Source organism: Delphinus delphis, chromosome 7, assembly GCF_949987515.2.
Source record: "Delphinus delphis chromosome 7, mDelDel1.2, whole genome shotgun sequence".
NCBI classification, from domain to species: Eukaryota; Metazoa; Chordata; class Mammalia; order Artiodactyla; family Delphinidae; genus Delphinus; species Delphinus delphis.
The window spans coordinates 36,894,975-36,967,063 of record NC_082689.1 but is presented as its reverse complement, the minus strand read 5'-3'; positions in this window follow the sequence as shown (position 1 = coordinate 36,967,063).

Here is a 72,089-nt window from a genome sequence, read left to right as displayed (position 1 = left end):
AGGTTGATTCCAAACTACACAACTGATGCTCTTGATTCTGAGATTCCAAACTACACAACTCTACAGGGATACAGTTTCCACTCAAATCTCCTAATTCTCATTGTTGTGAATACCAAGCCTCTACAAGATAATTCATATTTTTCAGCCAGACACATATATGCAGCATCCCAAACATGATCACAAACTCCTGCCTCCTAAATCTTTGCATATGACACCTGATCCATTTCCATGGTCCTCCTCACTCTTCTCTTTGACTTTTTCTAACTTTTCATTGAAAACTCATTCCTAATCTCCACTCTTTTATGGGGTCTTTTCAGACTAATTCTACCTAATTCAGTTACTGTTGTCATTTTGACAACTACCTAGAAATTTGTACATCGTTGTGTGCAACTCTAAACAGCAATGCATGTCTAACATGTTTTTGGCCATTTGAAATGTTTTCATATTACATTTTATGTGGTGATGTAAAATATTTTTTTCTTTGGACTCCCAAGTCCTAATAGCTACTCTCAAATCAATGGGTATTTCAAAAGGATGATTGGTCATCCATTGATCTTCCTCCACCCTGATCTTTATTTTCATCGTGAGATATTTCTTCATACTCTTAATTTAGAGTAGTTTCAGTGCTTTCACCTTACTGTCCAAACATCCACCTCTATTCATCAACATATTTTGCCTCAGTGCTATCTCCAGTCTTTACCTGAAGCCCATGGCTTGAATTTAGCTTCCAACACAGAATCCTCAGCAGTTCTTGGTCTTGTCGATCATTGTGGTACAATAAATGGCCTACCATCAGTTAATTTTTTTTACATGTGAAATATTTAATGATAAATTTTAATTCAAAATGATGGCATAGAGTGATCTACTTATTAAAAATAATGTCAGTTCTTAAGCCTCTAGCTTCACATTCCAAGTATATATATGATGAGATATAACTTGTGATGGCCAACTTAACGGTTTGGAATAAAAGTCACAATTTAAGAAGACAAAAACTGTATAACTATGCCTTGTGACATATTAGAATTTACTACTTATAAGTAGTAAACATGCCTTTCCATTATCTAGGTCAAAGTACATAGGATAGTTTATTAAATCAGAAAAAAATTCCTCATATAAAGCCCACTGTTGTATTCATTGATATAGAGAATCTGTTTATAAGCCATCATTTCTGACATGATCTCCAAAAGAATTAAAGGAGGATCCAGTGAACACTGAAATTGTTTTGTGTTTGAAACATGTGATGTGATGGAAACTAATAAAAATCTGATGGGCTTCAACAGAAGAAATGTGGGATTCCTAATACTTAAAAGCTCCTAAAAGAGAGATGAGGGAGTGTAAAGCAATTATACTCCAATAAAGATGTTAAAAAAAAAAAAAAAGAGATGAAGGAGGAAAAATAAGAAGAGTTTATGTAAATCCATGGAGTTGGTCAACAGAAGCACGGTCACAGTGGCTGGAATATATGATGAAGCAAACACAGGGCCAGTCTCTCCCAGGAAACACATGCACAGCCATCAAAAGGCAGAATTTGCCTTTTAAGCAAATGTGACAACAGGCAGAACAAACAAGGAACTGACAGCTAATTAAGAAACCTCTTGGGTAAAGCTTTTTGGAATGTTCAGATACCTGAATTATTCTCTAAGCAAACCCATAAGAAATTAGGAGGCAAAAAATTAGGAAGGAAAAGGAAAGTCAACTTATTTTTAGCAATAAAAGTATAGTTAAAATGTTTCCTAAATTCCGCTTTTCATATTTACTTTATACACATCTAGGTGATTCATCTGAGGAAAACAGATTTAATCTAATATTATTGCAATGGAACATTCTATTATCTGGCAATGTCATTTTAAAAACATATATAGTGAATTACATTAGGCTACATTCAATATCATCTGAAACTCAGTTCCATGAAATTAATTTGACTTTTTCAAACTGGTCAGAATACATAGCAACAGCAATATGTGTTTCCTTTTATTATCATGAACTTTTTACATAGCAGGCCTCCCATTTGCTTGGCTTTGAAAGGATGCATAAGCAAGATACAAAGCAGCCAGGGCCTCATTTTTGTCCCCTTAAATTTCTTTATGCCTTGGAAGTTGTTGGTTGATTTAAGACCTGAAGTTGGTCTGTGAGAGCCAATTCTGGCTCATTCATAGTCTGGGACATGATTTACCTCCTGACCCTTTGTCTCCCCCAGAGCCTAACATGCCTTGGCTTCCTACACTTTTGTGATTCAAACCAGACAACTTGGGTATGAACATCTGACTCAGAAAATTGCTTAATTAACACAAAAGTGCTGGTAAAATTGACCAATGCTGCTTTTCTGAGTATTTTCAACATATTGAATTCATCTTGTACATGTTTTTAGCAGCTTGAGCTTGGGGCATATACAGTTCTCCATTCTTCCCTTCCATACTACTGCTTAGGCAAAACCCCTTTGGCACTATCTTTCATTCTTCCCAAGGAAGGGTGACGTCATGTGTAAGGTCTCGTTGGTTAGGGCTACTTATAGGATGTTAACTTTTATACTTTCCTCCTGATATTTTCTTTTTACTAAGGGCTGAACATTATCTACACAGCTCCCCTATTACTCCTTTTCTCTTTCTGATTTCTTGTTCTGTGACTTCATTCCTTCTCATTCTCCCATTGCTACTTGATTGGTAAGTTCACTCCTTTTGACTTATTCATATGTCTTCCTAGACTTGTATGTCTTCCTAGACTTATTCATATGTCTTCCTATACACCAAGATTAGGTGGTACAATGGTGAACAAGACATACACCTGTTACTCTCAAGGAGTTTACAGTCTTATAAGGGAGAGATAAAGGTAGACAGGAAATTACAGATGTGGTAAGTACCACAGTTGTAAATACAGGGTAGGAACACATATGCCTGGCTGCAAGAATTAGCAAAAACCAATGCCATTGCTTTGTGTGAGAAAATAAAGTGAGTCAATAAGATTACTTCTCTCAAGAATTTGAACCAGGAATACTGAATTAGCCAATTAGCAGTAGGAATTTAATCAGAAAGGTCGTGAAAGAAGAATAATTCAGGCTTATCGTGAGGTAGCAGAAAATGTAAGAAACAAAGGACACTAGTGAGTGAGGAAAATTAGAACGGGCACCACAAAAAGAGAATCAGAGCACAAGAGACCATGCATCTCCTGCTAAGAGTTGTAATTGCTGGAAGGACTGTGGTGATGGTGGATGCATGGGAAGGGAAGAGCCTTAGCAGTCGTGCATCTTGAAATTGTAATCTTTGAAGATATATTGATTCCGTGTTTCAGAGGATGAAGTCGGAGATAAAAGAACATAGCAGTTATCAGCATTGCATCTACAATGATATGGCTATATCATGTGACCCTTGGCAAACTGACTGACTGTTCTAATACTTATGCTCTCCTATATAACCTGGAGGAAATAATAATGCGAACTGTTAATGTTATTTTAAGGATTAGATGAGATACTACATGTAAAGTGCTTAGCATAGTTCCTTGTGCATCATACATTCTAAAAAAATTACCTGTTATTATTTTATTCTGCCTCAACATACTAAAAAGTATTTAAATCGGTGTTTTTCAAATTGTGGATTGCAGTCATGAGGGCATAAAATAATAAATTTAGCAATTAAAAGAAAGAAGTAAAATACAGTATATGAGAAGCATTTTCTATAGTAAAGGTATTATTTGCAAAAAAATTTTTCAGCCACATGCCACACATGCGTGTGTGTATTGTATTGTGTGTGTGTGTGTGTGTTTGTACAGGATCATGCTCATAAATAAATAGAGACCACTGCACTCTATGAATGCCAGATGGATAATAGATTGGATTATGATTTATACAATTAATTGGTTTGCCAAGTCTAGCTCTGAGAATGGGATGCCAGTCTATCCATTAGTGAAACCAAGGCCATGTGCAGAGTTGCTACAGACTTCAGTGTTTGCATGTGTATGCCTGAGTGCAAATAACAGTGGTCAATAACTTTGCACCTCCTGGTATAAGGGTTTTGGGATCTCAAAGCTTGCAATTCCTTCAGTCTTAGAGAATTTTAATATCTTTGCTGGGATCCCTACTATGCGGACACTCTTCCCTATCCTTAGGATAAAGAATGATAGATTTATTAAAAAGTGTCTATTCCTGCTCTTCTATAATCACATGTAACAACACAGAGGGCATCAGTAGTGAAACCCTAAAGTTCTAAATCAAGCACATCATTGATTTATCAGAGTGAAATACAGACATATGCAGATATGAATTACTCAAATAAAAGATTATCCAAGTACTCAACTCAGAAAGATAGTTGGGAAAGCACCCTAGTCACATAGCCTGTAAGTAAAAACAGAGATCCTGAGATAAAGATAGGAAATGTGTGAATTGTGAAGAACATATACTTTAAAGGGTGCCTAAGAATGTATACCTTAAAGGATAGATAAAATTTCATGGAATAAAAGTGATAATACTGCAAGAAGAAGCTTAATTATAGTCTGGAATCATCAGTACTAAAAAACATTAGGAAAACCTAGGAGTAGAGGCGCTTGGAAAGGCGGGTAAATAAAAGTATTATAAACGTCTCATCATGTTGGGTTGGAGATATGGGAAAGCATTTCGACCACTGGAAGAAAGATACCTTTGCTGGAGATGTAAGGTTGGCTGTAGTTAGCATATGGATGGTAATTGAGCCAATATACACGGCTTTCCTCTCATAGGTAGGATACCCTTACTCTTCCATTTTTCCTTCTACTTTACCAGCAGTCCTTTGGATCTCTTTTGTTCTCTAACTATTGATACATTCACAGTCTTCTTGATTTCACCTAATCTCATTACATTAAAAAACATACACTGAAAACTCTGACACTTGTATATCCTCCTCTGCCTACTGCCCTGAACTCCAAATTCTCAGCCCTTCCCCCGCCCCTCATCTGCTCCACCCACAGACTTCCCTAACGCAATTACCAGGAACTCTATCATTCTGGTTGCTCAGGCCAAAAATCTTAGTCATCTGGACTGTCTTCTATTACAACCCACCTCCAATCTAACAGTAAACCTAGATTGGTCCATCTTCAAAATACGTACAAAATACAACCAGTTGTTACATATACATTCCTTCACTCTCATCTGCATTCCTTCAGTAGCCTCCTAACTGGTCTCGCGTTTTGTTCGCGTGTCCCTTATTCTCAACATGGCAGTCAGAATAATCCTTTTAAAACTTAGGTCAGATCATATAACTTCACATAAAACCCTCCAGTGGTTATTCACATCAACAAGAGTAAAAGCCAGATTTTTTAGTGGCTATACTACCCTACGTATTATGCTCTTTTTAAACTATTAGAATGTATCATCTATAACTCTGTCCTTTGCTCTCCAACACCCACTTCCTGGAAGTTTCCACCTATAGATGTTTTGATGGCTCAAATATTCCCTCATCCCTTTCAGATCTTTTCACAAATGCTACCCTCCCAGTGGCTGACTTTGACCACACTACTTAAAATTGCATTTCTGTGATCCCAATCCTCCTTTCTTGCTTCATTTTTCTTCACTAGAGTTATTACCACTTCTTCACTAGGTTACAGGGAGTCCTGTAACCTCAACTAGAATGAAAGCACCAGGGATTTTTTTGTTGGTTTTGCTCCCCACTGTATCCTTAGTTCTTAGCATAGAGCAGTGCCTGGCACATAGAAGGAACTCACAAAATAATTCTTGAATGAGTGATAGCAAGTTAAAGATTAATATCTGTGTAGAAAAGGAGTTCTTGCAAATTCATGATAAGAAGACAACTCAATAGAAAAAGGAACAAAGAATATTATTCCAATACTACTAAAGCTCTGATCCCATTCAGGACGTGCTGGATCCAGCTGAAGAGCTGCACCTTCCCCTGAAGCTGGAGTGTCCTTGTGATGTGGTCTTGGCCAAGGAGGCATAAGCATAGATTGCTATGTGGGCTTCTTAAAAAGTGCTTTTGCCTACTGCACTTCACTTTCTTCTCTGATTAACTGGAGCTCTGCAGCCACCTGTGAGCCTGGGGATGAGTTCATTTCCCAAGGAGGGATGAGGAGAGAACTCAAAGCAGCTCAGGTCCCTTATGGTCTTAGAGATTCACTGCACCAGGGCTGGACTGCTCACCTCTGCACTTATTTTTATATGAAGGAAAAATAAATCCTTGCTACATTACTGTTATTTGGGCTTTCTGTTAAAGGCAGCCCAATTTAATCCCTAACTGATACAAACATGAATAAATAATTCATTAAAGAACATACCTAAATGAGAAATAAATATTTGACAAGAAGTTCTATCACTTTAATATTCACTAAAAAGTGAAATTAAAGGAACAGAACATATCACTTTATACCCATCACAGACGCAAAAAATTAAAGCAAAAATAGCACAAGATTAAGGGCTATGAAACCAGATACCCTGGGTTTAAATCCCTGTTTTTCCATTGACAAACTGTGTATCCTTGGGGAAATTCCTTAACCCCACAGAGTCTCTATTTAATGAACTAATAAATTTAGAAAGCTTAGAATTATGCCTGGAATATACTTTTTTTTTTTTTTTTTTTTTTGCGGTATGCGGGCCTCTCACTGTTGTGTCCTCTCCCATTGTGGAACGCAGGCTCCGGACACGCAGGCTCAGCGGCCATGGCTCACGGGCCCAGCCGCTCCGCGGCATGTGGGATCTTCCCAGACCAGGGCACGAACCCGTATCGGCAGGCGGACTCTCAACCACTGCGCCACCAGGGAAGCCCTGGACTATACTATTTTAAGTATTTCTATCTAAATCTCTACTCAGGAGGGGCTTCAAAATAAAGGGCATTGTAACACATTTCTGATAAATCAGAACAATTTGAAATATCAATCTGGTGATGACATCTTTAAAAATAAAAATATGCATATAGAACCTCCAAACCAGCATTACCATTCCTAGAAATCTATTCCATAGGAATAAAAGACCCAATGTGTAAGGGTATATGTACAAGGGTAATTACTTTGTAGCGGTATTTGAGGCAGCAAGAAACAAATGGGCTGGCCCTGCCCCAAACACCCAAACTGGAAATAAAGTGAATGCCTATCACTAGAGAGGTGCTGGATAACTTGTGCTACATTTTTATGATGAGATACTATGCCGCCATTAGAAAGTAAATTTGATGTATGTATATCAGTTAACTTGAAGAAATTTTTGCTATGTACTATTGTGTGGGGGTGAGAAGGTTTCAAAACACCTGTATAATATACACATGTATCTTTGTAAGCAATTACATGAACATGAAGACTTGTAAGAAGGGTTCAGACCAGGTAACATCACCTACCACAGTGGGGTGTGTTGTCATTTTAGAGGAGTGGGAGAGGAAAGAAGAAAACTAAACTGCATTTAAACAAGATGATCATAATGGAATATGATATCATGTATGTGAAATTATAGATCTGAGCATACTCAGCCATGTAAACTGAAGCATGAAAAGGTGTTTCCAAAATGTTAGTGGTGGCCAACTCAGGGGGTAGGGTTTCAGGTTATTTTTACCTTTTTCTTTATTCTTTATTTGTTGTCTGCTTAAAAAAATACTGTGTATTTTATATAATCAAAAACAGTTTTATCAATGAAAAATTAAAAAACAAAAAATACCTAGGAATAAACCTACCCAAGGAGGTAAATGACCTGTACTCAGAAAACTATAAGACACTGATGAAAGATATCAAAGCTGACACAAACAGATGGAGAGATATACCATGTTCTTGGATTGGAAGAATCAATATTGTGAAAATGACTATACTACCCAAAGCAATCTACAGATTCAATGCAATTCCTGTCAAATTACCAATGGGATTTTTTACAGAACTAGAACAAAAAATCTTAAAATTTGTATGGAGACACAGAAGACCTTGACTAGCCAAAGCAATCTTGAGGGAAAAAAGCAGAGCTGGAGGAATCAGACTCCCTGACTTCAAACTATACTACAAAGCTACAGTCATCAAGACAATATGGTAGTGACACAAAAACAGAAATATAGATCAATGGAACAGGATAGAAAGCCCAGAGATAAACCCATGCACCTATGGTCAACTAATCTATGACAAAGGAGGCAAGGATATACAATGGAGTAAAAACAGTCTCTTCAATAAGTGATGCTGGGAAAACTGGACAGCTACATGAAAAAGAATGAAATTAGAACATTCCCTAACACCATACAGAGAAGTAAACTCAATGGATTAAAGACCTAAACAGAAGACTGGACACTATAAAACTCCTAGAGGAAAACATAGGAAGAACACTCTTTGACATAAATCACAGCATAATCTTTTTTTGATTCACTTCCTAGAGTAATGGAAATAAAAACAAAAATAAACAAATGGGACCTAATGAAACTTAAAAGCTTTTGAACAGCAAAGGAGACCATAAACAAGACAAAAAGACAACTCATAATGGGAGAAAATATTTGCAAATGAATCAATGAACAAAGAACTAATCTCCAAAATATATAAACGGCTCATGCAGCTCAATATTAAAAAAACAAAAAACCCAATCAAAAAATGGGCAGAAGACCTAAATAGACATATCTCCAAAGAACACATACAAATGGCCAAGAGGACATGAAAAGCTGCTCAACATCACTAATTATTAGAGAAATGCAAATCAAAACTACAATGAGGTATCACCTCACGCCAGTTAGAATGGGCATCATCAGAAAATCTACAAACAACAAATGCTGGAGAGGGTGTGGAGAAAAGGGAACCCTCTTGCGCTGTTGGTGGGAATGTAAATTGATACAGCCACTATGCAGAACAGTATGGAGGTTCCTTAAAAAACTAAAAATAGACCCAACAATCCCACTACTGGGCATATACCCAGAGAAAACATGCACATAACTTTGAACATAATTCAAAACGACACATGCACCCCAATATTCATTGCAGCACTATTTACAATAGCCAGGTCATGGAAGCAACCTAAATGCCCATTGACAGACAAATGGATAAAGAAGATGTGATATATATATATATACAACGGGATATTACTCAGCCATAAAAAGGAATGAAATTGGGTCATTTGCAGAGATGTGGATGGACCTAGAGACTGCCATACAGAGTGAAGTAAGTCAGAAAGAGAAAAACAAATATCATATATTAACATATATATGTGGAATCTAGAAAAATGGTACAGATGAACCAGTTTGCAAGGCAGAAATAGAGACACAGATGTGGAGAACAAACGTATGGACAACAAGGGGGGAAAGCAGGGGGTGATGGTCATGGTGCTGGTGGGATGAATTGTGAGATTGGGATTGACATGTATACACTAATATGTATAAAATAGATAACTAATAAGAACCTGCTGTATAAAAACAAATTCAAAAAAATACAAACACAAAAACAAAAAAAAAATTAGAAAAATGTAGCTGAATGTGTCTATAAGGCAGAGCAAATTCACATTTGAACTAATATTAAAAGAAAAAAATAAATATCCTTGGCCCTCAAAAAAAAAAATGGGAAGTAAGGCAGTCAAGAGGTAGCTTGTACAGACTTTTTTTTTTTGATTCTTGGCTACAAAAGAAACAGAAGTGATGTGGAAGCTAGAGTTGAAGGTGTCATTGGGAGTTTGGTTAAAATGCAATCACCAGCATGAATTTGATGCTCAGGGTAATGACTTTGCAGAGGTGGAGAATTTGAAGATTCAGATGATAGAGGAAATAACTGAAAGAGGAAAATTCTGGAAAAGGTAAGAAGGTATGAGAGGGTGGGATCCAGAACAAATGTGGAGGCCCTGGACTTTGGCAAGAGGAAGGACACATCCTCAATCATGAGGGTCTGGAAGCAGTGGAGAGAGGGGAGGAGGAGGGTAAGGTGCAGGGAGAAAGAAGAGACAGGAAGATTTGTAGTTGGAAAGATGGGGGAGTTCCCAGCTGATGGCTTCTATCTTCTCATGCATGATGTTTGAGAGGTCTGGAACTTGTTGGAAGTGGCCCAGAAGGAAATGTGATGACAGCATCAGTGGTCATAGGGGAGAGAGTGAGCTCACTAGAGAAACGAAGAACTGCCTGGCAGAGAGCAACCCCCTGTATACTGTGTGTCCCCTGTTTCCTGGACTCTGCCTTTATGTTCTGGCTATGCTGGACCAACAAAAGGTATCAGGATCTGCTCCAAGTGGTGGGAAGTGTGAATCCATTTTGGATGTGAGCGAAAACAAGGATTCCTCCATAGTGCAGAAACATGGATACCACAGCACTTCCTATGTAATGGTTTAGCACCAACATACTATGGTATGTGCTACAGTAGAAGCCCTCAGGAAGTAGAAGCAAACATGGTTACTGTTACAGGGAAAAAAAACCCCACAACTGAGAAATATTTATTGAACACCTTTATTTTTTATATGTAGAACTGTGGGAAATAAAAACTTTTAAGATACACAACTCTGCTCATCAAAAATCACATGAGAACACACTACTATATATAAAATAGATAAACAACAAGGATCTACTGTATAGCACAGGGAACTATATCCCAAATCTTGTAATAACCTATAATGGAAAAGAATCTGAAAAAGAATAGACATATATATTATAACTGAATCACCTTGTTGTACACCTGAATCATTGTAAATCAACTATACTTCAACAAAAGAATAAAATAATAATAAAAATTTTTTAAAATTATATGAGACAATTAGAAAATAATCAGGTGGAGAAATAACTTGACTCATTTGAGATTACTTTTTTCATTATACCTCTGATTCCAAGGGGGAAGCAGTAATGGTACAAGTCTAGGGTAGGAGTGGTTAAAAGAAATCTGTCATGCAGCCTTATCCTAGAATATAAGACAATTGTTGAGTCTGCATCTATGTTCTATGTGCTTTGCTGATTCTCATCCACATAAAGTTATAAAGACTTAGATCTGAGTTCAAGAAGGGACGTAACTGGTTTCTTCGAACCTACTGGAAAGGGCTATTCACCTGGCTTATCCTATACCTCTAATGTGTTACATCTCCAAAGAAGGCCAGATATTTTTCTTCCTAGTAATTGTCTACCTTGTTCTGCTAATACAAGTTTTTCTTTTGTCTCTTCACACTATACCATACCCAAAGTGTTTTTTATTGTATTACACAAATTTTATTTTCTCTCAGTGTTAAATATGTGTGCTTCTGCTATAGTTGCCCAAACCAGGAGTGTGCTAGTATCATCTCTCTCTTTCTAGTAGATAGTTCTTTAACCGTAGAAAACTCTTCATTTTCAGCTTCCCAGAGACTCTAACAAGGGTCTATTCTGCTTTCTGAACCTTTCTGGGTTGTAACAATGTGCGCCATATGGCCTCAACAAACACTTCTTTGCAAAGCCTAATTTTTTTTGCAGCCGGCTTTCCCTTTTGAATGTATGTACTTGATGTGATTTTGCATATGCTTCTTTTATATAATGATCCAGATTCTTTGCTCTTCTGTTACATTCTTTCACCATCGCTTCAAGGTCTGTAGCGTAAGCAAAATATGACAGTGTCACCTACATATTTGAGGTGTCTCTGGTCCTTGAGTCCTTTTTCTTTATCTGTAGAAACCTTGAAAGTTTTCTCAAGGAAGGAGGTGAAGAGTCTTAGTGAGATACCACCTATTAATTCTACACTACAAGCTGACCTTTACCACCCAATTTTCGAGTTAAATGTGACTGTATCATTTGAGAAAATATGTTTGGGGCACTTACCATGTGAGTCTTCTATTGCTTCTCTTGCAAGCCTTCCAACAAAGCATCAGTTCCCATTAAGTCAAAAATTTTTTCCGAGTCCCACAAAAGCCATACAAAGTGACTTGTTTATTGTCTTTTGTTCAGCCTGCTCTGCAGTTTGAAAGGAAATAAAAAATAATGCCCAATTTAACTACCCATACATGCTGGGTTACATCAATTGTTACATGTTGTTTATTGTCTATAAAAGAGGTGTATCTCTAATTGAACTTTTGGGCCACAGATAATATTAATCAAATGATTATTTAAGAAGCAACAATCTTAAATGAAGAAATGTCGACTAAGGGAATGGCCATACTTTCAAATTGATTCGACCAACGCTGTCACCCAACTCAAAGTGCAAGCATGGCAAAACAGAAAATAATAAGTAGAAGCTAGGTAAGTATCAGGAACACTATACAGACCCACAAAATGTAGGTACAGCTCATATCCAGGCAGACTCTGCATACACAGTCTCATACATTTAAGTTCAGAGTTTCCCTCTGGGTGAGAGGATATGCTCAGAGCTGCCTTTACCATATCTTTTGTTCCCTCCCTCCCTCTGTCTTTCCTTCCTCCCTTCCTTCCTGCCTACGCTTCTCCCACTTTTCCTTCTTTCCTTCCTTACTGCCTTCCTTCCATCTTGGTAAGGATTGTGTATGAAATAGGATTCTATAACAAAAATCTGTGTATGGGTGGTTCAAAATGCAATATTACAGGCAGAGGCTGTGGAAAGATGCTTTGTTATTTATGGCTGAGTAAAAAATTACTCCAAAACAGCAGGTTAAAACAAAAAATATTTATTATCTCACAGTTTCTGTGGATTAAGAACCTGAGTGCAGCTTAACTGGGAGCTTTTGACTCAATTCTCTCAGGAGGTTGTGGTCAAACTGTCAGCTGGGTTTGGGGTCTCATCTGAGACTTGGTCAGCCAGCGACAAGGGGGCAGAATCCACTATCAGTTACACTTACCTGGTCGTTGGCAGATTTTAGTCCTTTACTACATGAACCACTCCACAAGCTGTCTCATGATGTGGCAGCTGTTTTCCCCACTGTAAGTGGTCCAGGAGGGAGGGAGAAAACCCCAAATGGAAGACACAGTCTTTTTATAACCTAATATCCGGAGTGACAACCTTTCAGTTCCACCATATTCTACTCATTACAAGTGAGTCAAACAGTCCCGACCACACTCAAGGACAGGGTTGCATAATATCAGGAGGTGGGTATTATTTAAGGCTATTAAGAGGCTGCCAACCATGAGGTCCAAAGATTTCTTTTGCTTCCCACTCCTCCTTTCGCTTAAAATGGAATTTAAATTTAATTCACATATTTCCTGAAGTTAAACGCAGGAGCAGCCACTTGTTCCCATTTTAGTGCATTTGCAAATTTAGTGCCTTTCACAGAGGGATGACTTTTTCTTCCTAATCCCAACCCTGCTTCATCTCTTTTTATTAACATACTACCTATCATCAAGTTGACCCATCCAATGTATTTCTGTTATTTATTTGCCAGTGTATCCCTGGGGTCTAGCATAATGTCTTGTGCCCAACTGATACTCAATAGATACTTGCTAAATGAATGAACTATGCCAGCTCCTTCAAGAACCATTACCAATGACCTCTTTCGATCGTGATCTTTCCTTCCATCAATCTCCTTGTGTTTTGAGATGGAGTATGGTTAGATACACCATCCCTGGAGACAGAATTCCTACATACGTATCCTAATTCTGTCCTTTTCTGTCCTAGGGGAAGCTACTGAACCTCTCTGTGCCTCAGTTTCTTTACCTGTCAATTGTAGTTGCTCTGAGAGTTAAACTGAGATAAAACATGTAAAACTTAGAGTACTTGTGCATAGCTGACACATTATTTCCTGTTGTATTTTTCATTACTTGATTATTTTCTTTATATTTCTCCTATGAAGTCTTGCGTTATTGTTGTTTACCAATGGATGAGGGATCCCATTGTGGTTGTTCTGAGTTATTTTTATCCCAGCAAGTAGACTATGTCAGAACAACCGCAATGGGATCCCTCATCCATCTCCTTCCCCTACGTTGTGATTTCCTTAAAACTGAGACCTTGTCTGATTTGTCTGAGGGTCCCCAGGGTAGGACTAACATACAGTTACTTTTTAACATGTATTTGTTGGACTTCAGACTAAGTAAGTATGAGCAGGAATGGTCACTTACCTTTTCTTTTTTTGTATTCTAGAGGTAACAGTGCCTTTTATAAAAATGCTCAAAAATTTTTTGAATTGATTTGAATTAAGCGGGTACATTGTCCATTTAATTCTGCCAATTCATAGTGGTTTAACACAGTGAATCCAGACCTTCTGCCGTATAATATTTTAAGCTGCCACGCACACTTTTTAGACCAAGGTAGGACATGCCTCGAAGTAAATAAATGAAACAGATTCATCATGTATATCTTTGGCTTTGATTCCTTATTTTCCTTGGGACATTACCCATTTCCCTGTAATCTCAGGGACACAGCATAATGATTCTTTTTAAAGCTTTTTTTATTAACCAAAAATACATAATTATAATTCTCTTTTAGGATAGATGATAGTGGTTGAATGTTAGTGAGCAGGACAATAAACTATGAAAATGCTGCTCCAAACAGATACAAACAAGGGTGAGAATTAATGGTATATTAATATTTTCCATAACAGTTTTCTCTGAATCTTTTTTTTTTTTTTTCATGCAAGAATTATGCCAAACCTACACTTTGTAGAATGAGAGACTTGAGGGGCTGGTACATGACGTTGAGCTTGATTATGCATATAATAAGATAAAGATTTTGGGAATTCAAAGATATAACCAGGAGAGAAGCAGCATCCAATTATTTACTTTCAGTGTTTTAAAATAAAAACAGAAATGGCAGCTAAACAAAAACTAAGCTATTCATTTTATTATAAGTAAGTACACAAGCTAAAGAGCCTGGTTAGATGCTGCATTTAGAAATTGCGTAGAGGTTGAGTTCATTAAAATATTTCATCATTCGGTTAGTGTTGTTTGAGAAGGGAATTCAGTGAAAACTCAAACAAGAGCTGTGCCTAGGTGTTCAAGAAAGTATGGGATCAAAGTTTAACAAGAGCTGTGCCTATAGGTGTTCAAGAAAACATGGGATCAAAGTTTAATAAGAGCTGTGCCTATAGGTGTTCAAGAAAACATGGGATCAAAGTTTAATAAGAGCTGTGCCTATAGGTGTTCGAGAAAACATGGGATCAAAGTTTAAAATAACTCATTTAACTAAAATGTAAAGTATAAATTCCCCATTTGGAGTCGGTTTCTACCAGCTGTCTTTTAAGTATTTACAATTATAGCACCAAGAAAGCTAAAAATGAATAAAGTAGCATGATTCACTTTCTATAAGTTATTTCAAAGATTATAGACTTTCATTTGAGGTTTGTGTTAGGAACTCATTTTACTTTTTACCATTGTGAACATGTTCAGACTTACAATTAAAATTTTGAAAAATGTTGGTGACATGTGAAAATAGAAAATGGTACAATGCTGCCTATTTTTTAGCAATAGGAAAATCACATCATTAACGATTCTCATTTATACAAAAAGCACTCTAAAGTTCTACCATCAGAGTCATTCCAAGACTATTTCAGGTGAGTATACTTGGTATCATTCAAGAGTGTTCAGATAGCCTTGAATCTATTGATGACTTGGAAATCTAAAGAAGCTGAAGAAAGAAGAATGCTTAAAGCATTACAAAGAAATATGGGTGTAGGAGATTAATGCTAAATAAAACAACAAAGTAATTACCAATATAGAAAGTTAAGAGAAAGAAAAAGAAAAAAATTTAAAAAGAAAAATATTTAAATATTTAAAGAGAAAGAAAAAGAAAAATATTTAAATAAAAAATATTTAAATATTTAAATGAAGCACCTGCAGTCTGGTCTTAAGCTATAATATCAAATGAGGAACGTGTGTTTACAGTCTCTTACTCATCAATTAAAAAAAAGGCTGCTTGGGCTTCCCTGGTGGCGCAGTGGTTGAGAGTCCGCCTGCCAATGCAGGGGACACGGGTTCGTGCCCCGGTCCGGGAAGATCCCACATGCCGCGGAGAGGCTGGGCCCGTGAACCATGGCCGCTGAGCCTGCGCGTCCGGAGCCTGTGCTCTGCAATGGGAGAGGCCACAGCAGTGAGAGGCCCGCGTACCGCAAAAAAAAAAAAAAAAAAAAAAGGCTGCTCCTTCTCATGTTTCACTGTGGTACCGCAATGTGCTTTTCCTATCGGAATGTACTCGCCTTGTGTCCTGTTCCCTCAGGAACCATTGCAGTGTTAGGTGGGACATTGTGGACATCGATCAATTTATTCCACTATATTAGCATTTCAGAGAAATTAAAATATTTTTCCTTTAAAGAGATGTTTTAGAAAGGATGTTTATGCTGGAAGCTTCTAACCCGGTGACATTCAGCATTGAGGAAGACTTTCTTCACCTTTCTCTGACAATTGAGCCTGAGCTACCGAAGACTTCTTTGTCCCATAGCACTACTGGGAGACAGTAAAGTATTGGGTTTTAGAAAAATGAAATTTGAATCCTTAAAAGAGAATCCTAAGGGGAGTTCTATTGTTTTAGGAAAGTAAACTGTTAGACACGTGGGTAAAACACTGATTCATTTTATCAGTAGTCATTGACTCTATATAATTTAGTAGAATCAGTATTAGATACTCCAGTGTTTTTTATTGGACTATTCTAAGTGGAATAATACCATTAAATACAATCAAAATTGTGTTTAAAAATAGAATATGGACTCGTTGCACTTTGTATTGTTTTTAGCTGCATTTAATTTTTGAGCACAATAAACATTTGGAGTGTGCTAAGTGTGTGCAATCAGAAATAATCATATTTTTGGAGAGGCTGTTTTCATCTAAATTTCCAGGCCTATATCAGAAATGTTAAGAAACATAAAAGATGTCATGAGCTGCAAATGGAGACTAATTAAAATGGTCTTTCCTGCCAGCTGATGTTAAATTCTAAGCACTGGTATTTTTCTTTGCTTATATTTTTGGCTTTAGGTTAAAATCTGGAACCAAGACGGTGTAGAAACATCAGCCTTGTTTCAGTTAACGTTGTAGAAACAGCAAGTTTTCCTTTAATGTCCCTTGGGTTTGTAAATTTTCATGTATTAGATATCTTAAGTATCAGATATAGATCAAATGATTTGAGAAGGAATGATTTGCACTCATCTAAGACTTTGCCCCCATGAGCCCAGAGGGTTTGATGACATGCTCCTTTCCTTACACTTGGAGGCTGGTAAGGTGAGCACTTGCAGCTGCTCTGATGGAAGCTTTTGGCTGCACACAGCTGTTCCTTTTAATCTTTACTGGCTCCCAGGTGCCACTGCAAAATGATGACGTTTTGATCCAAATCTCGATTTGGCCTCCAAAATATAAAAAATTTCTAGTTATTCGTTGATGTTAGGCATCAAAGGGTCTTCTACTGCTGCAGGGAGGATAGAGAGATATTGGGAATGAGCGCAGATCTTGGAGTCATAGGTTTGGATCACTAGCTGTAAAGTGATTAACTGCTCTGAGCCTCAGTGTTTTCATCTGTAAAATGGAAATTTGGGATAATAATATGTACCTCATAGGGTTGCAGAAAGGAGTAAAGTAGGTGATGGATGAAAAATGTCGAGTCCACAACTTAGTTTATTGTAGGCACTCAATAGTCCTTTTTCTCTACCGGGGTCTGAGAGCCTGGTTAACTCACTGTGAGCCCTTGGTTGGGTATCCTGTTCTCATGAGTCTTTAGGCCTTTGTCTCCAGGGAGCAATATCGGTAACATTCTAAATGCTGAGTAAATTGTGATAAACTAACATTAATCCCAAGACAAAATCTGGGAGATATACATATATATGTGTGTGTGTATCATATATCTATATGGTATACATATATATAAAGAGATTTATTATAAGGTATTGGCTCATGGAGTTATGGAGGCTGAGAAGTCTCGTGATCTGCCATCTGCAACTGAAGACCCAGAGAAGCTGGTGGTGTAGTTCTAGGGTTGGAAAGTCCAATCGGTCTGAAGGCCTGTGAACCAGGATCTCCAAGGCAGGAAAAGATAAATGTTCCAGCTCTGGGAGAGAGAAAGAAAAATAGGGAATGAAAGAGAGAGAGAAAGAGAGAGAGAGAGAGAGAGAGAATTCAACCTCCCTCTGCCTTTTTGTTCTATTCAGACCCTCAGTGGATTGATGATACCCACCCACATTGGGGAGAATCATCTGCTTTACTCAGTTTGCCAATTCAAATGCTATTCTCTTCTGGAAATACTCTCACAAACATACCCAGAATTAATGTTTAACCAGCTCTCTGAATGTCCCATGGCCCAGTCAAGTTAACACATAAAAGTAAGCATCACAGCCTCCAAGGGGCAAATGTTGTATCAATTTACATTATCATCAGCAGAGTATGAGAATGCCAAGTTTCCTAAAATGTTCACTGACACAGGATATTTTAAATAATTTTAAAAAATATGTATGGTCGTGACGGTGGAGAGAAGTGCAATTTTTTTAGGCAAAAAATTGTATCTTGTTATTATGGCTAATATATATGAAAGATTTTGGTTTCCATCCATTTTTTGAATTCACTATTAGTTTGGAAAAGATGTTTAATATCATTATTATAGTAAAATATTTTAAATTATATTCCTAGAGTTCTAGGAGAAAATAGATATTGAGTTTCACTAAATATTTGTTTATCCTCTATGTAGATGTTTTCTCTCCCTTGATTTTACTTTTTAAAAACACCTATAAATATTTTCTTGTGATTAGTTTGTGTCTATTCAAACTGGAGTGCAGTAGCCGTAGTCTAGTTCCTCAGGGGTCTTGTACAGTTGGGTTTTATGAAATGAAGTTTTTACTTATAAAATTTCAGCTTCATTCTCTGAATATTCAAATACATTTGTCAACTGCTTTTAGAGAAGAGACTGTGAAAGGATGATGATAAATCTGGAAATATAATTCTGATCTTTTGAAACATAAAATTGTGATACAAAGAGCAGGGGGTCCAGTGGTTCTAACTTTAAACCATACCAGAAACACCAAAGGGATGTGACAAAATACCCAAGACTTGGGCTCACCCCAGATCAACTAAGAATGTAGAGACGGGCTAAAATGTTAGTTTTTCAAACCTTTGCAGGTGATCTCATGGGCAACCGGGATTGAAAAACAGTTAAGTGGGTGCACATTCAAATCCAAACTCTGCCCCTACCCAGCTGTGGCATCTCTGTCAAATTACCTAAAATGCTTGGGCCTTAGAGAGGTAAGATGAGGGTAAATAGCTATTGAAATCTAAGCTCTCTACCTGTTCTACAAGAAACCAGTGCTTCCGCAGTGCACGACTGTCCACGGTCCGATGGCATCAGGAAGAAATGTTAACATCGCAGGTACACGTCTGTGTATTTGATGGAGCATATCTGTGTGGTTTATATACAGAGTATATCATTTGAAATTAAAATAGAGGAAGTTTTAAGTGATTTCACTTCAGGGTCCCTGCGAAAGGCCGGGTAACGCTGCCAGTTCTTCTGTGAGAATTACAGATTAGCAAAGTGAGAATTGTAGCAGTTTGGCTGTAAAGATATTAAAAAGTCTAGTAAGTTTAAGTTATTTTCACTCCAGGAAAACTATAATCATTTGAAAGATCGAAGAACAAGAGTGAAATTTAAAATAGTATTACATGCTCACAATCACTGTGTTGCTGGTAAAGACGTTGATGATTGTTTACCTGCTTTTCATTACACTAATGGGCTAATATTTTCATACTAAAAACAACCTGCAGTAGCTGCCTTTAAACCTATGAGATTTAAAAACTTTGCTTGACAGACTTTTTTGGTGGCAGTGGTGGTTTTCTAAGGAAGTCGTCTCATTTTACACCAAGAATAACTTTTCTTTTATTGAAATGTTAATGTATTACTGGACATAAATGTTAAAATGTCACTGAGTACCTTCTCTGTCTAGTTCTTCAGATCTGAGCAGATACAATAGTCTTGAGTAGTCCTTTGCATAGATATTCCAGAACTGAGGGTTCGCTGAACAAATGACTCTAAAGAAAACACATTATAACATAACATTTCAAAGTGGAGCTTAAAAAAAAGCCTAGCAGTTAAAAAGTGTCCATATGTCTGAATTAATGTGTTGATGTGAGTTGATATGTTTCCATGGCCTTATTATTTAATCTTTGTAGATGTGGATCATTATTAACTTTTTATGCAACAACTGTTCCTGTATTGAGTCAACCAGTACGAGAGGCGGAGTTACCATAAGTGACAGGCACAGATTTCTTGATCCAACTCTTAAAACGATGCTTGTGAGGGAAGTAGCATGAAAGATGGAAGAACCCAGGTTTCTCATGAAATTTAAATTGTATAAATTCATATACTAAAATGACTGCTTTTAGCTCCCCTGTTTTACCGGTATATTTTCTAAACTAGGGCAAGTAAGCTAAAATTCATAATTTATAAACAATCTGTGGAAAAATTAGTGAATTATTTACAACACTTTTGAAAAATGTGTTTGTATCTTATACAAAAATTAGCTAGTCAGTTAATCATCACGGTGCCACAAATATGCTGGAAATTAGGGCTTGAAAAAGTGAGTTTGAGAAAAAAAAAAAAAGAGTCCTGTAACTCAATCTGAGATTGGAAAACCAAACTGATCCTGAATGGTCTATTTAAACAAGTGCCAATTATTGAATAATTCTCTGACCTAAACAGAAAGTTATTGTATATGGAAAGATTTTTTTTTTTTCTCTCTTGGAGTGCTTTATTCCAGATGCCCTCTCAAATTGTTTTTAATTCTCTGTGGGCAGTAGATAACTAAACCTACAGAATGTAGTAATGGCAAGGAGGAAGCAATCACGTTGGCCACTTCTAGTTAAGAGTCATGGAAAAGGCATCTGTTATATATGAATTGCAGACTTATAAGGACTTTGACAGTTCATAGACCAGACCTAATTTATTAAACTAAGTTTCTAATATAAACAGTAATTTGTTTCAGGCACTGACACTGCAGGTCTGGATTATGTGAACCAAATATAAAGAACTGTATTTCCCTTTTGGAAAGTGTGTGCCTTTCGAGCGCTGAAAGAAAATAATCTAATATGTCATAATAGTAAACATGATGAACATGGCCCGCCTTCCTGAGCATGAGCTGATTCACACTCTCTCCTTTTTAAATTTTCCAGAAGTTATTTTAAAAGTACTGAGGCACGGTTTATAAACTTCAAAGCACACCTGTGCATTATATTCCAAATGGATGAGAAAATAGTGAGCCTGCTTAGAGAGGTTCAAACTTTCCTGCATTTTAAATCTGAGATGTAGTTCAGTTTAAATTGCCAAAAACATTCTCACTACAAAATCAACTGTTTGATCAGAAAAATATGAAGCTTCCTGTTAACCCTGTTGTGTTATTTTGCAGACTGTGTTTGAGGGAATGGGGATCCTGAAATTTACATATAAAAATAGCCTGGTCTTTTGAAAAAGACTATGGACTAAATATAGCTTTATTTCAAGACTTTTGAAGGTATGTTTCAAATAAGTCAACATGTGACTAGATTTTTAAGTGGCTGTATTCTTTGTTTGTGAAAGCAAACATATTCTCACATTCACCCAGTACCCCTTATTAAATTATTTATATGCTGCCAATTCCTGTGTAAGGCAAGAAATAATCTACAAATGCTTATTTTTTTCTTGTTCTAAAGGGTGGCATATTAGCTAGGATGATTTTGGCTGCAAGTAACAAACTCATCTTAAAATATGGCTAAAACATAAAGGGCATTTTATTATCTTATAAGAAGTAAATTGGATGGAACTTTCATGATTGGTTAATTCAGTGACTTTATTCTTGTATCTCACTCAACATTGCCTGAACACATGAGAGGGTGAGTTTCTGTTACATTTCCCTTTGTAGGGAAGAAGAAAACTTTTCCTGGAATCTTACATCGGACTCATTGGTCGGTGGCTGGGTCTGTAGACACGCCTATGTTGACCATAGCCAGGAGAATGGAGTTACCCTGGTGGGCTTAAACTAATCACTGTTCCGCTCCCAACCATGAAGGATAAGGTTATTTGATACCTAAACAAAATCGAGGTACATTTAACAAGGAAGAAGAGGGAAATTGCCATTAGGTAGCCAAGGAGCAGTGTCTGCCAAAGGTAGGAATAAGAAATGAAATTAATTTAGTTGTAACATCTGAACAATAGGTGGTACTCATAAAAGGAAAGTCCATACAATATTATTTTATTAGTCACAAGCATCTGGGAAGAGCTGCTTTTGTATTTTTCCATGACACGTTCTATACAATGTAAATAGGACACTTTGTAGCATAGTACATTTATAATAAAGTAAAATTCCAGGAGAGGCAGTGTGATATAATTAGACTGAAATATTTAGAGCATTTTGGTTGAACTGACTATGCAGTTAATCTCTGATAAGATTAGTTTTCTCAAGCCATTTTGGTTTATGCAACCCTGAATTGACAAATTATTGACTGAATACAACCAGTCAATTGTTTGTTTTCATATTGCAGAGAAGCTGTCTGAATTTTTCCCTTACCTAATCACTTGCTTGTCAGGAGTAACATTAGCTTTGTGTGGGGATAATGAGAGAAAGATGGGAGAGGGAGGAGGGGGAGGGAAGAGACAGTGCAAACATACAGGGGGATCCAATTGTTGGTCACAGTGAGTCACTCAGGGTTCCTTTATTTTACTATATTGGGTGGTAGATATTTTTGTTCTTGCTTGTAACAAATTGATTTAAATAACTTTCCTTTTTTAAAGTTAGATTCTTTAAGATACAACTTGAACTCAATATAATACATCTGATGTCCTTTAAAAATGTATTTTTTTTCTTAGTAAATGGCTCTCCTTATAGATAATGGCAGTGATCTATTGGAAGGGGTTATTTCCTGCCACACCTTAGGGTCTTGAAATAATAGCTTAACAAAATCATCACCTTCAGGCAGTAAATGTTGAAGACCTACTAGAACTACAAGAAACAGTACTAATACTAGGTGTTTCTGTCTATAGCATAGAAATTATGTGCCATTAATCTCTGGAAATATTTTCAATGGGTAGGAGAGACACAGATAGAAAAAAGAAAACACTGCTCTAATCAGAAACACACTAATTTAGGGAATAACCTTAAACAGAGAGATGATATCCGGGGAATAGCTTCAACTGTTTTCCCCAGCTATACTCGAAATAGCACTTGGTCCCGCTGTTAGATTTAGAGCAGTGGCTTACCTGGCCGTTGATCTGATTCTGCCCACAGATATGCTATGTCCATGAGGTATGGCACACAAAGCAAGGAAACTGAAAAACATGTAAACAAACAACAAAAACAAACCCAGTCTTATTTTACAGCTGCACAGGTTTTTGGATTTAGATGTACACGTTTACATATGCAGGCAATTACTTGGGGAAGGCACATTAGTTATACATATGTTTGTAGTTCTTAAGACTATAATTTGCTTTGGTTGAGGTTATTACTGCTTTTTTTGTTTGTAAGAACTTGTTTGTTTCTTTAAAGTATAACTTTTTAATATTGTCTTTGGATTGAGAAACTTCGGCATAACAGCATCCATATAGAGAAAAGTTAATCTGGGATTTAAATCAGTCAGGAGCTCACATTAAAATAAGCTCGTGTAAAATGCCAATTTATTCAGATGCCTCTCTCTGTGTCTCCCACTCCACCCCAATATTCTTCTTCCCTTGAAATAGCATTATAAGAGAAATTTGTTTAGAGGAAAGCATTTTACTTGGAGTCAGGACACTTGAATTCTTGTTCTGCCAACTCCCTGATTTTTAGTTCCTTTCATGCTTTAGTTGGGGTAATATAATTCATGTTTTTCTGACTGATTCACATTGATGCCATTTTGGACAAGACAGTGTGCTTCCGTTTCCTCATCTGTAGCAATAAAACTCTGCGATTATTAGAAGCTCAGATTCCCATTTATGGTCTGATGATCTTTGTTTTGCATGCTATGCCTAGAATCAGGAGAATTTTTAACATTTCGAAGGAAGGATTTCAATTATAGATTTGTTCTTGCTGCTAAGTAGCTACATGGCTGTTCAGTCCTTGGAATGAGGTGCACCTGTCCTGAGTGTGATTTTCTAATTAGAAGAACAGCTCATTTCACAAATATAGATTTTCTAAAACCAAGTAATTGCAGATGTAGAATCACACCTGCAAAATTCAAAAGTTGAAAATTTTCTGTGCATATATTTATTAGTGAATTTGGTTGAAAAGAAAGTAAATTGTATAAATTCATTATGTTTTTCTTATTAGAATACTTTTATTTGAGCTTCTGTTTGCTTCTGTGTTATTTCTGGTTTCAATGTAAAACTTTCAAAGGAATTTAAAAAGTTTGATGTTTGCATTGCTTGTTTTCTTTGAGAGAGGCAAAAGCAAAATGAACAAATTTTTAGGGTTATAAAAATTGTATATTTTTTAAGTTAAATAAACCTTTAATGTACACACTTTTGAAGGTATCCCCTTAAGTTGGTATTTTTAAAAATTCCATTTGTTAATTTTAAGACATTATTATTTTAAAATAAGGGAATAAAAATAATATTGATATACATTTAAGCATATATGATTCCTTAATTTTTTCACTGAATCACATAAAATGAGTTATTATTATTACCCATTAGTTGCTGCTTGGAGCATGGAATCTAGTCAAACACAATGTGACTTTTTATTTGTGATTGTGTGTTAATTTTAATTGATTATCAGCTTTTTGATAGAGCATAGGAAACAGGTAGAAATGATAAAGCTGATTATTGGCCAATTATATTTGAAAGCTTTGGGGGTCAATCACATCAAAAAAGAAACTCAATCTACAAATTCTAAGCTATGCATTAAAGTATTATTCCAAGTAGTCTCTTCATCCAGCATTGAGGAAATTAAATCTGAGGTATCAGATTTCTAAAATTTCCAATATTTGTCTTCAATAAAATCTCCCCTGATTTTTACTTTCGTTCATGCTTTAGTTGGGATAATTGGTGTGTTTCTGATTTATTCTCACAATAAACTGTATTTTTCCTTAAATCGATTGCCCATCTTTAAAAAATTACCTTAACAGCTATATATTTTCTTACCAATGATTATATTTTGTCAGTTAGAAAAGTAGCTATATATCAAAATGTGGAACTTGATGTAATACCCTAAGTGTGGCAGTGTTACTATTAGACTGATAGTCACCCCATAGTCTAAAGGAGCAGAAAATGGTATTATTTGTTCACCACTTATGGTTCTGCTTTTTAATCTTGGTGATGGAGTTTCAGGTGTGGATATCAGTACCTCAGTCTGTCTCTACCTCACATGATCTTTAGGACCAATAGCCAGAGACACTCAGTAGTTACTTTGGGTCCCAGGGAGAGGATCTGGCAAAAACAGGCCTTGTTTCTTAATGCCTTTCCCAACCAGCTCCTATACTACTGGTGCTTGCCCATCCTGTGCTCTTGGGACACTGAGAGATTGTTTCTGACTCATTCTTACCAAGAATCTCTCGCTTACCCCATGCATTATACTTCCTGAACTCTGGGGATGCTACAGTGGGAGGTGCACTAGGTAAATGATGGTTATGGGGATGAGAGTGGGGTAGGGAACTGGTGAGACTTACTTCTTTGCATAAGATCCAATTAGGAAGCTGATTATCTTTCTAATTTTTAACACTATTTCTAAGAGGTAGCTTATAAAATGACAGGTTTATGTATGTTATAGAGATCAGAATAGTAAAAATAAAGAAAATATGGTGCCACCGTCTGAATATTTCTGTGCCTTCAAGATCCATATGTTGAAGTCCTAACCACAAAGGTGATTGTATTAGGAGGTAAGGCCTTTGAGAGGTGATTAGATCATGAGGCCAGAGCCCTCATGATTGGGATTAGTGCCCATATAAAAGAAACCCCAGAAGAGCTAGCTTGCTCCTTCCATTATGTGAGGACACAGGTAAAAGGTGAGGCCCATGAACTGGGAAGTAGGCCCTCACCTGACATCTGCCTGCACCATGATCTTGAACTTCAAAGCCTCCAGAACTGTGAGAAATAAATGCTTGTTGTTTATAAGTCACCCAGTTTATGGTATTTTTGTTATAGCAGCTCAAATGGACTCAGACATATGGTAAACTATTTCGGCTCTAATTCTTTTTTTATGCATTTGTATTTTGCAAATGCTGCTGTCTTTGAAACCTTTGAGAACAACTTATGTGGAATTTATCTTCTGGAAGGAAGGGTAGAATAGGAATATGACCTTACAAAAGTAATGACAATAGCAAAATTACTTCCTGCTTGGAATGAGTGGTGGGCTTCTAGATGCCTGCTTTGATTGTTCCAAAGCAGGGAAGAGAGGCTTAACTTTTTCCACTGCATTACATATAGGAAAAAGGAGAGGGGTAGAAAATAACAGGGTTATAATATAATATGACATAGACTAATACCTACTTTTCAACAATGGATTTTCCTAGACCTCTGCCCAGAACACTGTAAACAGGGACACTCAGATTAATAGGGATGCAGTAGTCTCCACACACACCCCAGCATCCCTCATGCTCTCAGCCAGTACACCAGAATAGCTCGGGATTAGCAAACTTTAATGCACTCCTAGACCCAAGTAATTAATCTAAAAGAGTCAGGTGTGTTGAGTGCAAGCTGTAGCCACATGGGGAACACAAGCCCTTTCTCGGTTGGGTCCTGGTGACAGCTTTTTTTGCCAAGTGGGAATGCAGTTTTCGAGAGAAACCACAAGTTTGGATTTCATGGAAAATATGGACTTTCAATGCAAAATCTAACAATTTTTAAGTGTTGGCAACTGAGTACAGATTAGAAAAAAGAAGAAAAAAAAAAGAACCCACCTACCGGTCAGATCGGAGCAATGAGTTTGATAGTTCAGATGCAGTTTGATAGTACCAGGCTGCAGAAAATGGTAACAATGATGGTCACAAATACTATCTTCCTGACAGGCCATTTGTGCCCTTGCCCGTAAGTGTAATCATAGATGTATTCACTAAAGCAACCTCTGTGTTTGGAAACGCATGTGGACGGTTTTTGTTAATGTCCATACAAGGGGAGAAGTTGACCAAATCTCTTTTAGATTTTTAATACACAGAGTTAGCAATACTAGCATTTTGGTATTCAAGTACATATTTTTTATGCATTGAAATACCAGCGTTTTGTTAGAATAATATTGTTTGGGCATTAAAAATCTGAAACTTGAATCATTCACATTTTAAGGCATACCCAGGATGAAATTTTTTAAATCAAATAAAGTTTAGAAAGTGTTTTTCTGTACTTGCATAGTCTTCCTAAGAAGGAAGAAATATGATAATTACCAAAACAAAAATTTCTTTTGCAACAAAAATGTATACAGTCATAGCTACTTCAAAGATTTATAAACTAGTAGAATATGTGACCATATTAAAATTATACAAATAACTCTGCATCAGAATCTCTATCTAATATGATAATAACTGATGACTATAAAGTTAAACTGGAAATGCTTTTTCTTGAAATTAAATTATATCTTGCTATTAATAAAATGTCTACAGTAGTAGTATAGGTATTTTAATATTAAATAATATAGTGATTTATGGTACTGCTATTTGCTCTATATACAACCAGTATATGTACTGACCAATTGTGGCTAATTTGAATGAATGGATACATCGTGTACAAGTGAGGTTTAATAAGATAACAGTGGTAGTATGATTTTTTTCCCTGTATTTTCCTACTAGTGATTATATATATGTTAAATATTATTCACGTCTTAAATGAGATCACATACTTTCACCTAAGTGACCTATTCTAGATAAATATTCTAGTTACCTTTCCTAAACCTTGCATGAAAATTTGCAATTTCTATTTCCCTAGGCAGACACATTTTTCCATCATCTACTATCTGAATAATTGAAATACATCTAAAATGTATTTTTGTATGGATGTGATTTCAATATCCAGCAACCCATTTTCTTTTTGTAATTCACATAAAATCGTGTCATTTCTTTTGAAGATTTTACTAGGTATTTCAGGTTGTGAGAACAGTACATGATACCAAACAGTACTAATTTGCTTTGTGAAAATGAATTGTATATGATAAAATGTACTACCAAAAACATAGTAATTATTAGGGAGAGAATGCAGCTCTATTTGTGGGAAAAAAGTGGCTAAATCTTGGACCAGACAGTTTCCAGATTTTCTGACTGCCACTCAGGTGCTTAGCTAAGCTGCTCTGTACTTCAACCTTTGTTTTTAAACTACAGAGCTCACTCATGGCAACTTTTGACCAATTCCAGGGATGTGTGTTAGCACATGAAAGGGGATAGAATATTTGATATATTTGAATAGATTCTAGTGCTTATGAATACTCCATTCTACTTTCATAGAGGTTACTAAATTTTGTAATTTACTTTATATATCTGTAATATGTTATTTTGCTTAAAAACATTAACATTGTTTACAGCTGAAATAGAAAAACTAAGGTCAAAATAAACAGCTCTTGTTAAGCAGACTATATAAAGCAAATACCACCGTGATTTTTTTTTTTTAATGTGAAAATCTCAAAGGGTTTTCGCCAGATTTTCAGAGCAAAAAGTGATACTGAGCAAAAACTAGCAAACCACAAAAAATATAATCTAACAACGTATGAAAATGCCATTAAATTTAATAGAAGTGTTTCAATAGAGACTATCTAATAAATCAGGCTAAGCTCTCAAGTAGCATTAAATATTTTATATATGCAAATGAAACACATCTGAGGCTAATTTGACATCAACATCGCCAATAAGGAAACAGTCAACGGATATAATTATTTAACATTTGCAGTGATATCGCAGGAGTAAAATTTTTCTTCGTAGGTTTTATTAATTGCCTCCCTTGATCCATTTGCCTCAATGACATTAAAATAATTTCTCATTATTGGGCAGTAGGAAAATAGACCACCTATGCCTCACAGACAGTTTATGCCTACTGGGAGTAAGTCCATTTTAGTGTTGATATACGTGAACATTGGGTATATATAAGAGATACTTAAATACTGCATATTGACGATAGTCTTCTGAGGGGAGAACTGGGCCCCTGCCTTATATAAAAGGCAGATGTCAATGCTAGCTATTTTTACAGATAAATATAAAGATATTTTCATTTCCTCAAATGATTGTAAAATGTTCTATGTGCAAAGAGCCACTTTATGAATACAGAATTACCTAGATATGTGTGTCTAAACTATTGCTGAGCTGCTATGGGGGAAAAACATTCTGAGGTTTACAATTAAAATAAAACCTTTCTGACTCTGCCAAATGCTCAGTATGTGACCTTGGAAATGAAGAAAGGCCGTGAGGATTGCAAGAGAAACACCCAGAGCATTGCTGGTTAGGCTGATGCTGTGAAAGTTCACAGGTGGTATCTTCAGACAAGTCAGGACAAGAAGAGGCCACACATCCCATTTGTAGATGAGCATGGAGTTTAGGGAAAACAAAACTCCTCTTCTCTCTAGTTGGTGTGGAGGCCTCGCTTGGGGAGCACTGAACTGACATACAAAGCTTGGGCATTTGTTCTGTCATAGTTAAAATAGGGGCTTGAACTTGTAAATCTCTGAGGTCTCCAGTTCTAAAACTTGATAAACACCTTTTCCATTAACTCAGACATCAGTCATTTCTTGGCATTAGGTCTTTCTATTGATTCCTGGAGAAAACACCAAACACCATTAGGAAACCTTTCTTTCTTGATCACTGGTGGAGAGGCACTGATTTCTCTTGGATGTCTGTTCTCATGGACACTTGGTGTATCTCTCTCTTCATTATTTTGTCTGTTAAATGCTCTCATCTCATTTACTTAAATATGTTGTAAGTAGTTGATCCTTTGCACGTTTCTTCAAGGTTTGTCTGCTTATATGCCCAGGAGCAAATATTTCACTTATAATATATCTGCTTTAAATTATATTTGTAACAAGGTTAGAATATACACATTTAAAAAGTACAAATATAAAATGAATATTTCGATTGTGCAGAAGGGATGAAGGGCTGCATGAAAAGGTGTTAAATGAATTCGGGTATTTTAAAATTATTTATATGTTGTACATGAGGTGGGATTTTATGAGACTGCCAAAGTGAAAAAGGTTGTATGTTCCTTTTCACTGAAAGAATACAACCTTTTAAAAATAATACTTTTAATGGAGATTAGAAGATTCAGAGTTTAAGAGGATATGTGTAACTGGAATTAGGAACAATGCTGACAAACTTCCCAGGTATTCCATGAATAGAATCTTTTGAAATCATACATTCATTGAACTCTATTCTGTGGGAAATAACATGCAGGGAACTAGGGTACAGATGATGGGGGGAGTGGAAGTTGGTAACAATGAGTAAGACACTGGCCCTGGCCCCAAGGAGCTTACAATTTAGCTGGATGTATGTAGAATGAGAAGAGTATATAAATAAAAGGGCTGAGAAGAGGAATGCTGCACAGGGAGGGCTTGATCATTAAAAGAGCCAATTTTAAGGATCTCTTTTGGAACATGCATTTGACAGTTATTTGGGGATACTCTCTTCTGTTTTGCTTCATAACCATTTTATTTAGCAAATAAGATTTTAGTGGCCATTTTTAATATACAAGTTATGATATGACATAACACCAAAAGAATGACTTTATAAATATGACTTTATAAATGGACTTTTGTGTAACTAGAAATTATTAATTATGTATATTTAAAGAATATACAAGTAGACATGCAGGAAATAAACTGCTTTTCATGAACTGTTCCTTTAATGATTATTTTCTTTTACAATAGAAACCTTACCAATGGAAAGTAGAATATTCTTAGATTGTTGATGACAAAGTATTAAAGAGATCATTTAAGAGTTTCCTCTTATGCATGTGGAATTTGCTGTCCTACAGGGCAGAGGGCTGCAGGGAAAAACTTTTGGATGTAGTGTTAGTAAGCATGGAATACTGAAGGGAACTAAACTAGGATTCAGAAACCCTGGGTTTTAGACCTACCTCTCCTATTTATTTGCCCTTCGTTTTTAACTTCTCTGAGCCTTGGCTTCTTCTTTGATAAAAATGGGATTATTACTACCCACTTTGCCTATGTCATCCCATTGTTATCAGGTTAAAATGAGATACAGTATGTGAAACTTCTCTGAAAGCTTGTGAATTACTACATAGATGCAAAGAACTATGATGAAGAAATAATAAATTTGTGCCAACTTTCCAGGCATCTTGCCTCTCCTTTTAGAAAGATAATATCTCTTTAATCTAAGAATTATCTTTTTCGAGTAGTAAACCAATATTTTTTTGAACCTGATAATCTCTGGTTTCTAGTTGTATTCTGCTGCTGTATACCAAGAGCTGGCCTGGCCAATTCAAGCATCAAGGTTATTATAAACCAGGTGTAGCTAGACCTAAAGATATGCCATGAGGAAGTCCCTACCATGTGGGAAGGGGAAAATTCCATCCCTTCCATCCTTAAAGGAATGTGGGAAGAACAAAGGAAGGTCAGGTAGGTTAAGATAATCACATGATGAAGCCCTCATTATCCCTAATCTTGAATGAGGGCAGAGAGCTGAAGAACTACTTAGAAAGACATGAGAAAATTGGAGAACACCAGAACTAATGGTTCAGTTTCCCAAGCATTCTTCTCAGTGCCACGTGCAATTTGGCTTTGACAAATAGAGTAGCTCTGGCAGAGGGAGGAGCCGGGATGAGAATGTTGAAGCTTCTCAACCTGTTCACGGTCTTTAGGGAATTGAAATGTAATTGTGTGGTACCCTAGTGAGGGTCGGACGGGGGCAGTAGTCAGGGGTCAGTAAGAGGCAATGGCACAGTCAGCAGTTAGTAGCAGTGGATGCCATCCTATGCTGAAAGGCCAAGAGGAACTGGTACCTCACCAAGGATTCAGGGATGACTGGGGCTCCTACATAGACCCAAGAGGGGAAGAAACACTGCAGGCTGAGAACACTGCACAGCATCTCTGGCCTTTCGTTGGCCATTGTCATGAGAATACATGACATCCTTGCTCATGATATGGGAGCAACAGAAGATAGAAGAGAAAACATAAATGTTTAACTATTCATCCAAAAGTATCTTCTGAAGAAGGTAATTGAAATTAGAAAAGCTGGAGATAAAATTAATGGGCAAGTTTTGTATTGTGTCCACCACCTCCTCATCCTGCCTCCATCTAATAGGGTAGAGGCTTATGAGGAAGATAAATCTGTTACAGAAAAAAGAATTCTACATAGTTTGAGAAAACGTGTTTCCCTTCTACATACATATTTGTTTCACTCATATACCGTTTCTCGAGGTTTTATCTTATCAGTTATTCCTTCTTTGTTTTTCCCACAGGTGTTCAGACTCTTTATTTTGTCATTCTTGGTTACTTAACTTTTTTTAAAGACAATTTTTCCAAAGAAGGTTTAGGTTTACAATAAAAATGAGAGGAAAGGACAGAGATTTCCCATATACCCACTGCTTCTATACATGTCTAGCTTCCCCCATTATTAACATCATTCACCACAATGGTACATTTTTTGATCAAGGATGATCCTGCCTTGACACACCATAATCACCCATAGTTTATATCAGGTTCACTCCTGGTGTTTTACACTCTATAGATTGGGACAAATGTATAATGACACGTATCCATCCTCATAACGTCATATAGGGTATTTTCACTGCCTTGAAAATCCTCTGTGCCTATTTACCCTTTCTCTTCCACCATGGCAACCACTGACCTTTTTATTGTCTCCATAGTTTTGCCTTTTCCAGAGTGTCACATAGTTGGAATTTTACAGTACATGTATCACTTTTTAATGAATGCCAGTCTTTATTATGTGCTAGGTACCATTCTAAGTGCTTTACAAGCGGTAATTAATTTAATCTTCATAATAGTCCATTGAGTACTACTATAGTGCCCATTTTTCAGGTGAGAAAACTGAGGTACAGAGAAGTCAGTTTTTTAAAAAAAAAACAGTAGTCGTGCCAGCATTCCAACTCAGAAAATCTGGTCTCAGAATGCAGTATACCACATGGCCTTTCATTTGTCATGCCTACTCAACCTCTTTAAGTTTCTTAATCCCTTTACATTTAAAGCTCAAAGATAGATCAATATTAGTATTGGATAGTTTTGATTTGTACATACCCAAGAAATACCGAGTTCTTATGTGGCCTCAAACTCACACCCCCTGTTTGGGGAGCGCGCTCAAGTAATATATAATATTTGTCTCAAAAGGCCAGATGTTGGTTAGTAGTTGGTTGTCATAAAATTCACCTATTGAAAGCCACTTATTATGTTCTAATAAAAAAGGCACATAGAGTAAGTATGTGACTTTTAAGCAGCTGTAAGCTTTTATTTGGTGATTTTACCAAGGTTTTGTTTTGGTTTTCATTATTTACCTAGGAGCTCTCATGAGACACATGCAATACATTTTTTATGTTCCATAAAATTAACATGGAATGGCAACAGAAGGCTATTTCTTGGGAGAAGAAAACTTCCTCGTGAAGAAATATACATGCTAAAATCACACACGTCGAAGAAAGTTTATACATTACCTTAGCACTGCGGCCATATATGCGTAAGAATCTAAAAGAATTTGTGAACATAATTATTGTTATCATGTGGTATGCAATATCATATCCAATTACAAAAAAGTTGAAAATGTTTTTAGGCAGTAAACTTGCAAACTTGGTGCCTGTCCACTTAGCCAGAGAAGAGCAATATTTTGCTTACAAATGTGAAAAATGGAGGGCTATTTTGATAGCCATACAAATTGTCTGTGTAGGGAGAAGTCTCACTCTGTAAGCCCAATATCTTTCTACTGAAGAGCTGTGGTTCATTGTTTTCTTGGTCAGGCTCTGTAGATGAATGAAGAGCACATCTCATATACCAGTGAGGTGGTCAAGTTTTGAAGAAGAAACATTTCTTTCTCTTCAAAGGTGACATCCTATGCAGAGCCTCTGTTGTAACAATACAGCCGTAAATAAGTGGTACAATATTTGAAATCACTTGTGGTCAAATTACATTTGGGTTTGTACTTTAAAGTCTGATAAAGAGTAATACAATTGTATGGATATACAATGCTTATTATTAAACTTAAATAAGCAAAGGTAGATGGATATGAAACATGGTACTTATAATATTATGGTTAAACAGTAATTTCTTCTGTTTCACTTTTTTTTTAAGCTTCTGTTAATTAGAAGGCATTACTTGGTTGCTAATCCCTGACAACAATAATTATCGCTTAGACTAACAGTAGGTGGATAAGCTTGAGAGCACAACCTTCCCCTTTAGTGTTCCTGAGTATCAAGAGTATCAAAATAAAGGTTAAGTAGTCATTTAACGAAGGTTAAATAATCCATGTTAAATGGATTTAAAGTGACAAATGTGGTATGATATTTAGTCTTTTACATGATTATAATAGAAAGACCCAGTGGTTCTAATAAGATCAGGACTGTTGGTGGTTAAATACCTCATTTTTGCAAAAGGGAGACATTTCCTTACAAAGGAGTAACAGGCAGATTTTCCTGGGTTTAAACAAGTCTAAGGCAGATGACAGAGTGGACAGAGATGCACTTCACTGAGACCAAGCACCATAGGAGGAGATAATTGCTGGACTTTACATCCCTTCTGACTGAGGCTACAACAGAGGCTCTATAAACTCATTAATGAAGTCACCGTGTTGGAATAACTGTGCTGCCTACCTCCCAGCAGGGCCTTCCAGACCCAGTGCTTGTGTGCACATCATTTGGAAGGATAAGCCGTTAAATGGAATCTGCTCTTTGAAACAAGCTCCTTTTTTCTCTTGGTTTCTAAAGCATTAAAATGTTACAATATTTGACTCAAATGAGAATTTAGTGTGTGCTTTTCATACATAAGGTGCTGGGTAGGATCTACAGGGATTCTGACAAGGACAAGACAGTGTCCTCGCCTTCAATATGCTTATGTCAGGAAGGAAAATAAGGTAAATCCTAACAGTAGGCACACCATTCATTCATTCATTCAATAGCTATTTCCTGAGCCCCAGGATATGCCTGTTAGCCTCTGGTGGCTGGGAATTCAGGGATTTAAAAAGACAAAGTCCTTCTCTGGAGCTGATGCTTTGCGGAGGCTGTGAGCATGGACCTTGATAAAGACGACGGACTGGAATGAATCAAGGAGCAGAGAACTTGGAGCTGGCTGGGAAGAGCAGGACTGTTTAGAGAGTGGAGGATCATTTAAGTTAAGCCAAGGGAATGAGAGACCACAGTGGTCAAAGTGATGGGGGAATAATGCGCAGCAGCCCTAGAAAAATGGATTGGAACCATGCTGTTGAAGTATTCAATAGGCAATGAACGGCCATTGAAGAATTTTGAGCAGAGTCACAACATAAAAACACTTCAGCAAGGTTATTATGGCAATAGTTATTAACAAAATGGAAGTGAGGAAATCGAGGGCAGGATAAACGCATAAAGGATTATTGCAATATTGGAAATGAGTGGTCATCAGGCCTGACCTTGTGGAAGCAAAGTCAATAGAAATAAAGATAAAAAGCTAGGGTCTATGGCATGTTTTTGATGATCTGAGGCCTTGAAAATTCTTTGAATTAATGTTCGATGCCCGTATTATGGGTAGTATTATTGCCCATTGTATATTCAATGAATATTCTCAATTTCTTTCTAACCCATTTGGAATGTGTTTGCAGATATCTGTAGCATTTCCAACTCCTGCTGTTTATCTGGTTGATATCATAGGGTTCTCCGAATCAATCAGTCATTCTTCTTTGCAGAGTTTGTGCTGCAGATTCGCTTTATGTTTTGGAAGAAGGTTATACACTAAGGTTTGCACTATTTAAAGACCTAATTAACCCTTATTATAAATCACTCACTATTTTCTACTTTTTTCCTATCTTTTTGAAATGGAAACTTGTGGCCTTCAGCTCATTCCTGTGGCATGAGGGAAAATAAGCAGCTCTTGTAAGTACATAGAGAAATATTCCTGTGGATGTGAGAGGTGAGGGAGGCCAGTGGGGTGGAGGAGTGGGAAGTGGGCATGAGATGGCCAGGCTGCCCAATGTTCTGGAGGCATCTCCCAGTTTCACAGAGGGACGGCACATGCAGGAACAGTCATCTGACTCTTGGAGAGGCAGTTCTTGCTTTTTTCTTTTTGTCTATTTTTCTGTCTCTTTCTGTGTCTGTCTTTCCATCTTGTTGTCTTTCTTTTGTTCTGATGTTCTTTCTTCCCTCCCTCCTTTCCTTCCCCCTCCCTCTTTCTTCCTTTTTTCCCTCTTGCTCCCTTCTTTCCTTCTTTAGTACACAACCAGAGTATAACCATCTTAGACATGAAAATAATTGCTCTAGTCCAAACAGAGTACAGACAAGTTTAATGAAGTTCAGGTAGCAGCAGCAAAAGCAACTGTACTCACCGTGTATCTTTTGGTTTGATTTTCTTAAGGGTACAGATTCATAGAGCTCTCTATTATGTGTTTCAACAGATAAACCATGAGCTGTTTTATTTACTCTCCTGATGGATCCCAAACATTTCTGGATTATGGACCCATTTCAGGAAAAATATTTAGAGCACTCAGTTTCTGAGCCCTCAATAAATGCATGTGTTTTTATTATATTATTGTTATCATATTACTTTAAATATTAATATGTTTTATATGTAATATAATAAATATAATAACATAAAAATAATAGTTAAATTTAAAATAAAAATAATGGTTAAGAAGAAATATATTCGTGTATCCTATGATAAGTGCATTGCTTATCTTAGGTAATGTCTCAAAGCAAACTATACCCTGATAGGTTTATCATCAGCAATAGTGAATATAAATCCATTTTTCAAGTAGTCTTTTTGAAGACTGCAAAAATTGACCCTACGTCATCTCAGATGTTTTTCATCCTTGCTTTTACCCCAAAATATGGCTGGTGAGCTCAGCAGAGGGAGAAGAGAAATGGTGCCACTATCTTTCTCCAGTGGTTTGCTTCTGCTTACTTTGTGGTATCTCCTTTGGCCCATGGTTTCTTTGCAACAATCTTTTAAGCTGTTGTTTTTCTTGTGAAGCTTAGTTTAGGTAAAATTTGATAATAAAATCTGTAAATCCACTTTCTTGAGCCCACATGCACTGCCGTCCCCTGGATCATGGTGATGGCGAAACAAATGAGTTGGGTTTCTCTGTCATCCACTCTGGTTTTTCCTTCTGAATATTGTGAACACCATGGGGCACACACCACCCACCGAGAGAGACCCAAAACAGGCGCTAGTATCAATCTAAATTTAAATATTAGTAAAGCTTTATTTCTTTCTCACTTTTATGTGAATAGTAAACGTAAGTAAAAGTTCTGATAATAATGTTCCTGTGCCATGTGGTTTGTGTTGTTCATGTCCTGAGGTTTATGCATCTTCTCTTTGGAGGCTTCTGTCTGGAAAACCAGCAAAACCCTCTTCAACCCATCTTACTTACTTGCACGTAGTTCGGCGACATGCCGAACCAATAATTCATTGGTTCTAAATGTATTTTATACACTGATAGACATTCCCTAGATGACTTAGTCTTCCCAGGATTCAATTCCATTTTATAATATAATCAGACTATTTTTTCAAATTTAATTTAAAACACACACACACACACACACACACACACACACACACACACACACACACACACACACACACCTTTTCTATGCTGTTGTTGCAATCAGTAGTCTGCAATAGATAACATTCAACTTCTACTTCCCTGAAGCTGCCTTTTTGATGTTGATTGATTTCCTGAGTGTTTCTTTTTAGTATAAAGACCACCAATACATATTTTTAATATATTTTTTTAACCTAGGCAATGTTGATATGAGTTAGAATATTTTCATTTCTTTCCAAATGAAAGAATTTTCATTTCTATCTATGAAAATAAACTCAGTTTGGTAAAATATAGGGACCCTAGTAGCAGAGGCTCATAAAAACAAATTAACAAGACAAATATGTACAATTATCTCTGATTCATCAATGTTTATGTAACATAAGTGGGTGTAATGGAAACATTTATAGATTCAGATTTCACATGTTGTTCAGCTTTGTAATCAGAAGAGAGAAGAAAATGTGCAATGGAAATATCACATTGACCTAGATTTTCATAAGGACATGAACCTGGTCTCTAAATAAGGGTTAAGAAATTTAATTTCTGAGCTAGAGAAACTTTTATACAAATTCATATCCAGAGCAAAGGAGTTCATTTGCTTGAACATATTATCAAGGGTTTTTTAAAAACTCTTGAAACCTAAGTGAGTGGATGGATTGAACATTTAGTCCCTGGAAGATTCATTGTGACTTTTGGTGAAAAACAATAACTTAAGTTTTAGATTTCTCTTCTTAACTCTCCATTACTTCCTGTGTAACTGAAAAAAATGATTTTATTCATCAGTGATTTATTGCCCCACTTTCAAGATAGTAACGATAATTATTCTCACAGTTACAAGAGAAAAAAATCCCATGTTCTCATACTTGACTGTTGTTTTGATACTTAGGGGGAACATCTGTTTACATATAGGCAGCTGTCTTCAGAAAAAAAATAAATTGCAAAATGAGGTAACCCTTAATTTTATCAAGTTAATTCTGTTTCATACAGAATATAGACTTAAGATTTTTGAACAAAGAAAAATTTTGTGTGAAACTAAGTAAACACAAATATATATCCTACATTCAGCATTTAACCAGTTTTAAAACAAGCTAGTTTCTAGACTAAAGTTTTTAGACTGAAGCATCGCTACATCTTGATTACGCTGCCCTAGATCTAAAGGTATTTCGTACCACTTCCTCATCCGTTAGGCAAAGACTACTGAATGGTCCGTTATAAAGAATGAACATTTTTAACAGCTTTTCCTTAAATTAACATGACAGGTACCACAGTGCAATGTTGTTAATCTTTTCCTAAAAGCTTAATGTTGCTATTTAGTTGTTTACTAATGAAGAAAACATTCCTTGTCATTTTAACTTAGACATAGATGGATGAATCTTCAGTGTCTTTGGAGATGGAGAGAAGATCTTACAGGACAAGTAATGATCATTTTCTTAAAAAAAAAAAAGCACACACACACACACATACATTGCCATGAATACTATATCTGAAGAAGATGAAATTAGAAGAAATCATATACGTGGAAACACTTTGTAAACTACAAAGTAGCGGTGTAAATGTTATTTTATTTGTCTGCCTGTCTGTCTTTACATTTATTTATTATTTGATCTTCTTGCTTCTTTGTTGCTGTCTTGAAGGTCAACCAGGATAACGTACTTCTTGGTAGTTTTGCAAGTTTTCAGGCTCCTGTGTCCATTCCCTCTGGAGCTTTGTTTGTTTATTTAAAAGTCTCATACAAGCCTATCTTCAGTTTCCTGAGGATTTCTTTGATCTTAGTTAAAAAAATTTATTCTGGTTGGGACTGATAATTTGGTATTTCAGACTACTAGGAAATAAGATAATATGTACCTTTAGGCTAACAATTTTATTTTGTTTATTTCTGTATTCCCTCTAAGTGCTCTGTAGCAATAGATGCTGAACAAATACTAATGAGTGAGGGAGTGAATGAAGTAAAGAAAGAATAGGCAATTTTGGAGGGTCGAATTATGAAATGTCACCAAATATCTAAACTTAGATTTTCCTTTTGCAGTAGCACCCTGAGTTCTTCATAAAATTCTTCTTTTTACTATGGATAATGACAGGACTGAAAATACAATATCTTTATCATATCAGCCTAATTTTGTGTCCAGTTTTGCTTTGGGTTTAGTACTAGAGCTAATTTTTTTCCCACAAAAAACATATAAATTGGAAAGGCTAGTTAAAACAGGAAAACTTGTCCTGAAGACCATCCACAGTTTGGTTTCTCCTAAAGGAATTAATCTTTGAAACAGTCTTGCAGACTTACTGTTGGATGATAAAGTTTTGGCCTGATCATTACATAATAAGCTGGTGCCTTCCCAAGTTATTAAATTTTTAGAATCATTTTCAAAATTGTTTTTATTGGGTTTCATAAAATGTTAATGCTGGTTATGAACTATTCAAAACCTCCAGGAATTTCAGCATTTCTCTGGTGTTCAAGAATCAAGAAGATTTAAAATACACATATTGAGCAGAATAAATAATACACCAAATGAAATACTTTCATCACTTTGAGCTATGTTGTCATCTCTGTTAATAGTAATTTATTGACAGTCTTTTGGCAGGATTAGGTAACTGACAAAATTTGGCTACTAGAGCAATTTTTTTTGCAGAACTGAATAAACTAGTTTAAGAAAGAAAACTATTGATAATGCAGAATAGTTGGTCAAAGTTTATTGATAAGCAAGTCCCAACAATTAGAAACATATAAGAGGTCTTGATATATGTTTAAAAACATCATGCTTGGGCTTCCCTGGTGGAGCAGTGGTTGAGAGTCCGCCTGCCGATGCAGGGGACATGGGTTCGTGCCCCGGTCCGGGAAGATCCCACATGCCGCGGAGCGGCTGGGCCCGTGAGCCATGGCCACTGAGCCTGCGCGTCTGGAGCCTGTGCTCCGCAACGTGAGAGGTCACAACAGTGAGAGGCCCGCATACCGCAAAAAAAAAAAAACAAAAAAAAAACCATCATGCTTTCAGCTACAACAAGCCTTGGTTGATCCAGGTCGGCTCCCAGGTATTAGATCTTGTCTCTCCCATCTCCTGACTCAGCAGCTCTGGAGATGGTGCAGGGCTGTGTCAAAAGGTAAAGCTTCTTTTTAGGACCCCAAAGAATTCATTCCCTGTGTCAGTGAAGTGGTTTTGCCCTCTCCTTTAGAAACATCTAGTTTGGTTTAAGTTTTTGAGGGATAGGGAGGATAGTTGGAAGGTAGGAGGGATGGGATGTCATGCTACAAAGATGCTGCAACGGGAAGAGAGAGGGCCAGAGTGGTAGGAAGAAACCAGGTTTAACATGATCTCTGGGGCCACTAGGAGTACCATTTAAGTCAAGGAACTCATTTTGAATCACCATAGGAAAGCATTTCAAGGAAGAGTTCTCAGAAACTTGGCCTTCTTTCTCCTTTTCTGACTTCTGCTTATGGTACTGCCAGTCTCGTTTTTACCAAGGCTAGAAACTTCACAGTTTTTCTGGTCCCTCACTTTCTACCTTATCAACATAGCCAAATATTTGCCAAGATCTGAAGACTGAATATGATACAACCATTATTTCCTTTCCTTTATTTGGCCATCCCTCATCTAGTCTTTCCTTCCAGTGCTTCCCTATATTCCGAAAATCTAGCCAGACTCATCTCCTAAAGCACAAACCTCATGGATTTCCTTCCTTGATGACAGAATAAAGTGGTCCAAGTTATACCTAACCTGACATTCAAGGCCCTCCGTGATCACTTGATCAAAATCCTCATCTCAGTTATTTCCTTTTATTCATTCATGCCACTTTCAACCATGAAGTTGGAATGATCCCATTGTCTGAACAATCCCAGAACTCTCCACTTCATTTGGGGAATTTTTTTCAGCCTTACCGTTTGTTTGAAATACTATACACTCTTCAGGATCCATTTCAAATGTCTCCTCTTTCCTGGTGCTTATCTGACTCCTTTAGCTTAAATAACTGATCTTTCTCTCTCTTTTAAATGTCCATGATACAGTTTTAATGGCATTTATTAGATTCTAGGTTTTACTATCCAGTCATTTTTATCTACAATTTTTCTCAAACAGTAATGCTGTTTGATACATGTCAGATAAACAAATGAATAATGTATCCATGAATATATTTCCTTGTGAGGTCATTTCAGAGTGGTGGACAAAAAGGGGATTATTTTGTTTACATTTTTTTAATGTTCTAAGGCCATAGTAACATGGTCAGTTGAGAAAGGGACTTTAATAAATAGCATATAGTGTCAGAAAAATCACCCAGGACAATTTAATGTCTCGCCTTGCTCATCTTACAATTTCAAAGGCCCTTCTTAGACTGATGGGCTGAAAAATATTTGTGATGATTTTCATCTTTATTTTATTACTGCTGACTTACTACATGTAAAGCATTGATCTTTCATTATATTGGTTTTAGTTTAGGTATTTTGGGTATTTTATTTCAAATTGTGTCCAAATGTTGTCCTTACTTGCCAGAATGGGCCATAAAGAATTTTGGGCTTTAATTGTTTATGAAAACTTTTATTCCTAAATATGATTTTAAGAGGTAGAGATGAGGAAATGGCATTTCAGGCTGACAGGACAGTTTGAGCAAAGATCAGACAAGGTAAAAAAATGTTAGGGTCATGTGGAAGTTCAAGTTCTGTTTGCTTGCTACAGAAAAAATGGCAACAATCTAGGGCATTGAGAATCTCACATTTAAACGGTTAGACCTATAGATGCCTGACACCCTTGGAAGGTTTACAGCTGGGAAATGAATGAACAAAACCTCTATTTTCAGTTATATGCATGATGGGGGTGTGAAGGGTAGACAGGACATGAAAAACTAGAAGTAAGAAAACAAAAGTCTCTTGTGATAGACTAGGTAAGAGGCCCTAAATTGGATAATCAGGAGGGCTGAGCTTTTGGAGTTGTAGCAGAGGAAGACTGATAGAGTGTTTCATCCTCAAAGTGTTGGCAAATCTTCCTGATGTTCCTGGCATGGGTGATAGGAAGGACAGGTCGTAGCGGATCTGGGAAACAACACTGGAGGATGGAGGGTGGCAAGCTATGAGTATGGATATGGTTTCTGGCCCACTGAGTCTGAATTCAATTCAGATTATGGACATTGTTATGTAGAGAATCAAAAATTCAGATAGGAAATTCAAGAGATATGGGGCTATAAATTCAGATTTAAAAGTCATAGCATTGTTGATTGTTGAAACCCAGGGAAAAGCTAAAAGCAGCCAGACAAAGGATTTATAGCAAGAGGAAAAGGATGGAACAAAAATCCTCCACAAACAGGTGAAGGAAGAAGGATGGAAGGAATAATGGAGACTGATAAGAAACAGAGTTCATGGAAAGGGCGGGCTTAACGGTTGCCTTTGCTAGGTGGGGCTAGGAGCCGGCTTGCAGGGAGAGTGGCAGTGGGTCAGGAGGAATTTATGCCCTGCTCTTGCTTATGAATGACTCACAATTAAGCATTCAACTTGTCTTCATGTATTTGAAAATTGTTAAATGTTCTCCTTCAGCTGTGCTGTTTCTTAGGCAAAAATGAGTCACTTTCCTTTCGTTTAACCTAATAAAGCATAATTTTGAAAACTTTTAACAGCTTTTTTTTAGGCTCTTTAAAGAATTGCCTCCAACTTTTCACGCCCCCTTTCACATGTGATCCCATCGTACGTTAAAAGGAACCTGATTAGCTGAAGAAGATCATGAGGCCATTTTTCCTTGACCTGCCGCTAGTTACAAAATTCCAGTATGACGTTTACTTTACAACCTGTAGCATTGCTGGGCAAGTTCACTTTTGGTGTTCAACTAACTTTTGACCTTTGCTCACAGTATAATACCTACCACAGGTTCTCTTTGCAAGTGCATATCAAGCATGGAAAATTTTTTGCAATGAATCCTGGAAATGAGTTTAGTCTTAATCAACTTAATAGCTTTTTTTTTTTTTTTTTTTTTTGCGGTACGCGGGCCTCTCACTGTTGTGGCCTCTCCCATTGCGGAGCACAGGCTCCAGACGCGCCGGCTCAGCGGCCGTGGCTCACGGGCCCAGCCGCTCCGCGTCACGTGGGATTCTCCCGGACCGGGTCACGAACGCGCGTCCCCTGCATCGGCAGGCCCACTCTCAACCACTGTGCCACCAGGGAAGCCCTTAATAGCTATTTTTAATGTGGCATGGTGTAACCTAAATGTGTACCTATAAAACCGTCCAGTTTAGAGATGGATTAGTCATTGAACTGGTCAAGTTAGTAAAAACACAATTAAGGCTAACTTGGTTGCTTCTTCTTATTCATATGTGGGCCTATGATTGTAAAAGAAAAGGCCAAATAAGCTTGCATTCCAACTTTTTTTACTCAGCCATTTAGAGTAGCTCATTTTTTCCTGGTGCGTGCCTGCGTGGTGTGTTTGTGTATGTTGCTATATATGCTCTTGGGTTTTAGAGCACTTTTTCTACATTCTCTCTTATTATTTTCACTCTATAGTCAGAATTATATTTACTTCTGTACATGGTTTCTTCCCTTCTTCATCATAAACTCCCTTAGAGGCTAGGTCAGCGTTTTGCTTCTCTGTGGTCTCTATAGCACTCAGCCTCATGGTTGTTTCAAGAACCTACTTAATAAGGAGTTGTTAAAAGAATTAATCCAATAACACCCTAACAGTGTTGTGTTGCTATCTCCATTTTGTATGTCTGATTGACATTCGTTAGATCCTTGAGGCAAAGGATGCTTCTACGTTGTCTTTGTGATCTTTTCTCTTACATCTAATATATTACCTTGCCCATGGTAGGTGCAATTATTCATAAAACAATGTGTGCCCATGGTAGGTGCAATTAATCATAAAACAATGTGTAACTGCTCCATGTCAGACACTGTGCTAGGCATTGGGATGTACAAAATGAAAAGGTGGGATCACTCCTGGGTCAGTGCAAGGAGTGGGGCCCACACATTTTCCTGAGTAGATGTTTGGATGTGAAGAAAGCTGAAGGTTTATGGGACATGCAGTTTAGGCATAGTTATAAAACATCAAGATGTGAGAGATCTTGAAAGCCAGCTTAACTATAGACCTAATCCTATTAAAAAAAAAACAACTTATGTTTGTCATTAATTTTCTTTAACATTACATGTATGTTAATTCCCATTATAATATCTTTGCACATAGAGACTGTAGTAGAGACTGGGATATGTGCTTACCCTAATGTCCATTCTTTCTTTGCTTCTTAGCAACTGACTTTTAGCTGGATACCTGGCCACCTGAAATTAAAGTCTCTATTTCCCATCTACCTGAATTTAAGTGTGCCCATGTGAGAAGGCTCTGACCAATAAGATATATAAGTGAAGGTAGTTTATGAGTTTCCTAGGCAGGCTGATTAAAGGAAACTGTCTCAGCTGAGAGGACCCAGTCTTTGGCCCTTTTGTCTTTTTTATTCTGGCTTATAACACTGATGTAATGGCTGGAGCTTCAGCAGCCATCTTGGACCATGAGGTAATTTTATACTATAATCCATATACTAGAATGATGGGGCAGAAGGATAGGAGATTGGGTCCCTGATGGAGCTGCCTTACCAGTCTTAGACTGCTAATCTCCAGACTTCCTTACATAAGAGAGAAAGTAACTTCTATTTGTATAAGCTTCAATTATTTTACAATTTTCTAAGTCTCACTAGTACAAAGGCAATTTAAAACATTTAGTATTAATCTCCTTTGGAACATAGAAAAATATTATAGACATAATAGATCCTCTTAAGTCATGTTTGATTTCTTGGCAGATAAAACTACCTGAGGGAGGGTGTTATCACCTTGAGATTTTTTGCTCTGGCTACAGAAAAAGGACTTAAAATAAAATACAATTTCTTAGTTCTTGATCTTAAGCAGTATCTTATGAGGGAGGGCTATGTATGCAGTAAAGAATGGACCTTAGTTTGACTTTTTTTCTGGCAGTGTGACTACAGGTAAGTCACATTCTCATCTGTGGAAAAGCGGTTGCATCTACTGCCTGGCTGGTTGCGAATATTAGATGATTAAATGAGGTAACATAAGAAGTAACATAGTGGTCTTACTTCCCCCTTTCCTTTTTCTAAGAATAAGAACTTTGAAAATTATAGAATACGCCAGGTTGATTCAGATAATTAAAAGAGGCATTTTCCTTAAATGATATTGATATCTCTTTGGTACTAGTGTTGTACTTTTTGTCAAAAGTCAGATTTCTAAATCCTCAAATTATCTTACTTACCTTTTGCCAATATACAACCTTGCTTTCTATTTTGTACAATAGAAAAAGTCGGTTTTGAAAATTACGAATAAATAACTAAATGTGCATTATAAGTAGTTATTATGGCATATGGAAACTGATCATTTTTCTTTCGCATAAAATTCAGAATGATTCTATGTCAGCACTATAAGGTTCTTCCTAATGTACTGTCATTAATACTGATTACTAAGCCCTTTTCTTTTTTTTAAAAAAATTATTTATTTATTATTTATTTTTGGTTGCATTGGGTCTTTGTTGCTGTGCGTGGACTTTCTCTAGTTGCAGCAAGCGGGGGCTACTCTTCATTACGGTGCACGGGCTTCTCATTGTGGTGGCTTCTCTTGTTGTGGAGCATGGGCTCTAGGCTTGCGGGCTTCAGTAGTTGTGGCTCGCGGGCTCAGCAGTTGTGGCTCACGGGCTTTAGAGCGCAGGCTCAGTAGTTGTGGTGCACGGGCTTAGTTGCTCTGCGGCATGTGGGATCTTCCCAGACCAGGGCTCGAACCCGTGTCCCCTGCATTGGCAGGTGGGTTTTTAACCACTGCGCCACCAGGGAAGCCTACTAAGCCCTTTTCTTAACTAGCTTCCTCATCTGATTCCGTATGAAATTGTAAATAGTATAGCTGTTTTAATGATATTAACCATTAAGTAATATAGATTATGTTCTTGTAAAATTTTAATTTTCATCTTACAGCAAACCCAATTTTACCATTCTAAATTAAACATAAACAATGTCTTATTAGATTTATTCCCGGAAGTGTTCAGAAGTACCCATTTTGCCTTATTATTTTAAATTCATATGGCTGTCAACATATAACAGGTGGCAATAGAGAAAACAGCTATCCTAAATTTATTATTTTCACCATATATTTAATATTTGGAAGTTAATTACTTTTTATATAAGGGGAAAAATAGAACAGTCTGGTACAGATTAGAAAAATAGAGGATGATATGAATAATTAACATGGGTTTCAGAAGAGATCTTCATTAATCATTAGCAACTGTTATAAATATTTTAGATTTTTATTAAAAATCTAATGCCAAACATTTTATAATTTGCATGTTGAGGAGTGAGAGTGCTTGGGAAATGTTTCATAAAATAAATTCAGAGTCAGCTGGAATTTCAGAACTGAACTTACAAACTCAAGTTTTGTTCACTTGATCAATAGCTGAATGTATCCTGTAAATAACTGTCACAAATCAGCATGAATATCACTTCTGAAACCTTGGTTTGATTTTTATTCCAAATACGCTGTAAGCTTTGTGCAAAATATAGAATAATAATCGAGTACTTGAGATTTTTTTCTTAAAGTTCTAAAAACTTTAAAATTATATAAATTTGGTTTATTTAAAGATTTCGTTATGAAACATTTTTGTTATAAGGTGATTATAAAGAAAGCCTTAAGAGGATCACTGTTGAAATAAAGTGAAATCCCAATATGGCTTGCCCACCTTTTCATGATTGCTGGCTTCTGTTTTCTCTCACTTCCATTCATACTGTATCAACCATCATCGTGAGTTGCGGTGCTTGCCCTGAGCAATTGTGCTTTCTCTTCCCTCTGCTTTGCAGATGCGTTCCCTCAGGCCAGAATTGTCTCTCTCTCATCTCCCACTCTGCCTGCCTTTGCCTGGTTTAAATCCTATTCACCTTCAGTGTCAGCAGAGAGGTTATTTCCTCTGCAAGACTTCCCTGAGCCCCAGCCTAGGCTAGGAGTCCTGCCTCTGTGTTCTCAAAGTGCCCTGTGCTTCCCTACTGTCACACCTCCCATGCCAATGCCATACTCTGCAACTGCCTCTCTAAATCCACTTCTGGACTGTAAGTCCCCGAGCAAGGACCCCACTACTCCATGGCCTTTGCTACCATGGTAAACCTGCATCTACCAGAATGCTGGCACATAGTAGGCAATCAATAAATATAATGAATGAATGAATGAAAAGGAAGAAAATGAGACATCCTCAGCTTCAATGTATATGTGCATGTAAAATGCTAGCTCTGACCACATTTGTTCCCTGTTACTGAATTGGATTTCAGCATGGCCAATTTGATTATAACTACCTTTAAGAATATTGCTTGATTTATTTAGTCACAGTTTTTGTGCCGATTGTGAGGATGACTGTGATTATCAGAATGACATCCACATAACATTATGCTTGGGCTATTCCATTTAGATACATCAAAATCAATATATATTAAGAAAATATATAATTTATCAAGGTTGAGGGAAACACTAGTATTTATAAATATGAATTCAAATGCTTTTTAATGAGTGGCGGGACATTTTAAAGGAAAGATGTAAAAAGAAGAAGTTGGCAGCAGAATAATTTAAATAGAGTAAGAATTTAATTAAAAAAACTTTATCTCGGCATTATCTCCATTTTGTGATGTCATATTTACGGATGTTTAATTGCACTTTAACTTAAAATAAAGTTGGGGTAAATGCAGGAGACTAAACATACCACAAAAAATTGCTAGTCTTTATTTTCAAGGTCTGCAGTGGCTTTTCTTTCCTTTCTATATTTATCCTTCAACAGTAATAATAAAATAAGTTGGAAGCGTTGAACCATGTCATCACTCCTCCATGGTCCCATTTAAGCAACCCTGTCATCTGGGCTTGTGTCCGGCCCAGAAGCAGGCTGGACACATCTTCAGGCTGCCAGGCCACTAGGGGTGACAAACAAATCTAACATAAAATGTAGCTGGGAACCTACACACATCCTCAGAAACTCCTGTGTGTGTTAAACATTTGGAGACAAGTCTTCAACTCATTTTTTAAAAATTTTATTTCCCTCTCTCTTGGTGTTCCCTTCATCCAGCTCTGCACTTGTTCATTTTCTTTGCATTTCCTGTCACTCTCTCTGTTTCTATCCCCCCATCGTCTGCCTGATCCATACTGCACTATTGCTCCGTAGTGAATGATGTATCACTAATGCCTTAATGACAGAATGAACCACCTGCTGCCCATGGGCCGCAGACGTGACAATGCCCGCAACCACAGAATTTCAGAAGAGTATCAGAACAAGAAAATAAACCTATTCAAATGGATAAACAATCACATTGATTACTTCTTCACACTAGCTCGCACCCGTGTGCTTTGTTCTGAGAAACTACCCCTTGAGTCAAGAGAGCCTGGGGCAGAGCATGTGCTTCAGGTGATGGGTGGGGCCTCCATAGGGGCTGCTACCTGGAACATGGCTTTGGGACATGCATACCAGGCTTGTGAGATGGTACGAGTGAAGAATCAGAGCCCATGGACAGGAGAGGCATTGTGGCATTGCTTACACGTCCTTGAGCGGGGTAGGGCTGCTGTGAGAATAGTTTCCTGTAGCTCTGTCCTAGATCAGTAATTGGGAGGGAAAGCCACACAGTGTGTTTAGTTCTCCTTCTCTCTTGCTCAGATTTACCTGTCCCACCCCAAGTCAGGGCAGCTTCTTCTGCTCCAGTGCACCAGGAAATCTCAAGGGAATCTCTCAGTGATGCTGAGTATTTTGTCCCTGTCTGTGGCATAACAAATGTGCCAACCAATTGCCCTGCCCCGAATTCCTCACACCTGTGCTATTGGGTCTTATTTATCATTGCATGCTATGGTATGTTTTAGCTCTGTAGATTCTGACACCTTAGCTGAAAGCAGATGATGGTGGATGGGGGAGAGACAAACAGAGGTGGGTGGGAGGGAGAAGAAGGAAAGGGGAAGGATGTGGAGAAGAGGAAAGAGGAGGAGAGAGAGAAAGAGGGAGAAGGAGAGCTGGATCTTAATGTCAAGGAAATAACGAAGAACACATTGTCTATTTCCTCATAAAAAAAAAAAAACTAGGTATGTATAAGTATGTATATAATCCTCTTGAAAGCAATTCTTAAATTTTAACTCTTCATTTATCTCTCTGATGAAGAGATAGCATATAATTAGAGCAGACAGCTATAGAAAAAATAAATTCCTCAAAGAGGGCAGATAAAGTCAGAAAAACTAAAGTGGTACAAGTTTTGCTCATAAGCATTCCAATCTCTATTTTGTCATTGAGTCTAACTCTAAACCTGATTGTAGTATTCTTTGCCAGGGAGAAACTACTTATTACCTTTGTTCAATATAAAAACTATTAGTTTGTTACTCAAAGAAATAATGTAATAGCTTCTCGAACGTAGTTGTCATTCTGTATAATGCTTTAACCCCTCTTTTTCCCCTTCCATCCTTAAGGCTTTATCATAGACAGCTTCTCACTGTTGCTGTTGGATCCTTCTGCTTCCATGTTGGATCCTTCTTCTTCCCTCTGGCTGCTTGGGGATTGGAGATAAAGGTGACACAGGAAAGGGCTGCTCTGGCTGGGCCCATAAAATGCTGAAATTTGTTTTTAATTTTTCTGGTTGAGGTCTGAATATGGTTGGGAAATAAGATTGTGTGTGACAAATGAAATAGATATGTGTTCCCACTGAAAACTTCACCAGATGGGATGAGGTTGAAAACTTCTGAGGTCCTCTTCCTGCATCTCCATCACTAGCCCCAGGAAATGGAGCTGTTTTAGAGACACAGGCCATCCACTAGGACTTTTCCTTAGTGGACAGTTACTATGGTGCATTTAGTATAAAAGCATTACCAAGCCCATCTGTGACTATTATTGTGTGCTTACGAGAAACATGGCCACAAGCTGAAACTTCAGATGAACTCTGTACACTATAGCTAGGATTCTATTTTAGAAAAACTCTCTCAGACTGAGCTAAATAAATTAAAATGAAAAGACGGTATATTTTGGATAGTAAAATCTAGAGTAATACGTACCGCACAATGGCATTCAATGATGCTACTCTTCAGTACCATTATTCTGCCAGCGGCCAAAAGGAGCAACTGCTCTGGAAACTGACATATGACAAAGCGTGCCCTAGAATTGCTCTTGGTTCTTGTTAAAGTAATAGAATCAAGAACATCTTCTCTAAAAGACTAAGAGAGATTTCACCATGCCTCACTTCCCTCCTGATCTCAGTCACTACTTTCCAGTCCCAACTTTATGCTGCTGTGTCCATTTTCCTCTCCATAACTTCATCCACCCCCATCCCCCAAACTCTTCCAGTTTGTCTACTGAACATCCCTTTCTGTGTCCAGTGACTTCTCATATTCCTCAACCTTTACTCAGAACTCCATCTCGTGCCTTAACTGAAAACTGGATGTCCCACTTTCTCTGCAGCCCCTCTCAAGCATGTCCTTAGGTCACTAGGTGAAGTAGGTGACCTCCTCCCTCTTGGTAGCCTTTATTCACCTATAATTCACCTAACTCCTGCACAACCCATTGCTACTCTGAGCTTCATATACTGGTACTCTGCCACATTCCTACCATCTTCTCTCACAAATCTACCAACTTTCTTGACAGTTTCCTTTGTTTACTAAAGTTTTCTGTCATATTCTAACACTGACCATCTTGTTGGGCTACTTAAACATTCATGGGTGATTATAACAACTTCTTACTACTGTTCCTCACAGCTCCTTGGTAAAAGAAAGGTCAGTTCCTATCCTCTCAGTATCTTGATAGTCTCATTTCCCATGACTTTTCCTCCTCAGCCATTGCTCCCATTGTTGTATCATGGATTTCATCATCAAATCTGCAGCACCTCCTAATTATAGGTTTTCAGCCTTTTATGTGAATCCCAATTCCTCTGCTTCTTATTTGCTTAGCTATTCCCTCTAGAGCAATTCTTTGTCCACTTCGAGAAGTCCAATGCATTACTCCTATCACTATAACTCTGTTTATCAGACCCACTTCTTGGGTCTTTTTTCATGGTACAGCATTTTGATCGCTCTCTTGACTTGCCCTCCACCTAAATTTACAGTAAATTTATAAATTTTCTTACATCTACATCTATTTTATCTTCTTTTTCCCTATTAAAGTGGAGGAAATGTCCCTCTACCTAGCAAAGGTATGTTTTTCCACTTGTCCTGTAGGACACGCCCCCTCTCACCTTTTCAAATACTTCCCTTCTTCAGTGATTCCCCTATCTCTCTCCCACATCAACCATTTCCCCTTTATAGTGAATCATTCCTACTAGTATTTAAACATGTTCTAGAATTTTCTGTCTGAAAGCCCCCCTCCAATCCCACTAAACTGAACCAACAAGGTCTTTCTTTGGTACTTACACTCCATGTAGTTACTACCTCATTTCTTGGATGTAATCTTCTCAGCTGTCTCCCTCCCCTTCTCCATTACTTTTTCAGTTGAATATGGCTTTTGCATTTACCACTCAATGGAAAACCAATCTTGACAAGTTCAACATTTGTGTTGGCAAATCCATCTAAAAACAGCTAATTTTCTATCTTCATTCCACTCAAATTTTTGGAAGCATTCAACAGAGTTGGGGTTTTTCTCCCTATAGAAACACTCACCTTTCTTAGTTTCACCGACACTACCATCTATGGGCCTTTCCCTTATTTCCCTGGTTCCTCCTTTTCAGTTTCCTCTGCCAACTGACTAGTAAATGTTGGAGCTCCATTGGGTTTGCTATCCTCTTGGGAAGCTTATCCCTTTCATGACTTTAAATACCATCCATATGCCTACACCCCTTAAGTTTCCATCTCCAGCTTAGATTCTCAACTTCAGACTCACATCTTCCCCACATATACTTGGAGAATTCATAGACATATCAAACTGAACATACTCCAAATTTAACTCTTTATCTTAACCCAGTCACCCTCTCTCTAGCATGTCCATCCCCCAACTTTCCTCATTTGAGACCAGGGAACATGCTTGATTTTTGCTTTTCTTCACTTCTGCTTCTAAACCATCAGCAAGCCCTGTTGATTTTACTTTCAAACTACATTCTTTTATTAATTGAAGATACTTTATTTTGCATATCTAGCTTTGGAACCATGTAAATATTCTATATATTTGCTTACAAAAAATTATAGCAAAATGAAAAAAGCAATTTCTAAATATTAAATGGAAAATAAAACAAAACTGTGCATAGTTGACCCTTGAACAATGTGGCGGTCAGGGTGCTGACCCTCATGCCCTTGAAAATCTGCATATAACTTTACAGTCAGCCCTCCCTAGTGAGATATAGTCTAAAGACAAAAAGAATGGCAAAGTAATATTAAATAAGAGTTATATTGTTAATAATAATATTTTGTACTTATATATAAATAATTATGTTAATGTCACTGGAAACCAATAATTTTATCATAGAACAAGATACAAATATTAAATCAAGGAGGTTAAGTGAAAATCCTGTTATCCTTACATTTGAGTTGGAAGTAATTTAACTTGTGATTAACAAGTATTAACTTGTGATGTATTTTTTTCTGAGTGACAAAAATATCAAAGTACATTCTTGCATGTCCCTGCTTCTGTCTGTATCCCCACCACTACCTGGCTAGTCCAAACATGATAACCACTTACCTGAATACTTGCACAACAAGAGCAGCCAACCTTCCCTTCTGCTGCTTCTGCTCCATTTGCATATAGCAGTCAGAGTGATCTTTTTAATATGTCAATCAGATGATGTGGCTTTACTGTTTACAACCCTTTAATATTTTCTTAATCCTGTGAAATAAAATCCAGCCTCCTTATGACCAATAAGACCCTGCATGATCTGAATTCTACCTACATCCAGAGTTTCATCTCAGTTTGCTCTTTTCCTTGGTCACTATACTTTACTGACTTTGACTTGATTTTTAAATTCCTTGAACACGCCAAACTCTTATTGCAGGGGCTCTGCCTCTGCTATCCTTATACCAAAACTGCCTGACCTTTCCTGCTTTTTCACAACCGACCCTTGATCCCTCAGAACTGACCCCTCATTGTCGAGGTCTCGGTTTAAATGTCAATCCCTCAGGGAAATTTTCCCTGACTACACTATGTATCACAAATCCACCCTTGATAATCTTTACCATATTATCCTTGTTTTTTGTTTCCCTTATGAAAATTATGATAATTTATACTTATTTACTTAAAAAAATTTATGTACCTGAATTACCATATCACTCACTATATTTTAAGTACCACGAGGTCAACCATGTCTCTCTTGCTCTTTTGTCTCTCTGTGCTAGGACTGCTGAGCCTCCAGTCCTAGCACTGAGCCTCCAGTCCTGGCACAGTTCCTGGCATATAATAAATAGTTGCTAAATGAAGTCTATACCAAATTCAGACTTGAAACAAGTGGAATTTTTGCTTATGTTTATCCTCTCCGCTATATTACATCATATTCAGTAAAAAAAAAAAAAATCTTCATTAGTAAAATATGTATACTCAAAAGAGATTCCATAAAATTTTTCTTTGGATAATGGTAATCTCTAATTATACATGTTTATATAATAATGCTATATGATTATGTGGTAACTTCTATTTTAGGGTCTAAAAACTATTTTGAAATGATAGTTAATGAACAAGCAGATGTGGTGACACTGGGTCAGTAAAATAATTTTACACGTAACCCCACTTGCTTTCTTAAGAACCCTGCTCTATCAAATGTACATGATGAGTTTGATTCAAGACCTAGTGACTGCTTTGACCTAGTGATCCTCATTTAGTAAATAATGTGCCAAGTTGAAAATCAACAAAGTTCCATAATTAAAGGTCCATGAGGTGCTTTTGTTGCCATGGTGGAAAAAAGCTTAGAAAGAATGACAGGAATAATAAATAGTTATACTCCTCTTACCTGACATTTACTGAGTACCACTGTATTCCAGAAAGTTTTCTGGACTCTGGGACTGTAATGCTGAACGTGGCATGATCTTTGATTTCATTGTAGTGGGGAGACGTGTATATCAACAGGTGATTATAGTACAGTGTGGTAAGTACCATAGAAGAGTGCTGTATAAACTGCCTTGCTACATAAAGAAGCCAGGAAAGGCTCCACACATGAGATTTTTGGACTGCAGTTTAAGAATGAGTAGGGGTTGGCCAGGAAGAGAAGGTGAAAACTAAAGAGGAGGACATTCTCAGAAGAGGAGAGAGGCATGCAGATGCGAAAGAGTATGACATGTTAATGAGAATGATCAGTGAGGTTGGAACAGAGGATACAGGAAGGGGAGTGGCAAGGAATGGTACCCATTTCCTAGCTGCACTGATGTTTCTGCAAAAAATGATGAGGACTTAGCATGCTCCATCAGTAACTGAGAAGGCTGTAAAACATGAAAACTTCATTCTATGCAGTTTATCTCCATTACATTTTAGGTTAATGTCATGATTTAAGAGTTCATAATCTCGATAATGTTATTATAAAACTGTTTAAATAACCAGCCTGAGCGTTTCCTGCCATTTTTCTTTAAGAACAGAGATCATTAAGTCCATTCAAACATGGTGGTCTTTTATCTGTACGTTTCTGCATCTTTAGATAATTTAGGGCCTAAATTTTAGGCTATCAATTTCAGGATTGTTTAAAGGTTAAATTGAAAAAGTTTGGCTTATTAGAGCTCCTGCCCATGACTCGTTTTTTACATATGTAGAGTGGGTGGTCATCTGTGTTACATGATGGGGAGATTCCAGGAATGCTTTCTCGCTCATTCTTTGGCAACCCATGAGTCACAGTGATAAACCTGCCATATTAGAAATTCCTTAGGGTAAAAATACTATCTCCCAAACCCAGTTTCTTTATGTTTCTTCCCTTTTTCTTTTTAAGATACAAATGGCTTTCTGTCACATTCCAAGGACATTCTTAAATTGTCATCTTCTTCTGCCAAATTTGAGACTCTGAGTACATCATTTTTCTTGAGTTTTTTTTTCAGTTTTTATGTTCTCTAAATAGTCTTGGATTCCTTCAAACTCATGCTTAGAAGATATAAGCCAGGGTTCAGAAAATAGATTTGTATTTAATCCCACTCATTTTAATATGTTGCCTCACTGCAGCCTTCTGTTTGTTTGGTGTCCCCAAGACAGAAGGTGTTCCATTTAACTTTTCCAGAGAGTCAGCCTTCTCTCTCCTGACTGAGTGTGAGAGCTTTGGTTCTAGCTGAATGGGATGGTGAAAGAGGATCTGAGGTTTAAGTTCTCCTTCTTCCAAGTTTCAACCAATCTTCTTGTTTTTGTTTGCAGCCTCCTTTCCTATTTCCAGAGGTACTTGGTAGCTCTGCTTTATGGCATTTCCAGGTTTTAATAGGGCAGGTCCATTTTTCCCTTGTTGGCTTCCTTTTCTGTGGCACTTACATCCCTCTCAGCTTTAAGTCAATAACCACTTGTTGACATTCTTTTTGTTTTTCATGATATAATTCATATCACCTGCTGTCGTTGCCTCTCCCATTCTTTTGCTCTGGGATTTTAGTGGTTTTATTCCTTTTAGTAGGGTTTTGGGAAGGAACTAAGATAAATGTCTGGCTAAAGTTATAGTTATTTAATTAAAATTTAATTAAATAGTTATTTAATTATTAGTTAACTGTTTAGTTCTTTAAATGAACTTGCCTACCTCAAAAGTAAAATCTGAACTCCAACGGGATGTTTTCCAAAGTGTTTCAGGCTCTTGGTCCTTATTTACCTATATTCTAGGAATGTCTTTTGCCTCTTTCAATTCTGGTCCTCTTAGAGAGTCAGTTCAAGTATAACTGTGTCCTAACGTTTCCTGGTTGAAAGGTACAGAGAAGTAGGAGAAAGAGTGAATAAGCTTTTAACACACATTGTGAAATAAAGACTTTGGATACCTCTTGATATGTTAAATAGTGAAACCAAGAAGTAATGCAGAGCATCCTTTCATGTGTTTGTTGGCAATCTGTATATCTTCTTTGCAGAAATGTCTATTTGGGTCTTCTGCCCATTTTTAGATTGGGTTGTTGGTTTTTTTGATACTGAGCTGCATGAGCTGCTTGTATATTTTGGAGATTAATCCTTTGTCAGTTGCTTCATTTACACATGAAAGGATGCTCAACATCACTAATCATTAGAGAAATGCCAATCAAAACTACAGTGAGGTATCACCTCATACCAGTCAGAATGGCCATCATCCAAAAATCTACAAACAACTAATGCTGGAGAGGGTATGGAGAAAAGGGAACCCTCCTGCACTGTTGGTGGGAACATACAGCCACTACGGAGAACAATATGGAGGTTCCTTAAAAAACTGAAAATAGAACTACCATATGACCCAGCAATCGCACTACTGGGCATATACCCTAAGAAAACTGTAATTCAAAAAAAGTCATGTACCACAATGTTCATTGCAGCTCTCTTTACAAAAGCCAGGACATGGAAGCCACCTAAGTGTCCATCGACAGATGAATGGATAAAGAAGATGTGGCACATATATACAATGGAATATTTCTCAGCCATAAAAAGAAATGAAATTGAGTTATTTGTAGTGAGGTGGATGGACCTAGAGACTGTCATACGAGTGAATTAAGTCAGAAAGAGAAAAGTAAATACCGTATACTAACACATATATATGGAATCTAAAAAAAAAAAAAAAAAAAAAAAGTGGTTCTGAAGAACCTAGGGGCAGGTCAGGAATAAAGACACAGACCATAGATGTAGAGAATGGACTTGAGGACACAGGGAGGGGGAAGGGTAAGTTGGGATGAAATGAGAGAGTGGCATGGACATATATACACTACCGAATGTAAAATAGATAGCTAGTGGGAAGCAGCCGCATAGCATGGGGAGATCAGCTGGGTGCTTCGTGTCCACCTAGAGGGGTGCGATAGGGACGGTGGGAGGGAGACGCAAAAGGGAGGAGATAAGGGGACATATGTATACGTATAGCTGATTCACTCTGTTATAAAGCAATTATACTCCAATAAAGATGTTAAAAAAAAAAAAGAAGCAATGAAGAATGTGTAGAAGAGGATTTTCAGCAGAGGAAACCTGCCTAAGATACCCACCAGAACACTGAAGAGAATCCAGGATCGGGTACAACAGATATAATGGGGGACAAGGGAAGAAGCTGACATAAAAATGACTATAACTGTGGCATTGTCTGCTTATACTGTTTTAAATTCTGTCAGTTTTTGCTTCAGGTTTTTTGAAGCTTGGATGTTAGGTGCATAAATGCCTAGGATTGCTATGTTATTTGATTAAATGAATTCTTTATGAAGTAAACTTCTTTATCCCTGGTACTACCTGTGATCAGAAATAGATTTGTCTGATTAAATTAGGCACTCCAACCTTCTTTTGACTAGTGTTCACATGGTATATCATTACCCATCTTTTTATTTTAATGTGTAGGTGTCTTTATTTAATTTTTAAAATTGAAATATAGTTGACATGCAATATTTTGTTTCAGGTGTATTACACAGTGATTTGATATTCACATACACTGTAGAATTATCACCATGATAAGTCTAGTAACCATCTGTCCCCATACAAAGTTATTAATTATTGACCATATTCCTTATGCTGTATATTATATCCTCATGGCTTATTTATTTTATAACTGGAAGTTTATACCTCTTAATCCGCTTCACCAATTTTGTCCCACCCCACCTGGCAATCACCCATTTGTTCTTTGTATGTATGAGTCTGCTTTTGTTTTATTTGTTGGTTGGTTTTGTTTTTTAGATTCTGCATATGAGTGAAAATATATGGTATTTCTCTTTCTCTGTCTGACCTTTCACTTAGCATAATATTTTCTATATCCATCCATGTTGTTGCAAGTGCCAAGATTTCATTTTTTATGGCTCCAGTTTACATTTAGATTTAAAGTAATTATTGATAGGTATGTACTGATACTTGTTGCCATTTTGGTAATTGTTTTCTTATTATTTTTGTAGTTCTCTTTGTTCTCTTCTTTTGCTCTCTTCCCTTGGGACTTGATGACTATCTTTGGTGTCGTTTAGATTCCTTTCTCTTTTTTCTGTGTGTATCTGTTACAGGTTTTGGATTTGTGGTTACCTTGAGGTTAACATACAACAATCTGTGTTTGTGTGTGTGCATGTGTGTGTGTGAGATTATTTTAAGTTGCTGATGTCTGAAGTTCAAATTCATTCTAAGAACCCTGTGTTTTTACTTCCGCCTTCCCACTGTTTAATCTTTCTGATGTTATATTTTACATCTTTGTGTGTGTGTGTACCCCTTAACTACTTATTATAGATATTGATGATTTTACTACTTTTGTCTTTTAACCTTCCTACTAGCTTTATAAGTGATTGATCTACTACCTCTACTGTGTATTTTCCTTTACCAATGAAATTTTTTTCTTAATTTTCATATTTCTATTTGTGGCCTTTTATTTTAAACTTAGAAGTCCCTTTAACATTTCTTGTAAGACTGGTTTCATAGTATTGAACTCTTTTAGCTTTTGCTTGTCTGTAAAACTTTTGATCTCTCCATCAAATCTGAATGAAAGCCTTTCCAGGTAGAGTGTTCTTGGTTACAGGTTTTTCTCTTTCATCACTTTCAATATATTGTGTCACTTCCTTCTGGCTTCCAGAGTTTCTGCTGAAAAGTCAGCTTATACTCTAATGGGAGTTCTCTTGTATGTAACTAGTTGCTTTTCACTTGATGCTTTTATTATTCTCTTTATCTTTAATTTTTGTCATTTATTTGTCATCAGTCTTGGTGTGGAGCTCTTTGGGTTCATCTGTCTGGAACTCTCTGTGTTTCCTGGACCTGGATGTCTGTTTCTTTCCTCAAGTCAGGGAGGTTTTCAGCTATTATTTCTTCAAATAAATTCTCTACCCTACTCTCTCTTCTTCATAATCAAATGTCTGTATGCTTGATGTTGTCCCAGAGGTCTCTTAAACTATCCTCATCTTTTAAATTCTTTTTTCATTTTTCCTGTTCCGCTTGGGTGATTTCCATTACTCTGCATTCCAGATCACTGATCCTTTCCTCTGTATCATCTAATCTACTGTTGATTCCTTCTAGTGTAGTTTTTATTTCAATTATTGTATTTTTCAGCTTTGTTTGGTTTTCTTTACATTTTCTGACTCTGTTAACATTCTCACTGTGTTCATCCATTCTTCTCCCAAGTGTGGTGAGCATCTTTATGATCGTTACCTAAACTTTTTATTGGGTAGTGTGTTTATCTCCACTTCATTTAGTTATTTTTCTGAAATGTATCTTGTTCTTTCATTTGGAACATATTCCTCTGTCTCCTTATTTTCCCCAAGTTTCTGCATTTATTTCTATGTATGAGATGTGTTGGTTACATTTCCTGATCTGGGAGAAGTGACCTTACGTAGGAGATATCCTATGTGGCCCAGCAGCACTCTCCCCTCTGGTCACCAGAGCTATAGTCTCCAGGAATGTCCCCTATGTGGGCTGTATGCATCCTTCTGTTGTGGTGCAGCTGCCTACTTTGAGTGTGCTGGTAGGTGGGCTGTCCCCTGGTCCAGTTGGCTGTAGGGTCCTGCCTTGTGTGGTGGCTGCTGGCCCCATGTAGGCTTCCTGCACCATTGGCTGCTTGACCCAATAGGGCTTCCCTCACCATTGGCTGCTTGACCCAATAGGGTGCACAGCTACTGTCGGCCCACTGCTGCATAGGGCCAGGTTCTGGGATGCTGTCTGCATGGCCCGGGGAGCTCAGGTTTAGTACGCATCTGCTGGTGGATGGGGCTGGGTCCCTGTGTGGTCCACGGGGGTTTGTGGATGATGTCAGCATGCTAGTGGGCAGGGCTGGGTTCCCTCCCCATTGTCTGCATGGCTTGGGGGCAGGGCTTGGCGTTGGTGCAAGCCTGTTGAAAGGCGGGTAAGCTCTGGTCCTAATAGGCTAGAGAGAGGATTCCAAAACGGTGCTCACCAGCACCATTGTTATTGCAGTAGAACAAGCTCCTAAAAGATGGCTGCTGCCAGCATCTCTGTTGCTGAAGGGAGTCCCAGTGATCTCCTGTCTCTCTGAGAGGCTCTCCAAGATCAGTAAATGCTCTGACCCAGGATCATTTCAAACTACTGCCTGTATGCTGAGACTTGGAGCATATGAGATTTTGTGCATGCCCTTTAAGAGTGGAGTATCTTTTTCCTATATCCCTCCTGCTCTCCCAAGCAAAAGCCCTGCTGGTTTTCAAAGCCAGACATTCTGGGGGCTTATCGTCCCTGGGCAGGACCCCCAAGCTGGAGAGCCCAGTGTGGGGCTTGGGCCCCTCATCCCTTGGGGAGTGCCTCTACAATTGATATTCTCCCCATTCTGACTGACCTGAGTCACTGACGCAGGGGTGTGTGTTCTGACTATACTGCATCTCTGCCCCTCTTACCTGTCTCATTATGGTTCCCTCTTTATGTCTTTAGTTGTGAAAGTTTTTTCTGCTAGTCTTTAGGTTGTTCTCATAAATAGTTGCTCTGTAAGTATTAGTAATTTTGGTGTGCCCATGGGAAGAAGTGAGTTCAGGGTCTTACTACTTCTCCATTTTGGCCACCTCCTCTGTATGTGTCTTTATAATAAAGTGTGTTCCTTGTAGGCAGTGTGTAATTGGGTTGTAGTCCCCCCAACCCCCAGTTTTATTGAGATATAGCTGATATACAATATTGTATTAATTTAAGATGTATAACATAATGATTTCTTACATGTATATACTGTGAAATAGTTACCACAGTAAGTTTTGTTAATATCTATAGTCTCACATAGTTATGCATCTTTTTCTTATAGTGATAAATTTTAAAATCTACTCTCTCAGCAGCTTTCAAATATACAATACAGTATGGTTAACTATAGTCACAAAACTGTACAATGTATCTCCAGAACTTATTTTTCTTAGAGCTGGAAGTGTGTATCTTTTGGTCACCTTCACCCATTTCCCCCATGCGCCAACTACCTCCTCAGTCAATCTGTTTTCTGTTTTTATGAGTTTGGGTTTTTTTAAATTTTATATATAAGTGAGATCATACATTTGTCTTTCTCTCTTTGACTTATTTCACTTAGCATAATGCCCTTAAGTTCCAACCATGTTGTTGCAAATGGCAGTATGTCCTATTTTTTTATAGCTGAATAATATTATATACACACACATGCATACATACACATATTTTCTTTTTCCATTTGTCTGTCAGTGGACACTTAGGTTGTTTCCATGACCTGGTTATTGTAAATAGTGCTGCGATGAATATGGCTGTGTAGATATCTCATTGAGATAGCGATTTCGAAGAGGGGGTTTTTCTTGACATTAGTCTCAAAATCTTGGGCACTTCTGAGCCAGAGTAAAAATGGAATATGCTATCATGTAAAGACTGTTTCTTCCTGCCCAGGTAAGGTCCCAGGGAAGCAACAGGACAGAAAGTTCTTGGCACTCAGAATGACACTGAAGCAGGAGTGGCATATGTGGTACAGGTTGTCATATGGGGCTGTACCACCTCTCAGATTTCCCTGCAACATAGTGCGGGCAGAAGGTACAGAAAATTTCAAGGCTCTGGAGAGGTGAAGATGCCATTTCCTGAAGCCCAGAGCTGTGTCAGTATGGGAAGAACATTTCCCAAGCCTTGAGGGTGGCATGCTTATTGGACAGAGAGCACAGAACGAGACCAGGCTTTGCAGTGGAATATGAAAAGTCCCAAATATATTTGGGTTCCCTGCCTTTGAATCGTTTAAATCCCATGCTTGTTCTTTGTGATCACATCAGATTATGGGTACAGAAAGAAGCTTTAGCTCAATGTAGAACAAAATTTCTTTTCTGATTTGAAAAGTGCATTTAATACAAAGAGCAACATGCTAAACAAGGAAAATTAAAGGGGAAGTGGAAATTTATTGAAAATAGTTTTGTTTATAAATGGTAGTCATATAATTAGTCTAACACACAAATGCAGCATAATTAATGCTTTTAACCAAAATGTATGTTTTAAGATATCTAGGAAAATTATATAATTATAATGTAATTGAAGCCATTTAAAGTGAAGCTTTGCCCTCTTCTTTGGTCTTGGATATCCTTTCCGTTGTCATGCCCATGTTTTCTGTTTAAAAAAGGTAAAATACTTTGGGGTATTTCAAATCTCTAGACTTCTTTTCCTCTGATAAACTGACTTATATTTAGCTTGTTCTTCTATAGTTGTTACCGTGATCCAGTGTCACATAAAATTCACACTAACAAAATACATATATGTCACTTTGATGAAATGTATACTAATCTCAACATTATATGAAAATCCCAAATACAGTTACAAAAATAGATAATAGTATGGGTCCTATGAATAATCAGTGTTTCTATGGTTAAAATGATGTTAGTGTTTTCATTATAGTACCTATTTCAAAAATTATAACTTGACCAAAGGATTTTATACTAAGATTCAATGTGGTTTTTCAGCTCTAAACCAGAGGAATTTCTTTTTTTGAAGTGATTATTCCCAGAAAGATTGGCAATTTCTTAGTAGTAGACAAGTATAGAGTGTGGACCGGCTTCCCATTGCGACATCATTTCAAATGTCCTTTTGTTATTGAAACATGCTTGCATGCAAAAATAGAGCGATAAGCCAAAGAGAGCTACCTGCATCCTTGGATCTATGTCATGGGCTATCTTATAAGGGAAACAACTTATCCAATGATGAGACTCTTGACAGGTCTCCAAAACAGCACATTTCCTTTGCTGCTAAATTCTTCTTTTCATCTAGAGTTTCTGCACTATTTTCCTAGTTCTCTATTTCAAAACCTATCAATTCTAAGAATTTTTTTCCCTCTGAAATCCTGTCAAGTGAATAAGTGATCTCCCTAAAACTGTAAGACCCTTTCTATTATTGACATTCTTTTTGTTGTTTGTTTTTAACAGATATTTTCTCACCTGTTCTTGCTTTTTTTTTTTAACATCTTTATTGGAGTATAATTGCTTTACAGTGGTGTGTTAATTTCTGCTTTATAACAAAGTGAATCAGCTACACATATACATATATGCCCATATCTCTTCCCTCTTGCATCTCCCTCCCTTCCACCCTCCCTATCCCACTCTTCTAGGTGGTCAGGAAGCACTGAGCTGATCACCCTGTGCTATGCGGCTGCTTCCCACTAGCTATCGATTTTACATTTGATAGTGTATATATGTCCATGCCACTCTCTCGCTTTGTCACAGCTTACCCTTCCCCCTCCCCGTGTCCTCAAGTTCATTCTCTAGTAGGTCTGCGTCTTTATTCCTGTCCTGCCACTAGGTTCTTCATGACTTTTTTTCTTCAGATTCCACATATATGTGTTATCATACAGTATTTGTTTTTCTCTTTCTGACTTACTTCACTCTGTACGAGAGACTCTAGGTCCATCCGCCTCACTGCAAATAACTCAATTTCATTTCTTTTTATGGCTGAGAAATATTCCATTGTATACATGTGCCACATCTTCCTTATCCATTCATCTGTCGATGGACACTTAGGTTGCTTCCATGTCCTGGCTATTGTAAATAGAGCTGCAATGAACATTGTGGTACATGACTCCTTTTGAATTATGGTTTTCTCAGGGTATATGCCCAGTAGTGGGATTGCTGGCTCATATGGTAGTTCTATTTTTAGTTCTTTAAGGAACCTCCATACTGTTCTCCATAGAAGCTGTATCAATTTACATTCCCACCAACAGTGCAAGAGGGTTCCCTTTTCTCCACGCCCTCTCCAGCATTTATTTTTTGTAGATTTTTTGGTGATGGCCATTGTGACTGGTGTGAGATGATATCTCGTTGCAGTTTTGACTTGCCTTTCTCTAATGATTAATGATGTTGAGCATCCTTTCATGTGTTTGTTGGCAATCTGTATATCTTCTTTGGAGAAATGTCTATTTAGGTCTTCTGCCCATTTTTGGATTGGGTTGTTTGGTTTTTTTTGTTATTGAGCTGCATGAGCTGCTTGTAAATTTTGGAGATTAATCCTTTGTCAGTTGCTTCATTTGCAAATGTTTTCTCCCATTTTGAGCGTTGTCTTTTGGTCTTGTTTATGGTTTCCTTTGCTGTGCAAAAGCTTTTAAGCTTCATTAGGTCCCATTTGTTTATTTTTGTTTTTATTTCCATTTCTCTAGGAGGTGGGTCAAAAAGAATCTTGCTGTGATTTATGTCATAGAGTGTTCTGCCTATATTTTCCTCTAAGTATTTGATAGTGTCTGGCCTTACATTTAGGTCTTTAATCCATTTTGAGTTTCTTTTTGTGTATGGTGTTAGGGAGTGTTCTAATTTCATTCTTTTACATGTAGGTGTCCAGTTTTCCCAGCAACACATATTGAAGTGGCTGTCTTTTCTCCATTGTATATTCTGGCCTCCTTTATCAAAGATAAGATGACCATAGGTGCATGGGTTTATCTCTGGGCTTTCTATCCTGTTCCATTGATCTATATTTCTTTTTTTGTGCCAGTACCATACTGTCTTGATTACTGTAGCTTTGTAGTATGGTCTGAAGTCCAGGAGCCTGATTCCTCCAGCTCCATTTTTCTTTCTCAAGATTGCTTTGGCTATTCACGATCTTTTTGTTTCCATACACATTGTGAAATTTTTTGTTCTAGTTCTGTGAAAAATGCCATTGGTAGTTTGATAGGGATTGCATTGAATTTGTAGATTGCTTTGGGTGGTAGAGTCATTTTCACAATGTTGATTCTTCCAATCCAAGATCATGGTATATCTCTCCATCTATTTATATCATCTTTAATTTCCTTCATCAGTTTCTTATAGTTTTCTGCATACACATCTTTTGTCTTCTAAGGTAGGTTTATTCCTAGGTATTTTATTCTTTTTGTTACACTGGTAAATGGGAGTGTCTCCTTAATTTCTCTTTCAGATTTTTCATCATTAGTGTATAGGAATGCAAGAGATTTCTGTGCATTAATATAGTATCCTGCTACTTTACCAAATATATTGATGAGCTCTAGTAGTTTTCTGGTATAGTCTTTAGGATTCTCTATGTATAGTATCATGTCATCTGCAAACAGTGACAGCTTTACTTCTTCTTTTCTGATTTGGAATCCTTTTATTTCTTTTTCTTCTCTGATTGCTGTGGCTGAAACTTCCAAAACTATGTTAAGTAATAGTGGTGAGAGTGGGCAACCTTGTCTTGTTCCTGATCTTAGAGGAAATGTTCTCAGTTTTTCACCATTGAGAACTATGTTGGCTGTGGGTTTGTCATATATAGCCTTTATTATGTTGAGGTAGGTTCCTTGTATGCCTACTTTTGGAGGATTTTTGTCATCAATGGATGTTGAATTTTGTCAAAAGCTTTTTTCTGCATCTATTTAGATATCATATGGTTTTTATCCTTCAATTTGTTAATAAGATGTATCACATTGATTGATATGCATATATTGAAGAATCCTTGCACCTGGGATAAACCCCACTTGACCATGGTGTATGATCCTTTTAATGTGCTGTTGGATTCTGTTTGCAAGTATTTTGTGGAGGATTTTTACATCTATGTTCATCAGCGATACTGGCTTGTAGTTTTCTTTCTTTGTGACATCTTTACTGGTTTTGGTATCAGGGTGATGGTGGCCTCATAGAATGAGTTTGGGAGTGTTCCTCCCTCTGCTACATTTTGGAAGAGTTTGAAAAGGGTAGGTATTAGCTCTTCTCTAAATGTTGGATAGAATTCGCCTGTGAAGCCATCTGGTCCTGGGCTTTTGTTTGTTGGAAGATTTTTAATCACAGTTTCAATATCAGTGCTTGTGATGGGTCTGTTCATATTTTCTCTTTCTTCCTGGTTCAGTCTCGGAAGGTTGTGCTTTTCAAAGAATTTGTCCATTTCTTCTAGGTTGTCCATTTAATTGGCATATAGTTGCTTGTAGTAATCTCTCATGATCCTTTGTATTTCTGCAGTGTAAGTTGTTATTTCTCCTTTTTCATTTCTAACTCTATTGATTTGAGTCTTCTCTCTTTTTTTCTTGATGAGTCTGGCTAATGGTTTATCAATTTTCTTTATCTTCTCAAAGAACTAGCTTTCAGTTTTATTGATCTTTGCTATTGTTTCCTTCATTTCTTTTTCATTTATTTCTGATCTGATCTTTATGATTTCTTTCCTTCTGCTAACTTTGGGGTTTTTTTGTTCTTCTTTAACTAATTGCTTTAGGTTTAAGTTTAGGATGTTTATTTGAGGTGTTTCTTGTTTCTTAATGTAGGATGGTATTGCTATAAGCTTCCCTCTTAGAACTGCCGTTGCTGCATCCCATAGGTTTTGGGTCTTCTTTGTTTTCCTTGTCATTTATTTCTGGGTATTTTTTGATTTCCTCTTTCACTTCTTCATTGATCTCTTGGTTACTAAGTAGTGTATTGTTTAGTCTCCATGTGTTTTTATTTTTTACAGATTTTTTCCAGTAATTGGTATCTCATCTCATAGCATTGTGGTCGGAAAAGATGTTTAATACGATTTCAATTTTCTTAAATTTACCAAGGCTTGATTTGTGACCCAAGGTATGATCTATCCTGGAGAATGTTCCATGAGCACTTGAGAAGAAACTGTATTTTGTTATTTTTGGGTGAAATGTCTTATATATATCAACTAAGTCCATCTTGTTTAATGTATCATTTAAAGCTTATGTTTCCTTATTTATTTTCATTTTGGATGATCTGTTCATTGTTGAAAGTGGAGTGTTAAAGTCCCCTACTATTATTATTTTACTATCGATTTCCCCTTTTACGTTTGTTAGTATTTGCCTTATGTATTGTGGTGCTCCTATGTTGGGTGCATAGATATTTACAACTGTTATATCTTCTTCTTGGATTGATCAGTTGATCATTATGTAGTGTCCTTCTTTGTCTCTTTTAATAGTCTTTATTTTAAAATCTATTTTGTCTGAAATGAGAATTGCTACTCCAGCTTTCTTTTGATTTCCATTTGTGTGGAATATCTTTTTCGATCCCCTCACTTTCAGTCTGTATGTGTCCCTAGGTCTGTTGTGGGTCTCTTGTAGACAGCATATATACGAGTCTTGTTTTTGTATCCATTCAGCCAGTCTGTGTCTTTTGGTTTGAGCATTTAATCCATTTCCGTTTAAGGTAATTATTGATATGTATGTTCCTATTACCATTTTCTTAATTGTTTTGGGTTTGTTATTGTAGGTCTTTTCCTTCTCTTGTTTTTCCTGCCTAGAGATGTTCTTTTAGCATTTGTTGTAAAGCTGGTTTGGTGGTGCTGAATTCTCGTAAAGGTTTTAATTCTCTGTAAAGGTTTTAATTTCTCTGTCAAATCTGAATGAGATCCTTGCTGGGCAGAGTAATCTTGGTTGTAGGCTTTTCCCTTACATCACTTTAAATATGTCCTGCCTCTACCTTCTGGCTTGCAGAGTTTCTGCTGAAAGACCAGCTGTTAACATTATGGGGATTCCATTGTATGTTATTTGTTGTTTTTCCCTTGCTGCTTTCAATATTTTTTCTTTGTATTTAATTTTTGATAGTTTAATTAATATGTGTCTTGGTGTGTTTCTCCTTGGATTAATCCTGTATGGGACTCTCTCTGGTTCCTGGACTTAATTAACTATTTCCTTTCCCATGTTAGGGAATTTTTCACCTATAATCTCTTTAAATATTTTCTCAGTCCCTTTCTTTTTCTCTTCTTCTGGGACCCCTATAATTCGAATATTGGTGCATTTAATGTTGTCCCAAAGGTCTCTGAGACTGTGCTCAATTCTTTTCATTCTTTTTTCTTTATTCTGCTCTGCAGCAGTTATTCCCACTATTTTATCTTCCAGGTTACTTATCCGTTCTTCAGCCTCAGTTATTCTGCTACTGATTCCTTCTAGGTAATTTTTCACTTCATTTATTGTGTTGTTCATCATTGTTTGTTTGCTCTTTAGTTCTTCTGGGTCCTTTTTAAACGTTTCTTGTATTTTCTCCATTCTATTTGTAAGATTTTGGATCATCTTTACTATCATTATTCTGAATTCTTCTTCAGGTAGACTGCCTATTTCCTCTTCATTTGTTTGGTCTGGTGGGTGTTTCCCTTGCTCCTTCATCTGCTATGTGTTTCTCTGTCTTCTCATTTTGCTTAATTTACTGTGTTTGGGGTCTCCTTTTTGCAGGCTGCATGTTCGTAGTTCCCGTTGTTCTTGGTGTCTGACCCCAGTGGCTAAGGTTGGTTCAGTGGGTTGTGTAGGCTTCCTGGTGGAGAGGACTAGTGCCTGTGTTCTGATGGATGAGGCTGGATCTTGTCTTTATGGTGGGCAGGTCCGTGTCTGGTGGTGTGTTTTGGAGTGTCTGTGGCCTTATTATGATTTTAGGCAGCCTCTTTGCTAATGGGTGGGGTTGTGTTCCTGTCTTGCTAGTTGTTTGGCATAGGGTGTCCAGCACTTTAGCTTGCTGGTTGTTGAGTGGAGCTGGGACTTGGTGTTGAGATGGAGATCTCTGGGAGATTTTCGCCATTTGATATTACGTGGAGCTGGGAGATCTCTGGTGGACCAATGTCCTGATCTCAGCTTTCCCACCTCAGAGGCACAGGCCTGACACCTAGCCGGAGTACCAAGACCCTGTCATCCACATGGTTCAGAATAAAAGGGAGAGAAAAGGAAAGAAAGAAAGAAAGAAAATAAATAAATAATGTTATTATAATAAAAAATAATTATAAAAAGTAAAAAAAATTAAAAGTAATTTAAAAAAGAAAGAAAGAAAGAAGAGAGCAACCAAACTAAAAAACAGTCCACCAATGATAACGAGCAAACGGACAGACTGAACCCTAGGACGAATGGTAAAAGCAAAGCTATACAGACAAAATCACACACAGAAGCATACACATACACACTCACAAAAAGGGAAAAGGGAAAAAAATATGTATATATCTTTACTCCCAAAGTCCAACACCTCAATTTGGGATGATTCTTTGTCTATTCAGGTATTCCACAGATGCAGGGTACATCAAGTTGATTGTGGAGATTTAATCCGCTGGTCCTGAGGCTGCTGGGGGAGATTTCCCTTTCTCTTCTTTGTTCACAGAGCTCCGGGGGTTCAGCTTTGGATTTGGCCCAGCCTCTGCGTGTAGGTCGCCTGAGGCCATCTGTTCTCTCAGACAGGACGGGGTTAAAGGAGCCGCTGATTCGGGGGCTCTGGCTCACTCAGGCTGGGGGGAGGGAGGGGCACGGAGTGCGGGGCGAGCCTTCGGCTGCCTAGGCCGGCATGACTTTTCACCAGCCTGAGGTGCGCCGTGTGTTCTCCTGGGGAAGTTGTCCCTGGATCACGGGACCCTGGCAGTGGCGGGCTGCACAGGCTCCTGGGAGGGAAGGTGTGGAGAGTGACCTGTGCTCGCACACAGGCTTCTTGGTGGCGGCAGCAGTAGCCTTAGCGTCTTATGCCCGTCTCTGGGGTCCGCGCTGATAGCCGCGGCTCATGCCAGTCTCTGGAGGTACTTTAAGCGGCACTCTTAATCCTTCTCCTCGAGCACCAGGAAACAAAGAGGCAAGAAAAAGTCTCTTGCCTCTTCGGCAGGTCCAGACTTCTCCCCGGACTCCCTCCCGGCTAACCGTGGTGCACTAACCCCTTCAGGCTGTGTTCACGCGGCCAACCCCAGTCCTCTCCCTGGCTCCAACCGAAGCCCGAGCCTCAGCTCCCAGCCCCTGCCCGCCCTGGCGGGTGAGCAGACGAGCCTCTCAGACTGGTGAGTGCTGGTTGGCACTGACCCTCTGTGCGGGAATCTCTCTGCTTTGCCCTCCGCACCCCTGTTGCTGCGCTCTCCTCCGTGGCTCCGAAGCTCCCCCCTCCGCCACCCGCGGTCTCCGCCTGCGAAGGGAAACCTTTCCTCCTTCACAGCTCCATCCCACTGGTGCAGGTGCCGTCCCTATTCTTTTCTCTCTGCTTTTTCTTTTTTCTTTTGTCCTACCCAGGTACGTGGGGAGTTTCTTGCCTTTTGGGAGGTCTGAGGTCTTTTGCCAGCGTTCAGTAGGTGTTCTGTAGGAGTCGTTCCACATGTAGATGTATTTCTGAGGTATCTGTGCAGAGGAAGGTGATCACATCTCACTCTTCCGCCGTCTTGAAGTTCCTCCCCTGTTCTTGCTTTTGAAGACAGGGGCTAAGTGAGTTTCCCCAGCTTTAAATTCTTAGTGACGTAGTTCAGTGCCTTCTATCCTTATATACACACAGATTTAATACCTCCTAAGCCCCTAGGCCCTATCAATTAGAATGGAACTTTTAATGATAGTAATAATAATTATTATTAATTAATTAAATTTTTTGCTCTTATGTCTTCAGTATTCTTGTAACACTTTGTTCAGTTCATTGCTGTAGCACTTGGTTATTTAAAGGACTTCAGCCCTGAGAACTTCTTATTTATTTATTTATTATTTGATTTTATTTTATATATATATATATATATTTTGCCTATATTGGGTCTTCGTTGCTGCATGCAAGCTTTCTCTAGTTGGGTGAGCAGGGTACTCTTGGTTGTGGTGCACGGGCTTCTCATTGCTGTGGCTTCTCTTGTTGCGGAGCATGGGCTCTAGGCACATGGCTTTCAGTAGTTTCAGCATGAGGGCTCAGTAGTTGTAGCACACAGGCCCTAGAGCACATGGGTTTCAGTAGTTGTGGCTTGTGAGCTCTAGAGCACAGGCTCAGTAGTTGTGGCACAATAGCTTAGTTGCTTAGCGGCATGTGGGATCTTCCTGGACCAGGGATCGAACCCACGTCACCTGCATTGGCAGGCGGATTCTTAACCACTGTGCCACCAGGGAAGTCCCATGCCCAGGGAACTTCTTAAAGGGAGGATCTGTCTGACCTAATTTTGCTCCTTTTCATGTGTCCACTTCATCTATGAATCAGAGGCTAAACATAAAATAGAGCCCTTTGACTCTGACCTACTCCTGGCAACTGCTTTGACTCACTAAATTGGCTCTGCCCAAATTGTTGCTACCTGAGACCCAATTTGAGCTGGCTGATCTAACATCTCATATCTTACCACGGAACATCTCTGTAGTACCAACCATGCACTTCCTTCTCTCCCTCCCTTGGACAGGGACCGAGACTTATTCCTCTTTGTATGTCTAGAACTAAGGACATAGCAAATGTACACTACATATTTTCTGCATAGGTGAGATAATCTACTAATCAACAAATTGAGATTTTTTTTGTCTCCTCTTCCTAGTAATTAATATAATGAGTAGTTAGAATGGGGGACCATCTCTCTGTCCATGAGGCAGAATAAATGGGAATTAAATACATGATTCTATCTGTATTAATTCCATTCACCAACCAAATGAACTCACCATGTGCAGACTGTTCTGCAGAAGGTGTTAATTCACAATGATTCAAATTACATTAATATTTGCAGACAGTGCCTTTCATTTATCTTAGTTCATTTACTTTATCATAAAATAAAGCTGAGTTAAACATTACTATATGCAGAAGATATTTAAAATGGTTATGTAGTACAGCAAGCCTTATAAGGCATTAATCTTCATTACTGAGGCGACATTTGATAATTCCCTTAAGGATACACCACTTGAGTTACAAGATTCCTCAAGGGAAAAGGAAGTCTTTGAGATATAAGCATCTTGCATGTTACAGGATTTCTTATGATAGATAAAGGATGTCTTATGGTAGATTTGAGGGTAGAGCCCAGGAAAAACTGGAAAGTGTATGTGCTAGATGGATTGAATCGATGGCCCCAACTTTTTATATCTCCCTGTAGCCATGCCCTTTGGTATCACCCTCCCATACTGATCTTAGACTTGGCCACATAACTTTCTTTGGCCAACAAGACAGAATAAATTTGCCATAAGAAGAACCTTAAAAAATGCTTGTGCATTTCCACTTATTTACTTGGACTTGTAACACTACCCAGAGAACATACCCAGGCTGGTTGA